General features: G+C 44.8%; 2 protein-coding genes across 4 annotated transcripts; one reads left to right on the forward strand and one right to left on the reverse strand.

The window, feature by feature from the left end:
* Positions 1 to 2154: 2154 nt before the first annotated feature.
* AP3M2 (adaptor related protein complex 3 subunit mu 2) lies at positions 2155 to 21046 on the forward strand. 2 transcript variants are annotated; one of them, XM_058525293.1, is made up of 8 exons: positions 2155 to 3013; positions 6234 to 6405; positions 9251 to 9403; positions 15054 to 15139; positions 15654 to 15787; positions 17069 to 17276; positions 17547 to 17691; positions 18858 to 21046. In XM_058525293.1, the coding sequence occupies exons 1-8, from the start codon at positions 2741 to 2743 to the stop codon at positions 18956 to 18958; spliced, it is 1272 nt and encodes a 423-aa protein (XP_058381276.1). In that variant the 5' UTR covers positions 2155 to 2740; the 3' UTR covers positions 18959 to 21046. The 2 variants fall into 2 exon arrangements, with proteins under 2 accessions (XP_058381276.1, XP_058381279.1); XM_058525296.1 differs by having other exon boundaries at positions 2156 to 3013; positions 9266 to 9403.
* A 2746-nt stretch (positions 21047 to 23792) lies between these two features.
* PLAT (plasminogen activator, tissue type) lies at positions 23793 to 46745 on the reverse strand. 2 transcript variants are annotated; one of them, XM_058525297.1, is made up of 14 exons: positions 46661 to 46745; positions 36080 to 36177; positions 35077 to 35119; positions 32982 to 33119; positions 32485 to 32595; positions 31935 to 32109; positions 31167 to 31258; positions 29782 to 29956; positions 29168 to 29253; positions 27627 to 27822; positions 27378 to 27514; positions 27065 to 27205; positions 26021 to 26187; positions 23793 to 24692 (listed from the first exon to the last, which is right to left on the reverse strand). In XM_058525297.1, exons 2-14 carry the CDS (start codon positions 36152 to 36154, stop codon positions 24534 to 24536), a joined length of 1695 nt encoding a protein of 564 aa, XP_058381280.1. In that variant the 5' UTR covers positions 36155 to 36177; positions 46661 to 46745; the 3' UTR covers positions 23793 to 24533. The 2 variants fall into 2 exon arrangements, with proteins under 2 accessions (XP_058381280.1, XP_058381281.1); XM_058525298.1 differs by lacking the exon at positions 46661 to 46745 and adding an exon at positions 37803 to 37881.
* Between the last annotated feature and the right edge of the window lie 12864 nt (positions 46746 to 59609).

The following is a 59609-nucleotide window of genomic DNA, read 5'->3' on the forward strand; positions in this document are numbered from 1 at the left end:
AGGCAATAACAATTGCTAACACTTTTCTAACTCAAGCCTCACAACAACTCCACGAAGTAGGTACTATTAGTGTCCTTATTTGAGAAGTAAGAAAATTGAAGTTTAGAGAAGTTAAGATACTTTCTCAAGGTCACATAGCTGGTAAGTGTTGGAGCAGGATTCAAACCCAGGCAATCTGGGACCAGAGCCCCTAAGCTTATAGGATGCCACATCATTCAGCCATTTTGATTTTGAGTTTTCTCTTTTACTTAGTTCAAAATCAGCCAACTATCTGCCCTTAGCGAGTATGGCAAAGAACAATCCACATCACCTTCAATAAACATTTATCATGGTCCTGTGTAAGGAGGAGCTGCCCCCCCCCGGGCTCCGTTTTGCAAAAGTGAAAACTGAGCCAGACATCACGACCACCATCACCACAGCCTACCATTTTATTAAACACACGCAATGTGCCAGGCACCGAGGCAAATCCTTTCCACACCTCCTCTCACTTAATAACTAATTTTGTGTTTAACTAAAGTTGAACTCCATGCTTTTCTGGATCACAATGACTTGAATCACTTAAACTTAAATAGTAGTATCAAAGTCATTAGAGCCCCAATGCAGTTTGGAGAGAGACCTGCCCAACGCCCTCATTTCCAGATCTGGGAACTGAGATTCTGAAAGGTTAAGTGCTTTGCCCAAGGTCAAGCAGGTGGTGGTCCAGCTGGGGCTGGAAGAGGCCTCCAGAATCCGGGTCCAGAGCTGTCCATAAGGCGCTATACAGCCCATCACCTTTACTTTACCCAATGCACATAAACGAATAGGCATCATGTCTCTTTTTAAATGCATTTACCTAAGGGAGAGTAGTTATTACTGCTCATGATTTATTATCCCTGATAGGCTATTCGATAAATCGTGCCCTTGGAATCACACTTTTTAACATCCCCCTCGAGGCGCATTCCGCGGTCATGCAGGCGGCAGCGGCAGCCGTCCCAGCCCTTTGTGACTGGGTGACCAGCGGCCAGGCGCCCGCAGACTGCTCACGACAGCCAACCAGAGCTCCAAGCCACAGAGCTGCACCAATCGCAGACGACTAAAGTCTGAGACCAAGAACACGGTGAGCCGCGGACAGCGATCAAACAGAGGGGAGGAGCCGATCGCCGACGCCCAATCAGTGGCCGTCAGAGCCCGGTTGTGGGCGGTGCTGGCGCGAGTCCCGCGGGCCGGCCAATCAGCGGGCGAGCGGCGGGCGGCGCGCGCGGGGGGCGGCCGGGGGCGGGGCCTGTCCCCGCGGCGGTACAGTGGGCGCTGGGAAGAGCGAGGCCGGGTGAGGAGGGCTGGCGACCCGGGGTGGGGGTGGGGGCGGTGCGCGCACGCAGCGGCGGGGTGAGGGCTGGCGCGCGGGAGGGTCGGAGCGGGGGGCACGGGGCGGGGAAGGGGCAGGGTCGGAGGAGGCTGCCGGACGGACCCGCCGAGCTGGGGGATGCGGCGGGAAGAGGTGAGGGACCGAGGACCGGGCTGAGGAGGTGGTCCGCTCCAGCCGGAAGGCTGAAGGAGGAGGGGACACTGTTGCCATGGTAACGCACGTGTGCAAAGTCGCGACCCTTTTCACCCCCGGAACGTGCGCACCCCTTAAATCCGCCCCCTGTCCACCCCGGCCCCGAACGGCCTCCATCATCCCTGGCTCGCGGGCGGCTAGGCTGGGATCAGCGCAAAAATAACCCGCTTTGGCAGCCGCCTCTCCTTCTCCGCATCCTAGCCGGCGTCCGCCTTCTCTCCCCGTGCCGTCTCGTCCGCCGGCAGAGGGATTAAGCTCGCCCTGGGGCACTTGGTACAACAGGCCTTTGCGGTTGACCGCCTGCGCCAGTTTGCAGCCAGTTTGCAGCCAGTGAATGGCCACAGCTGGGGCCCAGAGCGGCCGCCTCATTCGGAGGACTGGCACCGTAGAGATGCTGCCGCCTGAGGAACCAGGGGTACCCCAGAGGGATTTTTGTTTTAAGGCATCCAACGCAGAGGCTTATGCATAACAAGTACTTAGAGAATGGGGTCTGACTGAATGAGTAAAGAATTTTAATATATTTTATTTAACCCACTATATCCAAAATCAATATTAAATACAATCAATATCAAATTAATATTATTAATTTAATCAATATTAAATTATTGGTGAGATATATTCTTTTTTTCAAAGCCTTCAAAATCTGGTATCTTGTACTTACAGCATATGTCAGTTGGGACCAGCCCCGTTTCAAGTGCTCAGTGGCCCGATTTGGCTAAGGGCTACCATATGAAACTGCACAACCGTAAACATTTCTTATATATGTGAGTTGTGGCCAAACACACGAAACTCGTCAGTATTCTCTGAAGCCCTCTTGTATTGGAGGAGGCTGAGCAATGAGGCAACAAAAAACGTGAGGCCTGGTTTGTTTTCTCGAGGAGCTTCCAGTCCAGTTGAGAAAGTAGACGTCCAAAAATTAAGTCCAATTGTAAATAGATATAGTTCAAGCAATAGTAAAGATAACTGGGCAGTATATGATTGATTGACAAACGACATGGCTGATAATTATCCTTGGAATTCTAGGGAGGGATATTTCAGGCCCATGCAGTAGAGGGAGACTTGAGTCTAGTCTTGAAAGATGGGGAAGATATTTTGGTTGAATGAACTGACCATAGCTTCTTTTGTGTTTAGGGTTGAAAATTTGCCGAGTCCTAAGGCTTTCAGACTGAAAAAGACTTTCGTCTCTCACTGACAGTCTCCACCATGATTCATAGCCTTTTCTTGATCAACTCCTCTGGAGATATTTTCCTGGAGAAACATTGGAAAAGTGTGGTCAGCCGTTCTGTTTGTGATTACTTTTTTGAGGCACAAGAGAGAGCTACTGAGGCAGAAAATGTACCTCCAGTTATTCCGACCCCTCACCACTATCTCCTAAGTGTTTACCGTCACAAGATCTTTTTTGTGGCTGTGATCCAGACGGAGGTCCCGCCTCTGTTTGTCATTGAGTTCCTTCACCGAGTGGTGGACACATTTCAGGTGCGTGAATGTGAGAGGTTCATACATGTAAATTATGAAGAACTATAAAGTTCTGTTTCCGTTGTATTCAGCTGCAGTTAAGGAACTATATTAAAAATCAAAACTCTGAGATTGCTTACTTCCTCTCCCATCTGATAAGCTTCTTGTTTCTGTTCATTGAATTGGCTGCGTCTAAAATGACAAATTGAAATCTTTTGAACCTGTTGCATGAGAAAGCCACACTACTTGGTATGATTGTGTACAGTCGTTTTAGTTCTGGAGATCGGAATTGTCCTGCTTTTTGTTCACAAATCAGAGGAGTTTGGTTTTATTTTAAATAGTGGACTTGCTGCTAACCATTGTTTTGAGTTGCATTAAAAAGCGATGACGGTGTAAAGATACAATTTTTTTAAACGTAGAAAAATTGCTGCTAACCATTGTTTTGAGTTGCATTAAAAAGCGATGACTGTGTAAAGATACAATTTTTTCAAATGTAGAAAAAGCTAAGTAATGCTTGTTTTTACTCTCCCTGGCAGGAGTAATTTATGAACCCATGCTTCATCTTGGATTTGGGGTGCTTATCCACAGCATATGAGTACTAGTGATGAGCTCTTGTTGCAAAATTAATATTGGAAAATCTTCTGTACCCGTAAGAATTGAAGTGACGGATTTTACAAGATACAGTTTTCAGTTTGAGTTTTTCTTTCAGGAACAGATTTGAAGATCTTGGGAAGAGGGATGTCAGCACAGGACTTTAGGTGCCCAGACTCTGGATTCAGATAGTGGAATCCTCCTCCTAAAGGAATTGCTCAACTTCTAACTGTTGTAGTTATTTGCATAACTCAAATGATAAATGAGAAGCAAGGGCCATTTGGTTTAACTTCTATGTCATGTGAGGTCTGGAATTAGTCCCATAAATACAGAAATTGTGGAATTGGAGAAGAGAATGAGGACCCAGGCATTACGATAAAAGTTAAAAAACAAATCAAAGAGTCCTTTCATATGCATTCACATCTATATCACATGTCTAGAACAGCTTTCATTCCAAGAGAGTTAAAATATATTTAATAATTTTTTCCCACAAATGCTTTCTGGTGGTACACTTCTGGGATTCCAGTTCTCATGTGGCTGGCTAGTTCCTTCACACAGTGAAAACCTAACAGTTATAAACCCAGCTATGTGGAAGAACTTGGAGTTGAAGAACCCAGTAGTTATGATCCTAAACCACTCTAGCTGGGCCTTGGTATGATTTCTACATACAACACTTTACCCCATTCTAAGATCAACAGTCTGATCGGTGAAACTCGACATCTGCTGCATAGCACCATAGCGATATTGTGTAATTTATTACAAGACAGGAAGTAAGAAAAGTTGTTTAATCTCATTGAAACCACAGAGGAATTTGGGAAAAAAGTAAAGTTGCTAGTTTGGAAGTCTGGCACTTCAGAGCTTGTCATTTTTGAAGCATTTGTTAAAAGTAAATGGATACATCCTGATTTTGATGTCTTATCTGGCTGCCTTATTTTTCTCGGGCTTAGAGGTCTCCTTTCCAACTGCTCAGTTCACATTATGCCCGATTTATAAAATCTAGTGAGGTATTTTATTTATTTTTCAAAATAAAATCACTCGAGATGGAAATGTATAACTTTTTTTCCTTAAATCCTCATTTTTTAAGAAGAAATATTTTTGTTTTAGAAACACATTCCTGACTCCTAAGCGCTCTCAGATACTGGAATGGCTCTTATAGTGGACGTTATCTGATGTAATTTATAGCATATTTGGAGTCTGTGTTCAGTTTTTTGTTGTTGTTTTTTGCTGAGGAAGATTTGCCCTGAGCTAACATCTATTGCCAATCTTCCTCTATTTTGTATGTGGGCCGCTGCCACAGCATGGCCACTGAGGAGTGTTGTAGGTCTGCACCTGGGAACCAAATCCAGGCCGCTGAAGTGGAGCACGCCAAACTTAACCATTAGGGCACCGGGGCTGGCCCTGTGTTCAGTTGTGGATGTGATAATTTGAGGAGAATTTTGGAAAACTAGAAATGGCAAGATGACAAAATGATCTAGAAACCGTACCATAGCGTGAACAGTGGAAGGATCAAACAGGGAATTTGGCTCTGAGAAAAAAAATTGAAGTGAAAGCTTGTAGTTGTCTTCAAATGACTGCGGGACTGTTATGTAAACTTGTTCTGTAAGGAGGATCTAGGAAGCAAATTTCAGTTTAGCAAAAGAAAGGACTTTCTAATAATCAGAGCTGTCCGTGAGTTGAGTGGGCTTTCTCAAAAGGAGTACATTTCCCTTCAGTGGATGAATTCAAGCAGGGTTGTATGAAGGTCTCAGAGACCCAGTAAAAGATGTGACTGACATTGCTAGAAGGGTACAACAAATGACCACAAGCATTTCTTTCTAAATCATTTTATCATCATGCATCACATTTTATGTAGTGCTTTATAGTTTACGGAGCACTTTCACACGTATTATTATTTAATCGATCATGATTACTTCTTAAAACATCCCTCTGTGTCCAGTGGTGTTATCCTGATTATACTGTTAAAGAAATCAAGACCCAAATTAGTTAGCATGACTTAATCTAGTAAGTAACAATTAAGATTATAACCCAGGTCTTCTGGTTTGGAATCCAGTGCTTTTTCCACAACCCAGATAATTTGGTATCTGTAAGTGTAGCCTTTGTTAATGAAAGAACAAAGCATTCTTAGAGTCCTACTGTCTTAGAATAGGGATGATTCAAAGACATGTTCTGGTGTGCTAGCTCATCTGCCTTGTTTCATTTCCCTCTCAATTCTTATTTGCTACATGAATGTTAAGGAATAGCACAACAATAAGGGTTAAAAAGGTTTTCAGGTCCAATCTATGTCATATCAGTTATCATCCTTTTGCATAGTTCTTTCAAATTCTTGTTCATAAGCAAATATATATTCAGATTTGTATTCTACATATTTTATCTAGTTGAAGAAACCAACCCAGGGAGGTTAAATGACTTACTGTAGTTTATAAAAGAAGTTAATAATGACACTAGTACTATAAGCCAGTCCGGTGTTCTTTCTACCACACTGGGCTGCCTAAGACAACTACAGTGATGCTTCATTCCCTCCTTATAAAAGAGTGTCCCAGAAACACTGAGTAAACGCATATGGACGGGACTAGATCTTTATTCTTCAGGAACAGTCTTTCACTTACTACAGGTCTCTGAGTGATCAATGTATATATTGTATTTTCTTCAGGATTATTTTGGAGTCTGTTCAGAGCCAGTGATCAAAGACAACGTGGTTGTGGTGTATGAGGTATTAGAAGAGATGCTTGACAATGGGTTTCCATTGGCTACTGAGTCAAACATCCTCAAAGAACTGATAAAGCCTCCCACTATTCTTCGCACAGTTGTCAACACCATAACAGGTATGGAGAAGGGTGAACTCACAGAGGGCTGCCGCTGTCCTGGGTGTGGCTCAGTCCTGTGTCGTGCATTGTCTTGAGTGCTTGTCTCTGGGGATCTCAAATGTCCAGGGCCTTTAATTTTGCTCTTTAAAGTCTTGGAGTATGATTGAAATGTATTTTTGTTATGTAGGAAATATCCTGATTCCAATGACAGAATGCAGTGTTCTCCTTTAAAAATATTTTTTTCCTGATTGCAGAAGAAACATGATTATTATAGAAGCATCAGAAATACAGAAATGCGCAAAGAACATGAAAATAACTCTTAATCCCACCACATTTTTAACATACTGGTGTGTACATTTTTTGTCTTTTCCAGACAGATGGCTAATGGATGGATAGATAGAATTTTTTTAAACAACTCTTGTGTATTATTTAAAACTTACCTTTTATCAATATTTTGTGAACGTTATCCCATTACGATAAATATTCATCTACCTCATTTTTAGTAACTGTACAATTTTCTGCCATATGGAATAGACCCTAAGTTATTTACTCAGTCCCTGTTTATGATGTTTCTGAGTTTTTGTTCTTTTAAATAATAAGGAATTAGCATTCTTGTACTGAGATCTTTGTGCACATCCAGGATGCTTGCTTTGCAGTGCTGAGAATGGAAGTGCTGGATCAGAAGGTTGCACATCTTAAGGACTTGAATGCATTGTGCCAAATTGCTGTCCAAAGAAGTTACACCAATTTATACTTTCATTAGCGATTTCTATGCACCCTAGCCAATCTTATTATTAATTTTTTTAAACTTTGCAATTTGATAGTTTTGTGATATCTTGTTCTTGACACACTCATTTTTTATTACTAAGTTAGTTAAAACCTGTACAAATGTTTATCAACTGTTTTTCCTCTATTGTGAATTATCTTTTTTGCGTCCTTTACCCATTTTTTTTTTTGTTGAAATGTTCTTCTTTTTTCATACTAATTTAAAAGAATTCTTTTCATATAAGGATATTAAACTATCATATATTGGAAATATACATGATCGTTTGTAGGAGTTCTTTATATATTTTGAACACTCTGTTACAGATATTTTCTCACAGTCTGTCGCTTGTCATTTAATATTGTTCATGGTGTTGTTTGTTGAGCCACATTTAAAATGCTCTGATTTAGTCAAATTAATCATTCTGTTTCATTAAGGTTTTACATTTGGTGTCTTGCTTAAGACATAAACAAGAGTTTTCATGGAATTTGACAAAGCTGAATGAAAAAGTACATTTTATAAAGTATAAATATGCAAGAATGTCCAGAATTACAAAGGGATCAGAAGGATTTGCTCTGTCAAATATCAAGACGTAGTAAGTTCAAATGGTGCATGAGACAAAACTCAGAGAATGGATATGCTATAAGAGCTAAGACAGTTTTGAGAATAAATATTTTTTTAAAAAAGCAAGAGAGAAAATATGTCCTATTAGATACAAGATATATCATGAAGTTTTGGTAATTTTAAAAGTATAGCATTGGCCCAGTAATAAACAAATAGATGATTGGGATAAAATAGAAAGTCCAGAAATAGACCCTTGCTTTTATAGGAATTTGGATAGATGTGGTCATATATCAAATCAGTGGACTAGGGGCCAATTGTTAAGTATATTGTATTGGGACAGTCAGCTTTGATAGAGGGGGAAAAAAAATAAGTCGCCCTACTCATTCTATATACATAATAAGTTCCAGCTGGATCAAAGAGTTAAACACAAACTAACTTTATAATTGTTAAAAGAAAACATAAGAGATTGCCTTTTTGATCTCGGAGAAGGGAAGATTGTTTTTAAAAAGTGTATTTTCTTCTAGTTCTTTTTTGGTTTTATTTTTGGATTTAATTCTTTCATCTATTTGGAAAATATCTTGGCATACAGTATAAGGTAAGGCTCTATGTTTATTTCTCCAAAATTGTCAGTCAGTTTTTCTAGCACTATTTATTGAATAATTTATCCTTTTCTCCTGTTTTAAAATGATATTTTTATCTTATACTAAGTCGTTATAGATTCTTGGTCTGTTTTTAGGCTTTTCTGCCTTATTACCACACTGCTTTAATTATTATAGCTTGATGATATGTTTTAATGTACAGTGCCTCTTTTAAGAAAAGAAATTTGTTGAATTTTTCAATGTTCTGGGCTCATTTTAAACCTTAAAAGCTTTGTTAATACCCAAATCATTTATGAATACTATGAAGTCATTTTCCTGAATCTCACTTACATCTAGAAAAAGGTATCTGAGAACCGCTTTTGAAAAGCTGAAATGTTTTATAAACATGCATATATGCATATGTTTAATGTTTCTTTCTTTAGATTAAAACTCTTTCAGACAGGGAAAGATCTAATTTGTATTCTTTTCTTAAGTTTCGTATTGGTATGAGAGAGATTATGTTGATATATGTGTTTTAATACTTAGCATAAATGTACCTAAGAACCTACCTTAAACTAAAATACAGTTTTTACCCATGAAAATTTTATATCAATATGTAGATTACCATCCCTACTGAAAGCCAATACATTATTTAAGCTGCAAGCTATTGTGGAATTTGAGAGACCAAGTTCAGGTTACTTTGAAAACTGAAATATGATATCTGTTTCTCAGGTAACATTTTTAACCTTTATTCTGCTTGAGGAGGCAGACCAGATGGCGACAGGTTTTTAAAATAGACTGGGTTACCCATATAGAAGTTGGGAAAATTCTCATCTTTTTTTAAATTCGTCAATTGAGTGCGTGAATAGTGGGAGCATAGAAATTTCTAGGGAGGTGTTCTATGGTTATTAGATAATTGGTTACATCCGATTATCAAATTGGAATTAAATTGCAGTAGTATTCATTGTTTCAGGAAGCACCAATGTGGGTGACCAGCTTCCCACCGGGCAGCTGTCAGTGGTGCCTTGGCGACGGACTGGAGTGAAATACACCAACAATGAGGCCTATTTTGATGTGATTGAAGAGATTGATGCCATCATTGATAAATCAGGTAGGTGCTTTTAATCTGTACTCAGAATTATGAAAATAGAAAGAGGCCCCTTTCATATAATGCTTGCTAGCATCAGTATTATCCCTCATTCAAGATCATTCATTTTAACTTACAGCCTACTTTGTGTCAGGCACTGTGCTAGATACTGGGAATGAACTTAAATATTATGATGCAGATGACATGATCATATATGTAGAAACCCCTAAAGACTCAACAAAGGGGCCAGCCTGGTGGCATAGTAGTTAAGTTCACGCACTTCGCTTTGGTGGCCCAGGGTTTGCCGGTTTGCATCCCAGGCACAGACTGACACACCACTTGTCAAGCCATGCTGTGGTGGCATCCCATATAAAGTAGAGGAAGATGGGCACAGATGATAGCCCAGGGCCAATCTTCCTCAGCAAAAAGAGGAGGATTGGCAACGGATATTAGCTCAGGGCTAATCTTCGTCACACACACACAAAAAAAGACTCAACAAAAAACTGTTAGAACTAATAAACAAATTCAGTAAAGTTGCAGAATGCAAAGTCAACATACAAAGTCAATGGCATTTCTAAATACAAATAGTGAACTATCTAAAAAGGAAATTAAGAAAACAGTCCCATTTACAATAGCAATAAAAAGAATAAAATACTTAGGAATATACTTAATCAAAAAGTGAAAGACTTGTACATTGAAACTTATAAAAGATTGATTAAAGAAATTAAAGAAGATACAGATAAATGGAAAGGCATCCTGTGTTCATGGACTGAAAGAATTAATATTGTTAAAATGTCCTTAATACCCAAAGTGACCTGTATATTCAACACTATTCCCATCAAAATCCCAGTGACATTCTCTCAGAAATAGAAAAAACAACCCTAAAATTCATATGTAACCACAAAAGACCCCAAATAACCAAAGCAGTCTTGAACAAGAAGAACAAAGCTGGAGACTTCACACTTCCTGATTTTAAAATATATTACAAAACCACAGTAATCAAAACAGTATGGTACTGGCATAAAAACAGACTTATAGACCAATGAAACAGAATAGAGCTCAGAAGTGAATCCACACATTTACAGTCAACTGATCTTCAACAAGATTGGCAAGAACATGCAATAGGGAAAAGATAGTCTCTTCATTAAATGGTGTTGGGATAACTGGATATCCACATGTAGAAGAATAAATTTGAACTCTTATCTCACACCATATGCAAAAATCAACTCAAAATGGATTCAAGACTTAACTTTCAAGACCTGAAACTGTAAAACTGCTAGAAGAAAACATAGGGAAAAAGCTTCTTGACACTGGTCTGGGCAATGATTTTTTCAGTATGACACCAAAAACAAAGGCAACAAAAGCAAAACTAGACAAATGGGATTGCATCAAACTAAAAAACTTCTGCATAATGAGAGTGAAATTTGTATTTCCACCCTACAAACGGGAGGGAATATTTGCAAACAATATATCTGATAAGATGTTAATATCCAAAATATATAAAGAACTCATACAACTCAATAGCAAAAAAACAACCTGATTAAAAAGTGGGCAAAGGACTTGAATAGACATTTTTTAAAAGAAGACATACAAATGGCCAACAGGTATATGATAAGGTACTCAAATCACTAATCAGGGAAATACAAATCAAAACCACAATGAGATATCACCTCACACCAGTTAGAATGGCTATTATCAAGAAGTTAAAAGATGACGTGTTGGCAATGATGTGGAGAACAGGAAACCCTCATATACTGTTGGTGGGAATGTAAATTGGTGCAGCCACTATGGAAAACAGTATGGAAGTTCCTCAAAAAATTAAAAATAGAACTACTTTATGATCTAGCAATGCCACTTCTGGGTATATCCAAAAGAAATGAAATCAGTATCTCAAAGAGATATCTGCACCCCCACATTCATTGCAGCCTTAATCACAACAGCTAAGATACGGAAATAACCTAAATGTCTGTCAACGGATGAATAAAGAAAATTTGACACACACACAGGCATATTATTCAGCCATAAAAAAAGGAAGGAAATCCTGCCATTTGTGACAGTGTGGATGAACTTGGAGGACATTATGCTAAGTGAAATAAGCCAGATACAGAAAATCAAATACTGCATGATCTCACTTACATGTAAGATCTAAAGCAGTCGAACTCATAGAAGCAAAAAGTAGAATGGTGGTTACCTGGGGCCAGGGGGAGGGGAAGTGGGGAGATGTTGGTCACAGGGTACAAAGTTTCAGTTATGCAAGATGAATTTAATGTACAGCACAGTGACTACAGTTAACAATACTGTATTGTATACTTTTTTTCAGCTTTATTAAAGTATAATTGACAAAATTGTAAGATATTTAAATGTACATCTTGGTGATTTGATATATGTATACATTGTGAAAAGATTCCACCCATCAAGTTCAATTAACACATCCATCACCTCACATATGTATTGTATACTTGAAATTTACTAAGAGGGTAGATCTTAAGTGCTCTCACCACACAAAAAAATAATTAATAACTATGTGAGGTGATGGATATGTTAATTAGCTTGATTGTGGTGGTCATTTCACAATTAGCTTGATTATGGTGATCATTTCACAATGTATATCAGAACATCAAGTAGTACACCTTAAATATATATACAATTTTTATTTGTTAATTGTACCTCAATAAAGCTGAAAAAAAGCAATAAAAAATATTATCAGGCAGACCAATGCTTGTCTCACACTTCTACTGGTTTTACAGATTTTATCCTATCGAATAAAAAAGAAAAGTAACAAACTAATTTCTTGTTGATTAGATTTCCTTTGAAAGTAGTTCACTTCCAATTTTGATGGCAGAACTAAAGTTGTAATCTCTAAAATTCAGGGAGCCTCCTTTTCTATGTATTCTGATTTAGGTTAATAGGACTCTAAGTCATGGAGCTTAGACATTTGTAGAAAGTTCTCTTCACATTAGTGAACTCATTCATTCAACACATGCTTACTGAAAACCTGTTGTGCTGTGGCACAGTAGTAGAAAGTGGGCATTTAGTCTAGGGGTATTCCAGCTATGCACAGCCCCCTCCCCATTGAGAATCTTTGCTGACAATAATGTAATAAAAATGACAGTGATGTACTGGGAGGTGTCACCGAGGCGAAGGTGTCGTACATGAGAATCATATGGAGAAAGAAAAGGCCGAGGACCCCTGGAGATAAGCAAGGGAGAAAGAAATGAATCCCTTCACTACAAATGAAAGAAACCAACTATGTATTTGAAGAAGAGGTATAGAGACTCTCAAAGAGGAAAGTAAACCCAGTATTAAGTCATTGAATACCTGTAATACCCCACCCCAAGCAATATAGGAAAATACCAATTCTTTGTTAATAATGAAGAGAGGTATGTCATTTTCAGGGACAGTTGGTCATTATGTGGCATTCCCTTGGCCTGGAGCTGGAGGTCTTCATCTTTCCCATGACAGGCCTTCAGAGATTCTTGTTATGTAATTGTGGGTGGGTGGCAGCTGACTTTTGGTATAATGATGATATTTTCAGCATTTTTTGACTAATAATTTCTCAATTGTGCAGCAAAGGCTTTCCAAAACCTTAATTCTTAATTGTGTTCAGTATACAAAGTTCTGGACCTCGTTATGAGCTGTCTTTCTTGTAGCTGCTGTTGTTGACAGTGATGAGGTTGTACAAATAAAGGAGACAAAAGGAGTGAAAAAAAAACATAGTCTATGGCTGCAGGAAGCTTACCTAAAGTCTAGTGAGGGGAGAGAAAAGTAAAAAGATAGAGCATACGAGAGGTACCCTATCCACCATCCCATCCCGAGCAAAGTGTAAAGAGGGTGATAGTGTTTACGCTTCATCAGTAAAAAGAGTAGAAGTTATTAAGACCTGCATGGATTTGGGAGCAAAGTATGTGCAAACACTTTAAGATGCATAAAATATTGTTGGGAAATAAGTTAGTTCTGTGTGACTGAATTGAGAGGAATAAAAAAAGAAAAGTAAGTGATGAGGCTTTAAAACTAAGTAGGCATAGCAGCTTGCCATATTAGCCCCAAACTGGAAATAACCCAAATGTCCGTCAGTAATAGAAAGGATAAATAAATTCTGATACGGTCATACAAAGGAATATTATACAGTAATGAAAAAGAATGAACTACGGATACACCCAACAACATGAATGAATCTCACAGTATTAAGCAAAAAAGTCAGATGCGTAAGATTATGTACACTTATATGCATTTATATGAAGTTTGAAAACAGTGCAACTTAATCTAAGGTAACGGTAGTCAGAATTTTAGGGACTTGGATTAATCAGGATGGGTAAGAGAAGCGTGCTAGGATGCTGTGAAAGTTCTGCATCTTAATGTGGGTGATATTTGCATAGGTGTGTACATATCTAAAAATTCATTGAGCTGTACATTTAAGATTTTTGCATTTTACTGTAAGTTTTACCTCAATGAAAAAGTTAAAAAAAAACCGCACAACTAGATGGCTAGATCATAAAGAGCCTTGTATGCCATTTAATGTGGGCCATTTGGAGCAATTGAAGAGTTTTAAGTTGGGAAGTAATGTGATCAGATTTGTAGTTTAGACTATCAGTTTGGCTGCAGTGTAGAGACTGACTTGAAGTTGGGTAAGACCAAAGGCAGGGAAAGCAGGAGGCTGTTGCTGAAATCCAGGCACAAAATATAGATGTCTGTAATGGTAGTGAGGATGGAGAGGAATGAACAGATTTAGGAGGCAGAAGTCCTGGAAAAGAGAGGAATTGGAATTGGCTGGACATGGGCACTGAGGAAGCAGAAGCAGTCGAGGGTGCACTGTGTTTCTGGCTTAGGCAACAAGATAGAGGGTATCATCAGGAGGATGTGGAAGATAGGAGGAGCAGACCCGGGAATGAAAATAATGAATTCTCTTTTTGACGTGGAGAGTTTGAAGTGCCTCAGGACATCCGAGTGGAGCTATCCAGTTGGCAGGAGTGAGGCTGAACTGGAGAAAAGATTAGGAAATAATTGGCCACCAGTGAAAATTGAAGCCTTGGGAAGTAGGTGAAGTAGCTTAAGGAGAGTGTGTCCATTGAAGAAAAGTTTAGAACTGTGACATTTAGAGGATGTACAAAGAAAGAGAAACCTGCAGAAGGCACTGAGGAAGAGGAGCTAGAAAAATAGAAAACTAGGAGTGGTTAGGAGAAAGGAGCATTTTGAAGAGGAAGAAGTGGTCAACAATGACAAATGCCACAGAGAGATCCTGTAGGAGCAAGACCGAAAGTGTCCATTCGACTTAGCAGCAAAGCTCATCAGTGACCTTAGGGAGAGTATCAGTTTCTGATACGAAATTTTCTGAACCATTGGTTAAGATAATGATGTTCTATTTGATTCTTGTGCTAGATTGAAAACTCCTTTAGACTAATAACTATCTCATTAATCTTTTATGCCCATTACTTCATCAGAGTGTCTTATACTTGACATGCAGTTGATAAATGTTTGGAAGGATGAACAAATGCATTTGGTAGGTGAATTGGATGGATGGACAGAAAGAAAGAAGGCAGAGACTGAGGGAGGAAGGGAATAAGTTGGGAAGGAAAAGAGAAAGTTAAAGAAGGAAGGAGGGAGGAAATAAGTTAGTTAGGAAGAACAGAGGAGTGTTCAGTAACCGCTTACCTTTTCTATCTTGTTCCTGTCTCAGGTTCCCCTATTACTGCTGAGATCCAGGGGGTGATTGATGCCTGTGTCAAGCTGACTGGAATGCCAGACCTTACGCTTTCCTTCATGGTAAAATCCTCGACCAGAGATTTAGTTCTTCTTGGGATGAGAAATGATATGTTTCTGGACAGACAGACTGGTGGGAGTGGAATGGAACAAGAAGTCATTAAGGACAGCCACAAAGCTTATACCAGGCTTGAATTTTCTATAAGTAACGACAGAATTTGTGTGTGTGTTTTAATAAAAACGGCATCTAGGGGCTGGCCTGGTGGCATAGTGGTTAAATTCATGTGCCGGCTTTGGCGGCCCAGGGTTCACAGGTTCAGATCCTGGGCACGGACCTGCACACCACTTATCAAGCCACGCTGTGGCAGCGTCCCACATGTAAGGTGGAGGAACATGGGCACGGATGTTAGCCCAGGGCCAGTCTTCCTCAGCAAAAAGAAGAGGATTGGCAGCAGATGTTAGCTCAGGGCTAATCTTCCTCACAAAAAAAACAAAAAACAGCATCTAAATGACTTTCCTGAAAGAAATATGGGTGTTTAATTCCTACTTCTTGCTTTTCCTTGCCTGGTAACTGTAGAACCCCAGGTTGTTGGATGATGTCAGCTTCCATCCTTGTGTTCGTTTCAAGCGCTGGGAGTCTGAGCGTATCCTCTCCTTCATCCCTCCTGATGGAAACTTTCGCCTGCTCTCTTACCATGTCAGTGCACAGAAGTAAGTGGCCCTCGTAACTAAGAGTGGAATCTGTGTGTATATATGTGGCAACAGCATCCGTAGTGATTAAGAACTCAGGCTCTAGAGTTCCGAGGTTCAAATTCCAGCTCCTGTGCTTAGTTGGGTAACCTCAGGGGCCTTGCTTAACCTTTCTGTGTCTGTTTTCTTACCTGTAAGTAGAAAATAATAAAAGTACCTTGTTATGAAGATTAAATAAGAGAATCTAAACAGTGCTTAGCACAAAGCGAGTGCTCCTTGTTGGCTGCAGTTTTTGTTATTATTATCTATCTAAACAAGAACATTTGAGTACACCTGTGTTCAATCCCCCAACCCAAAAGAGCATTAAATTATGCCATCAAAAACCATAAAATGCAGTGACTTTTGGTCTCGAACATCTCTTTAATATGGAATCAAAGGGTTTTTAGAAGCCCTTAGTAGAAAGTGTGCAGACTGAAGAGAGCCACGAGACCTCTGAGCCAACAGTACCTTCCTGTGGATTTGGAATAAATAATTTAGGAAAATATCTAAGTGCTTGAGTGCAAGGCTCTGGAATCAGACTGCCTACACCTAAACCCCGTCAGTGCTTATGATATATGACCTTGGGCAGGTTACTAACTTCAGTTACGTATAAGGACACAAGTGCTCATCTATAAAATTGGGGCAATAGTGGTACCTACTTCGTACTAATTGGGAGGATTAAATGAGATAATGGAGATGAAGCATTTAGCATGGTGCTGGCACACAGGAAGTGCTCAACAGATGTTGAGAACTGTTATTACTTTAGTACTCTTCTGTGACTTCTCTATTTCCTCTTCTGTGAAATCATGACAACCTACCCTATCTCATCGGGTTTTTGTAAGGATCAGACAAGGTAAGGTAAAAGCACTCACAAGAAATTACAAAAGGTCCATGAGGTATGAATATTACTCTCCTGAGTACAGAAAATTATTGGTCACATGTCACAAAGTAAGACATAGAAATGTGATGACTCCTAATTTTTGCTTGTAATGCCTCTCTCATAGTAGGCTTAGTATACTCTGATTTTGTTGATATTCAAACAGTCATTAGAAGAGTTAGTTTACTTACTAGACAGCATCTTAGCTTTACAAAAAGAAAAAAATTAAAGATTAAAGATTACTATGTTTTATCTATGCTTAATTTTTAAGATAAGGAGTAAGGAAGTAGGTAAGGGAAGAAAAGCTGCCAAGCGAGCGAAAAGGGAGGAAATGTTGCCATTTTTCCAGTACAGTGATGAAATGGGCTTTTGTCTCTCTTTTCCAGTTTGGTGGCAATTCCAGTGTATGTCAAACATAACATCAGTTTCCGGGACAGTAGCTCACTTGGACGCTTTGAAATAACGGTGGGACCTAAGCAGACCATGGGGAAGACCATAGAGGGAGTGATTGTCACCAGCCAGATGCCCAAAGGGGTCCTGAACATGAGCCTCACTCCATCTCAGGGGACACACACATTTGACCCGGTTACCAAGGTAGGAGAATAAGCAGGTGGGTTTGAATCCCTGGTGTTGGATAGAAATAACTGCAGGAGCTCTCCATGTAGACTTTCTGCCTTGTTTGAAAGGAGAGATTAATCAAAGGGACATTGTGTAATGCTTGAGAAGGTTTATGGTAACAAGTAGGATACTCTACTGAAATACACCGTAGCGGCAGAGTCTAGTGTTGTGAACAGACCCCCTGAGGTGAGATCTCAGCCGCCTCCAATGAGGGCTCCACTCAGCTACTTGTTTTTTTCTTTGAAGATACTGTCTTGGGATGTAGGAAAAATAAATCCCCAAAAGCTACCAAGTTTGAAGGGGACCGTGAGTCTTCAGGCTGGAGCTTCCAAACCCGATGAGAACCCCACAATTAACCTGCAGTTTAAGATCCAGCAGCTGGCCATTTCTGGTAAGTGACCCACAGCTTAGGGGCCGTGAGGAGGACAGAACGGCTTTCCCCAGTAGGGCACAGACATCAGAAAGCCTGCCGGGGGCTCCCTGTTTACAATGGTGGTTTCATTACCTGATATGTGATCTTTAGTCAAATCTTTTCTGGAAAAAGTTTATAATCCTTACTTTGAAGTTGGCTTAAGTGACCTGAATAAAGGTGTCTGAGACAAAAATGAGGAAGAAACAGTATTGAGGACAGAAGTGTTCACACGCGTTGTTGAGTCATCCGAGGGTCGTTAATTTGAGCTTCCCAAGGTTTTCAGTATGGGAATGCTTCTGCATTCTCAGCTGGTAACTGAAAGGAATAACTTCCCCTCCTTTCTCCTGATTTCAGAAGACTTGCACATGTGCTTTTATTATCATTTGGAATCCTTGGGCCTATCTAAGGCAGTTCACCATACTCTACACCCACATTAGGATGATAGTGATAATAATAGTTACCACTTACTGGACATTTACCATGTGACAGGCACTGTTTTAGGCTTTTTTCATTTATTATTTAATCCTTAGAACAACCCTATAAGATAGATGGTAGATGACTTTAGCTTTATATTAAGTTCCTAGTTTTCTTTACCAACAGACCTTGTCTCATTTAAATGATTAGGATTCGTTTAAATTATAAGCTCTTTCATTTTAAAACACTTAATAAACTTTAAAGCTCTATAGAGCATAAAATATTTTTTGCTTAATACAGTGATTATTTATATCATTTATTAATTCACTATTTTTCATTATTCATTCATTTATTTACAATTTATTTCATTATTGATTCATTAATTTTGTTATTATTAATTCATGTATTCAGTCCAATAACTTGAGAAGAACATACAGTGGCTTTATTTTTCCCTCATTTCAGTCTGTGTATAACTTTCTGCCCATTCCACTTCAAGAACAGGTCTTCTAATGGATAGCTTTTTGTTGGAGCAATTTTTTATTCAGTGTATGTACCAAGAGTGAAGAATCTCTCAGCTCCATAGAAGTGATATAAATAAGTGAAAGTATTTTTTGGGTCATTGTTACAGCTGATCACTATCCCACTGATCTGTCTGAGTTGAAATGAATTTAACATTTATGCCACCTGCTTCCTTTGAATAATGCTTATGTCTTATTCTTCCCTCCTTTCAGGACTCAAAGTGAACCGTCTGGATATGTATGGAGAAAAGTACAAACCCTTTAAGGGCATAAAATACATGACCAAAGCTGGAAAGTTCCAAGTTCGAACCTGAAGGGAGAGATTTGCAAAGGGAACAGTCACGAACTCTTTTTCATTTCTGACTTGTCTAAAAGTAAAAACTGTCAGCCTATCTCCTAGGTCAGTCCCCTCCTGGACCCACCCACTCCCTTTTTCCTTAGCCTTCAGTGCCGTGGAAGTAATCAAGGGAGAGCGGGTCTCCAGGGAGAACTGGACAGAACTGACACCCAGTCAGCACCAACTCAGTTCTCAGAGAAGAGATGGCGATGGAGGGTGGAGATTCTTGATGCCATATTGAACTGCTTGTAACGTGGTTACCATAGAAAAAGTCTAGCATTTGTTACTTGCTTGGCTTTAATTATCTAAAGCCAATGAAAGACTTCCTTTTTTTTTTTAAGGTGGAAAGAAACATTAGAAAGAAAGAAAGCTTGAAAGAGAATGACTTAGTCAAGGAAAGGCCAGTTAAGGATCTGCCCAATGAGGGAGGAGAAAGAGGAAACAGTATTATAGACGTGTGAGGACACGTACGGAAGGGAAAGTGGCACGAAAAGCCAGCAAGCTCCATGTGAAGGAGGGTTGGAAAGAATAGGGTTGAGCTCGTTTCTTTCTGATCCCTCTACTTTCCTTTACAAAAAAAAAACAAAACAAAATATACTTCTAGAAATGAACTGGAAACTTCTTAAATTCGAGTCCACTATTGACATGGAAACCCCAGTAGAATCAGATTTTCCCTGAAAGACGGTGATGCTATCTGATCAGGAGTTTTCAGATATAACTGCTGCTTGCTGTTAGCACCCAGTTTGTCATCTCCAGTGAGAAGGTGACCTGCCCTCTTCCTGGTGGTGGTTGCCTGAAATGCCTCTTTCCCTAACCCAAAAGAATTCTACTCACTTTAGTTTACGGAATTCACCAGCCTTTTCCCTGTTAACCTGAGGAGAGTTTCAGAAAAGCCAATCCCCAATCCTCAGGGCAGCCAGCTTTTGTGTGTCCTAGTGTTGGAGTGTCGATGGCCAGCTCATTCCTCGTGAAAGGTCCCACGACTATAGCCCAGTGATTCCTTATTTCCATTGGTCAGTGCTGACTGGTACCAGAGGCTAAGCCTTCCCTGCTGAAATGTTTCCATCAGTAACCCTAAGTGAAAAGAATGCTTCCCATTGAGGGCATGGCTGATCCTTGAAACTGCCCAGTACGGTTATTCCCTCAGAGTCTTTTGTACTCTATAATAGATTTCTTAACAATAGATATCTACCAGTCCATTTTTGTTTTAAGGCAAAAATAAATCCCTTAAATCTTTGAATAAAACTGAAGGAGTACCTTAGGCTTTCCCAATGGGTAATTTTTATTCTAGTTCAATGTGTCTATTACTCATTTAAATATTTATGTATTAAAGACAGGTTTTTTGTTGTTGTTGTTGTTATAGCTTAAGAAGCGGTATTGTGCTCTGCTTCGTGCATGGAGAAAAATGAAGACCTATGCTCTCCAAACCCTACGGTTTTTCTCTCAAGCCCTGTTTCCAAATACTTAAGCAATTTTTTTGCTAGTTTTATCTTCCTGCTTCCTGGACTTGTTCTTGCTGCAGAGTAATGTTGCTTTGTGGATTTTCTCTGGGATAAATTGTGTGTATACAACCAGATGTGTTTTGTATCCATCACTCCAGAGTTTGTCCTGCCTCATTGTGTCCCATATACACAACTGCCAGAGTAGGGGAACATCTCTGCCTGTGGATTCCAGAACAGTTGAAATAACTTCTCCTGAGGGCTCTGAAGGCTTTTAAAGTTTCCTGGGTCAAGGGGAACATACAATCTTGTCTTTGAATATTTTTAGGTTTATAAATCTAGCTGTTTTATTTCCTCCAGGACAGCTCATCCTAATTTCAAGGGAAGAACTTAAGGAGAAATAAAGTCTGTAGGATATGGGACCTGCAGGCCTTAGCATATGAAGTTGATCTCCCCTCTCCTGTGTGGCAGGCCTCTGGAGCACAGTGGAGCATCACTGCCACCACCCAGCCGTGTGTCAGCATAAGTAGTGCAGGGTGTCTCCGTTGAGCTGTCCAGTTCCATGTATGTTTGACGTGTATAGAAGTATCTTCTCCAAGTCTTAATAAAGTTGAGTTTTACCAGTCCTCCATGTCCTATATTTTGTTACTAGGGCTAATGATAATGCTATGGGTATGCCATGCATGCCTCAGTAGAAGCAGTAAGAAATAAATCAATTCAGGGGCCTTTTACTGCTTTTGTACTTTTCAACCAGCAGACCTAAAGCCCTGTGTATAGTTTGATTCTCTAGTCACCTCTGGAAGATAGAGGATGCTGGTATTAATGTCATTTTTAAGGTGGTGAGACCAAAGGTCGGGATCAATCAAATTATTTTTCTCCAGTGTGTAAAGGACAAACCCATTAAAGCTGCTGCCATCTGTTCTCGTGCTTTCTCCATTCTGTTGATCTTCTAGGTTGATTAATTCAGGCATGAAACAGGGCTTCAAGATCCTAGACATCTTAATTGTAGTGGAGAATTCTTGGGAGATAGGACGTTGGGAGTCTCTGTAAAGCTTAGACACTAGTTGTTATCCCATATTTGTACTAATTTCCTTGTGTAAATCCCTTATGGTCGTGAAGAAACTTTAAGAGTTCTTTCTGTTTACTAACCACAAGTGTTTAGTGTTCAGCAATACTCTCTCCTACCCATCATAGTCATTGTTAATACCTCTTTTCCTTGGCCTGGCTGTTTTGGTAGCATTGCGGTGTGACCAAGTCAGTTTTGTAATACTTGTGCTTTCCTCTGTGGCCAGTAGGTGGTGACTCAGGGCCAGCAATGAGGTTAATTTTTTAAATTAGACTTTTAATAGAGGAATTAAATTGGCAACTTTCCCCAAGATCCCAAATACTGGGGATTTAGTGAGTCTTTGGCTTTCGAAGTTCACTGTGGAGCCAGAAGTTTATGACACTCTTTCTAATAACCAGACTTAGGACTGGGGCTCCAGGAGGATAGCAGTATCAACCATCTGAGTCCCACCAGTCTTCACCCACTAAGACTAACTGCACAATTACCTGAGAACTGTGCTTGTTCTTTGGGTCTATTAGCATCTGTTTGTTTTATTAACCAGCTGAGGATAATAAGGAAATTTATTAATTTCCCCTAATACCCGTTTCCTTCCCCTGACCTTCCAGACATTTTATCCTGAATGTCCTAACCTGCACTGGGTAAGGATGTGTTGCTCTTTGAGTGTATTTTAGTATAATTCTAAATGAATGTGCTGTGTAGCCCAGTCAGTGGCCTCTTCTGAGCAATTGTCTTCATCCAGTCTCTGGTTCCCAGGACTCCACTCAGGAATCCCAGGGATTGTAGCCCCGCGTTTCCATCCCGGGAGGCCTTACTGCTTCAGTTCATGTCAGTAACCCGACCCTCTGAAGGAAAGCCTGTCATGCGGGGGCGGGGCTGAAAGCAGCGAGTTCCTGCCAGAGATGCAGTAGCTGGAGTCTTGTTTGTTGCCATCCTTGAGCCGTGTTTCTCTGCAATGGCTGAGATGCACATCTGTCTAAAATAAGATCTGCCACTTGCACAGGGGAACTTGTACGTGAGCAGTCTGAGGTCAGGACATCTGGGACGGGAGTTTCTGTGATCTGCATTGAGTTAACTGGCCCAGGGCCTCCAGCATTTCAGGGAAGCTGGTTTTCTTCCCCTGAATCAAGCTGTTGGGCTTATGGAGTCTCTTTCTTTTGTGAGTTGGAACTACTTTTCTTCTAAGAACCTCTATACTGAGCAGTTCTGACAGCCGCTCTTGAGAGAGAAACATCTACGACCACCTTTTCTCCTCTTCTAGAAACTGTCCGCACATACCCAACAGCAAGCGTTGCATCATCAGATCTATTCTTGGATCTGGGGTGTCAGTGATAACAAAATGTCAGGCAGCAGCCAGGAATATGGCTTGCACCTCAAGAGTAGTTAAGAAAGTAGTCTAAGGGAAGCAGAAAGCAGCATTATGTAAGTAACATACTTGTGTAGACTGGTCTGGGAGTTAATTCTTTCAGATGAACAGGAAAGCAAAATAGAATGGGGAAGAAAAATGGCCCAAATACTAGCTTCTAGTCTGAACCAACCATTGGAGTGTTGCTGTGTCAGCAGAGGCACACTGAGGTGGTTCTTACCGCTCACTTCTCCTTTGTGCTACCATGGTTCTGCCAGGGAGTCTCCCTACCTAGTCTGCTCTCTCTCCAACCACCGCTTGCTTAATTTTCCTAAGACAGGCTCAGTTCATCACTTCCCATAAGCAAAAACCTCACCGGCTCCCTGTTGCCTACAGAATTAAGTCCAAACTCAGTTTGGCATTCCAAGTCCCCAAAATCTAAATTTCACCCTATGTTGTTCTTCACGAACTTCACTTCAGATGCACTGTACTACTCAATTCCTCTCCATACTCCCACTGCCTTTTCTGCTCTCCAGTCCTCTATATTTTCATGCCGTGATACTCCTTGCCTCAAGAATGCCTTTCCCATGCCTCTCCAGTCCAAGTCTCGCCCAATTTTTGAAAGCCCTACCTAATTCTATTTCTTCCTTAAGAGTCCCTAATCCTTCCTGCAACTAAATTCCAGTAAAAGCTTCTTTCTGCCGTTCTGTGGTCCATCTCTGTTCTACCTTGTTATTTCTCTAAATACCTATCTTCCTGCCAAACCAGGACCTCCTTTGTTCCCCCTGTTTACTGTCCACAGCACCTAGCACATTGCCTTGTATGCAGCACTATTCTGTAAATGTTGAACGAATGAAAGGAAATACTTCAAATGATTTAACAAACGTGAACATGAGAAACGTGAACAAATAAGCTGTGGGATACTGCGTATGTAACAAAACTATAACGTTCTGAGTTGAGAAAGTATGTGAAAAATATATCTGAATTTATTATTTCAGTACGGTATAATACAGGGTTGTGGCAACAGAAAGTAAAAACTAAAATGGATTGATATAAATATGCTAAAGCCTAGTTGATCTGTTATGAAAACGATACAAGTCTCCTGTTCTATTATAAAGTTTATAAAGAAAAAAGATTTACACTGTACACAAAGGATTTCCTTGCAAGAGCTGTAGGGTGGAGAAAGGGGAAAGGCAAATGATTTCAAGGATGGCTTTGAGGAACACGATCTGGCCAGCCAGCCCAGCCATTCTTAGGAGGCCCCTGTTGGACTTCCTTGTGACTATAAACATTCTATTTCTATTGCAATCCTTCTTTCCTGAAGGACTGGGTTACTTGTTCCTACTGAGACACACTTTCATCTGTGTGGTCCCATCTCAAAACTGCTCATCCTGACAGATTAGAGGCTGGGCTTTTGTCTACCTCTCTTCTGCCCTAGATGGCAGTATCCAGGAGGGGTTGGCATTTATCTGTCTTCTGGTCTGACAGAATACATTCTGAAATCAGACCTGAACCCATGAAAACTTCCAAAATGGGAAGTACCTGTGAAAATATGCCCTCTCCCCTCTCCTACCACTTCTCACCCACTTGTCCTGTGTGATGGCTCATGGGGAAATCTGTGTAAGGAAGCACTCTGCCTTGGGGTGTCTTCTGAAGTGGAAGAAGTAGGGGTCTCCTGTGATTTCAGGGAATTGGGTGTTCGTGGTCATGGTCGAATATTGTCTTGAATCCAGTCTAGGTAATTAGTAACCTTGGTGTATACACCTGGAACATCTTTCCGCCCACAGCCAAGGCCCCAGCTGATGATGCCAACCAAAGTCATGTGATTGTCCTTCATACACACCAAGGGGCCTCCTGAGTCACCCTGCAAAAGAGACAGCAGGTTAGTTGTTTGCAAAAAATGCAGACTCTTTGGGGGGAAATTAAGGTTAATCACTGTAGCATTAATATTGTATTCTTCAAAGTACTTGATTAAGAGAGGGAAAATTTTCTCTCAATGATCTTAATCCTCTAGAGAATTAGATTGTATCTACACTGTAAAGTAGAATTGAGATAATTGCTTAGACATTTCAGGCTTCAACCCTGGTTTTAATGCCACCACTTACTAGCTGTGTGACCTTAGGCTAACTGTGCTTCAATATTCTTATCTGTAAAATAGAGATAATACTATCTACCTTATAAGGTTGTTATGGGAATTAATTGGGAGAAAGCTGGAAAAGCTCTGAGAATGATATATGACATTTAGTAAAACTCTTGTTAATTGTTAGCTGTTATCGTCTTATTGAATCAAAATGATTTTTTGTTTTTGTTTTAACTTGAAGCTTGCAGCTAGATCATGGTTTCACTTTGCACACAACCTTTTTATGACTGTTGAACTGGGTGGTACAGGTGAGGTTTCTGAAGAAACGATTCAAAAGAGGCCAAAGGCCTGTCAAGGAACCAAGGTGGGGAAATGCTGGTATGATTTCCCTACAGAACAAAGCCCACAAAGTCTTCAGTGCAAGAGCCTGGCCTTACTTCTTTTTGTAAACCCCGTCACCGCAGCCCCTCAGTGCAGAGCCTGGCACATGTAGGCTTGACAATGTCTCATCAATAACAGTTCCTTGGCTCTATTTAGGTCCTAATACTGCAGGTTGGTCTGTATCAAACATCCAAGTGTCTTGTTATCATGAAGTAGAAGTACTAACTCTGATAAGGATGCCAACACAGAGAACCTAAAATAGTTTGCTTTCCCAGGGTATTGGGGCTGAATATGAGTTTTTAAAACTTATTTCTCACAAGTCTTCCCTATTCTACCTCCCAGTAAGTTGCTGTTCCTCCTTCCCCTTCTACAAAGCAGACTCCAATTCTCCAGCACCTACAGAAGTCAAGAATTTCTTAATTTGTGTTCGTTTATCCATCACTTCAATAGTCAATTAATTGCCTGGGCTGACAGGAAATCCTGTACCAGGTGGAGTTTCCTGTGCAGACACTGGGGAAATTTCCTGCAGTTTAGATTGCTTAACTTTGGGTAACTTTGGTCTTTCTCTGATTGCTTTATTCTCTGAGGCCCTCATCTAGAATCCCCAGCGCTTCACCAAGACGAAATCGCCTCACTCTGGCTATAACTTTTGCGTTGGTAAAGAACCTGTTGGCCAAGGAGCATTTTTACCCTTGGGTGGGCTCAGAGTAGGGAGAGATGCTCATGGTTACCTGGCAGGCATCATGCAGGTTCGCCTGGTCCCCTCCGCTCCGTGTGTCCCCAGCACACAGCATATTGTCTGTAATGGTTCTGTTAAACAGATACTGTGACGTGCAGCGGCTAGATGGGTACAGTCTGACATGCGCCTCCTTCAGCCGCTCGGAGAAGAAAGGAGACGCTGAAAGAGAGGAGGGAAAATGACTGAATGGTTTTAGGGAAAGTTATTTGTAAACCTTTTGGAAAGAAAAAGCCAAATTTTCCAATAATAGCTAACATTTATCAAGTTTTTACACACATTAGGTTGAATCCTATGAAATTGCCTATATTTTATTGTTTTGACCCAGCAGTTTTATCGAGTTTAACCCAGGGCTTCTCAGTACTAGCGGTATTGACATGTTAGACCAGATAATTCTTCTTGTGGGAGCTGTCCTGTGCCCTGGGGATGTCTGACCACATCCAGGGCTTCTCCTCTTTAGTGCCAGTGTAAACCTCCGTCCTGAGCTCTAACAGTCAAAAAGGCCTCCAGACATTGCCAAACGTGTCCTGGGGGCCAGTCACCCCAGCCGAGAACCACTGGTTTAACCTAATATCTCACTGAATCCTCATAATCTAATGAGGCAGCTAGTTCGATCCCCATCTTACCAATGAGAAAGTGAGGCTTGGAGCAGTGTAAAATGAAAATCCATGTCCTGGGTTACACTGCTAGCAAGGTGCAGAGCTAGGATTTGAACTCAGGTCTACACGACTGCAGAGTCCAAGAACCCACACTCTTAATTACCGCACTCCACTTCTTATCAGAACCTTCTTGAAATCTGAAGCTCTTCAAAGTGCTTGTACTATTGAGACCCTCCTTGACCTGCACAGGGACCCTGTGAGGGAGGGAGGGCAGACGACGGCCTATCACTCTATAGGGACTTGCCTACATTTACACAGCGACAGGGTCTGGACCGAGGTAGAACCTCTCCCGTGACCACTTTTTCCTCTGTGTGCTCAGCGTCTGTACCCATGCTGTCCTGCAGACAGACAGGACGGGGCTGAGACTTCCTTCCACGTACCGGCCTCGTGCTTGCCGTAGCCAGACAGCTCACACTCCGTCCAGTCGGGCAGCTGCAGGTCGGCTTCAGGCAGGCAGACGGTGCGGACGGTGTCGCTCTCCTGGGCACACTGTGGTGAATCCGATTTCAGCTGCAGCAGGGCTGCGAGGGAGAGCGAGACGGAGAAAAAGCCCAGCGTGAAGAGCTGCTTCTGATGTTAGGGAAGGAAGATGGAGGAGAGGGTGAGGGTTCGGAAAGAGGAGGCGCACATGTATGGGAGTATGTTGTGCGATCTGGAGTTTGAAAAGGAGCAGGGAGAATAATGTCATCTTACCAATGTCATTGTCGTAAGTGTCATCATCAAATTCCTTATGGACGATGTATTTTTCTACTTCAAATTTCTGCTCCTCTTCTCCAGGGACCAACCGGTATGTTCTGCCCAAGACCACCTTGAGGTGGTGGGGAGGAAACCTAATGGAGAAATGGCCTTAGGACGCTCTTCTTGCTGTGAGGTTTCCTCCAATGGGCCTGGTTTCAAGGCCTTAGAGAGTAGGAAAACCTCTAGGGTTTTCTAGGTCTCTACCTTTCCTGGAAGCAGTGGGCAGCAGATAGGACCCAGCAGGAACTGATCAGTATTCCCCCACACAAAAACCTCTCTCCTGGTGCCCTCCTGTTCTTGGCAAAGATGGCGGCCTGCCATGGATGAGAGGCAATGTCCGCGTAGAGTCCTCCTTTAATGCGAAATTGAGGCTGCTTGTACTGTCTCAGGCCACAGGTGGCTGGGAGAAGAAAGGACAGAGAAGGGAGATCAGACCTGAGGTCCTGAGGTGAATTCCTTGAGCACCCATCTTGGTTTCTTCTCTTGAAACCCCAAGTTTCTGCAGGCTCACTGCACTTCCACAGGTGGGTACAGAGTGATCTCACAGTCTCCATGGTCATAAAAGCCACAGCTTTCATTTGTTAAGTACATGGTATGTGCCAACCACTGTATTGACATTATCTTTAATCCTCACAACACTGAACTTCAGAGAGGCTGAGAAATTTTTGCCCAAGGTTACAATGGCGCCTGGGTTAGACCAGATCTAACTCCAAAACTGGGGATCTTTCTGCTATGTTTCGTTATCTCTAGTTTTTTCCTGTAGCCACTTCCTGGCTTAGGAAATAATGAAGCATTGCAACTTCCTCCTGGGGAATGCCTATCCCACTTCTTTTCCATCTAATCAATCTTACCCATCTTTCAAGGCCCAGGTGAAGTCCTACCTCCTCATGAAGCTTTCCTAAGACTCCCAGTCCACTAGGCTCTGAGCAAGCTTCTGATGTTGCTCACTGAGCATGTCAGTTGTGAGTTAACTGGTAGTTTGTGTCTCACCTGCTCAGTTAGACTCTGTGTTCTTTGAGGAACATTCTGGCTGATCTATGTGTTCAGAGGAACTGAGTAATAATAATCTATTCTCAGACAATTTCCAAACTGAAGTTTCATTTTTTAGCAAATGTGCTAACTTGAATTTTCTCTCTGTCTCCCATCCCCTGTCACTGACCCCGCTCCCCTGGATTAACAGGGTTCTGTGAGAAAGGTGGAGGAGTTCACAGAAGTACAAGCCTTAGAGTCAGAGGATGTGGGATCTCCCAGCTCTACCGCTCAGAGCCCAGCAAGCTTGGGCAGGCCCCGTGACTTCCGAGAGATTGTTTCCTACTCAGTAAACTGGAGATAGGGAGATTACCTCTCACTACATTGTTGGGAGGATGTGTGAAAGCACTTTATTATCTAGGGAGCCATATACCTACCTGAGCTATTCTCCTCCTCAGATTCACCACTACCATCATCATCATCTTTAATAAAGGCAGCTAGAGAGAAAAGTTCAGAGCCTACTGAATTCTAAGAGAAATTGATGTGTTCATGTCTTTCTTTTTTCCCCTCCTTAACACCCTCGTGCACGGGAAGTGGACACTTGCCCAAGAGTGTTGCCATCCCATCATTGCTTCAGTCACAGAAGCCCCCTCCCCACCAAGGCCTGGCCTTCCTGAAAATGTGGCAGCTGCATAGTCTGAACCACAAGAAGTGGTTGAGGAAATGGTCAAGAAGTGAGGCTAGGTAAAGAGAGGCAACCAGGGGCCAGCCCTTACGGCACTGGGGTATGTCACAGTATTCCCACGTCAGCGTGCGGTCCTTCAGCACATGGCACCAAGGCTTGGCATCCCCATCGGGATTCCTAGATGAAAGGAGTTCAAGGTTTTTGATCACATCGCGAGCCACGTAAGAGGGGAGGGAGGCTCAGCGAACCAATGGCAAAAACACTGAGCTGGGAGGGAGGACCCTGAGTTCTAGACTTGGCTCTGTCACAGAGCCTGCCATAGGAAAACAACTTCAGCTTTGCATTTCTATCAGCAGCATAACATTCTCATCTCACAGGGATGTTGGGAGGAATTGTGAGCTGTGATGTGAGTAAACTCTTAGGATTTGTTAGGCTAAATATGCCACGTGAGAATGGAGCAGATGAAGACTAAGTGGCTACGGGACAGCACCTCTAACTTGGGATTTGGGTTGAAAAACTGGTGGACTTTGCTTTTCATAATAGGTGTTATTCTAGCAAATGAGTAAGTTGGACTGGATAATATCCACAGTTCCTTCCAACCCACTGGGTCTTTCATATAACTTTAGGCATCAAATCTTCTCCCCTCCCATGCCCTAATCCTGCCTTCTGCCCAGACATGAACCCCTCGGACCCTGTGCTACGTACCGGCAGTAATTGTGCTTGCCCAGGCCCAGTGCCTGGGCATTGGTCGTCCGGGCTGTGTAAATCTTGCCTATAAGGATCATGGAATTCCACTGGAGGCAAGAGGCACCAGATGTAGTGAGGCTGTGGGTGCCGCGGTATGCTAACCCTCTTCCAGTGTAGCAGTCCCCAGTTTTTTCTGGAACAAAAGAAATCTCTAACTGAAACAAAACCAATTAAATACTAAAGCAGGCAAGTTGGGGTTTGCGGCAGGGCCTGAAGTGGAGCTGCTGGCCTGAGAAGTAGAAGGCAGCCAGCCCACTTGTGAGAAGGGTGTGATCCCATCCCACCTCCCCTTTTCCTCTTCTTCAAGCCCTTTTTCATAGGGGTGGCAAAAGGCTTTCATCTGGTGTGCCAACTGCCATCAGCCGGATATGGGTTCCTAGACTGCCATGTTGAAAGGGATTCTGAGGGTATATTCAGTTTCGGCAGGAAAGGGTGCAACGTTCAACTAGTGGTGATTATTCCTGGAGCTGCTTTGAAAGTAATTAGGGGTTTATCCTTGTTTATTCTTGACAGGTTGCAGTGAACCAAGGTCCTTCAACAGAGGGACATATCAGCAGGTCCTAATTTCTCAGATTTTGTCTGCCAGTGCTCTGAAGGGTTTGTTGGGCTTGAGAAGAAAGAAAGAGGAGGAACTTTCCAGTGCCGCCTATTTTCTCCCATTTGCCCTCCTTCCTCCCCGTTTGAAACTGACAAAATATACCACTATGCACAAACAGCATAATTAGAAGGGATCTTTAAGATCATCTAGACCACTGAGTCCCAACCTAGACCAGATCCTGGGAGATGGGGAGGATGCTTTAGAGTTACTGTAAAGAGTCCTCAAATTCCCAGAGAGATCGGTGTTACCTGTAGACTGAATGCACGTTATTTTTCTATATGTATACTTAGAACTTTAAAACATATTTTTCACACTATTGTGATAATTAAAAATTATTTCTGAAAGCACCACTGAATTCATAGTACTTTCTTGTAACTTAGAATTTTTAAATCTTGGAAATTTTCTCACATTAAAAGTCTTTAAAGAGAGAGAGACTGAGAAATGAATGGGCCCATCAGTCACAAAGGGAGAATCTCCATTCATCCTCAGAAGGACTGGAAACCATTGATGCAGCCCCATCTTCTCTGCAGATGAGGAAACTGAGGGTCAGGGGGTAAAGAGGTCAGCTCAAGGTCAAACAAATAGCTGGTTAGAGGCCAAGCCTGGGGGAGGACCTGAATCTCCTATCTTTCTTCTCTCTGCAACCAAAATGATGAGCTACCAGCTATAGGAAGACTGTCAGCCCTGTCCTCCAGGCCTCTTCTCCCCGTGTCACCACAGGGGAGGGTGGCGAGGATGCACTTACCCGTGGGGCAGCTTGGCGTGCTGCAGAACTCCGAGCTATACTTCCCCACCTTGAAGACGTAGCACCAGGGCTTCGAGTCTTGGTCTGGATTTCTGAAAAATCAGTCAGGGAAGGCCAGGGAGGTTAAAAGTGAAGCCTCCTCGGACCCAAGGACTTTGCACCTTCCTCTGGAGCGAGTCAGTGCACTTTGGGTTGTACACAGGATACTTGGAGCATGTTAGGTGGCAGTATGACTTAGTTATTATCTTCATCTGCAGCTTAAGTATGGTTTAAGGAGACGTGTGTGGGGCCCAGTGGACAAGGGGTGGACTGTGATGGTTAGTTTATGTGTCAAGTTGGCTAGGCTGTAGTGCCCAGTTAGTTAATCGGACACCAATCTAGGTGTTGTTGTGAAGGGATTGTGTAGATCTGGTTAACATCTACAATCAGTTGACTTTAGTCAAGGAGATTATCCTTGATAATGTGGTTGGGCCTCATGCAATCAGTAGAAGGCTGAAGGCCTCTACTGCCTCTGAAGGAGCAGAAGCTGAGAAGAAATTCTGCCTCAAGACTGCAACATTGACTCCTGTTTGAGTTTCCAGCTTGTTGGCCTGCCTACAGATTTCAGACTTGCCAGCCCCCACAATCATGTGAGCCAATTCCTTAAAATAAATCACTCTTCGTTCTGTTTCTCTGGAGAACCCTGACTGATCTGATATAGGTCTTTTCCCCACTGTAGCAGCTTTTCACCAGAGAAAAACTTTCTCCATTGGGAGATGACCCTCTCACCTGCAGTAATTGTGATTCCCGAGGCCCAGCTTGATGGCGTCTGGCCTCCGCCCGTTGTAGGGCTTCAGGGCCAGTACACTGCTATTCCAGTTGACACACTCGGCCCCACTCTCTGTTGTGCTCCACGTGCCCCTGTAGGTGACACCCTGGTCTTTGTAGCATGTGGCACTGGCATCTGATTGAAAGCAGGACACGTGACACCTCACATGAGAATCCCCCTTTCCTTTAGTTTTTCAGAGGGGTTTCCTGTCTGCCCTGTCATCACCTCAAACCAATGAGCAGCTGGCTGCTGAAGCGACTGGGGCACAGGAGGTCAATGGGGGGCTAGGGTCACCCAGCTGACCGGTGGCAGAGCCAGACTCCGGAGTCGCCCCCAAGGCTCTGCCCCCTGGGCCAGCACTTTGGTTCCTGAACAACCCCTGGATGATCCTTCCCCATCCCCACCCCGACACTTGCCCCTGTCACCACACACTTCCTCTCCTTTCTGGGTAGATTTGGCAGTTGGAGTTTAGTTCCTCTCATCCCCCCCACCCCCCCACCTACTACTCACCTATTTCACAGCGTTTCCCAACAAATCCTTCAGGGCACTGGCAGACAAAGTCTGAGAAATACAGAGCCTGCCAACACGTGCCCCCATTGAAGCACCTCGGTTCGCTGCAACCTGCGCAGTGTAAACAAGGAGACTAATTACTTTCCAAGTAGCTCCAAGAATAGTATGAGATAAAATTTTACGAGTGCTCTCTCTACGTTTCGGGCACTATTCTAAGCAGTTTACAAGAATTAACTCTTCGAATCCTCACAGCAAACACAAAGTCTGCACTATGATTCTCTGCATTTTACAGGAGGAAACGGAGGCTCGGCAAGCGAAGGCATTTGCCTGAGGTCACACAGTCTGGCTGCTTTTTTGCTGGGACCTTCACCTTCGCCTAAGGGAGAATGTGCTGGAATCTCCATGTGAAGACTTGAACAGCTGGGGACCATGAAAGACAGGGTTTGGGCCCATGAGCCTGCGCCCTGAAGCTCAGAGCCTGGGCTTGAAGTGCGTACCTTTGACGGGCACCGAGTGGCACTGCAGCAGGCCGCTGTCACACCAGCAGTATTCCACCCGGTTGCCCCTGAGCATGGGGCGCAGCCACGACTCGTGGTGCTCATACGTCATCTGTGTTTTTTCATCTCTGCAGGTCACTGTAACAAAGACAGGCTGGCCTCCTTAGGGCACATCTCACCAGAAACGGACGCCCCACCTGGGTCCTGCTGAAAAACTCCCTCCCTCCCTCTCAATATACTCAATCCTTTATTCCTCTCTTGCTCCCAGCTAGAAGACAACAAATACCTAGTACTTTGTCACCAAAGACCCTTTTTATTGTTTTTCCTCTGATGGGCCCTTGTTTTGAAAGAATTTATCTGTCAAAATAAATTTGAGTGATACTCTAATTTTTCATTTTGATTCATCAAAAATATACACATGTAGGGGGGCCGGCCCGGTGGCGCAAGCGGTTAAGTGCGCGCGCTCCGCTGCGGCGGCCCGGGGTTCGCTGGTTCGGATCCCGGGCGCGCACCGACGCACTGCTTGGTAAGCCATGCTGTGGCGGCGTCCCATATAAAGTGGAGGAAGATAGGCACAGATGTTAGCCCAGGGCCGTCTTCCTCAGCAAAAAAAAGAGGAGGATTGGCGGATGTTAGCTCAGGGCTGATCTCCTCACAAAAAAAAAAAAAAAAAAAAATATACACATGTATAGGGGCCGGCCTGGTGGCGCAGAGGTTAAGTGCGCACGCTCTGCTTCGGCAGCCTGGGGTTCGCAGGTTCTGATCCAGGTGCGCACCAACGCACCGCTTGTCAAGCCATGCTGTGGCGGCATCACATATAAAGCAGAGGAAGATGGGCACAGATGTTAGCCCAGGGCCAATCTTCCTCAGCAAAAAAAGAGGAGGATTGACATCGGATGTTAGCTCAGGGCTAGTCTTCCTCACACACACAAAAATATACATATATATATCTAGACAGGTATATAATTGCCTACCAGAGTTTTTGATCCACATGAGTATTACCACACTGAAATGATGCATTTCTGGCCCCAAACAAAGAAAACTGACATTTTAGTCTGTGCAGAAAATGTGCTACTTCCATTAGTGGTTTTGGTGTAATGAAAATAGTTGAAGCACTTCCATTAATATTCTTTCCCTTTCTCTCTCTCTCTCTCTGTTTGCAAACCAGAATGCCAACTTAAAAAATCTTTGACTTTTAATTAATTAAAGAAGTAACCTGTTCTCCTTGTAAATCATGCTGTTGTTTCTTTTGAGGGTCTGTTGGGGCCAGGGCACCCTCGTAGGAAACGCTGTGCTGTCCAACAGTGAAGGCATTCAGTGTGAAGGTGTGACTCACTCCGGGAAACTTCCCCTTTAAGAGGGGAGTTGCAAAGTCTTCCAGAGGGCCCCAGGTGATAGTTTTGGACCTGAACCTGGGCCTACAGTTCTTGAAATCAGAGTCAAGACAATCGGGCTATTAGAATTTTTCAGTCCTGGAATCCTAATGGGAGTGTTCCTCGGGTTTCTGGAGTCAACTCTAGACGTGTTCTTAAAGAGAGAGAGCCTTCCACACGTGCACTTCTATGAGGTGACCCAGGTCAGCTATCCCTGTTTACCAACCCAAAGAAAAGGAGGCACAGAGACATTAGTTAACAAAGATACTGAGCAGACTCCGGCGGGATGGAATCACAGCCCAGGAAAAGATCCCAGGGAACCAGGACGGCTGCGGCCTGGCAGCAGTGCGGCCTCGGGCAAGCTGCTCAATCTCTCTGGGCTCTGTTTTCTCATCTGTGTAACAGGACGTCGGGCCATTGGGCTCGCAGGCGCCCACCAGCTTTGTGACCCCCAGACACCCCTCTCCTGAGAGCACACCTGCTCCTGTCCTCAGATCCTGGCTCGCTGCCTTCAACTACCTCGGTGGATGGTGAGTGAGTGATGGAGGGACGACTCAGGCACTTTTGCAGAACTACCTGCAAAATTTCACCCTCACGTAGCTTAAGTTGGCAGGTGGTGGGTAGAAGAGAAATCCCCCGACAGCCTGAAGCACCCAGAGCCCCTAAGCCCTGACCCTACCTCTCGCCTCCATCCACCCCCCTCCACCTCAGCTTCGTCTTACCTCTGTAAGATCTGGCTCCTCTTCTGAATCGAGTGTGGATTTCCTGCAAAGAAACCAGGGATGGAGGAAGGATCAGCACATGCTGGGTGTCTTAAGAATAAAGGTGACCAAACTAGAAGACCACTCATCAACTTGCCAATCAGATGCTGCCTGCCCAGAGAGTCCCCCTCGGGTAAGTGGCTCCCGGTGGAATATCCATTTCTTGCCACCTTGTCTAATTCTTCCTCTCCTTCTGGACTAGCGCTGTCCAAAAGAACTTTCTGAATGATGGAAAAGTTTAATATCTGTGCTAATACAGTAGCCACTAGACACATGTTGCAACTGAGCACTTCAAATGTGGCTCGTGTGACTGAACTGAATTTTTAATTTTATTAATTTTGAATTGAAATAGCCACATGTGGTTAGTGGCTACCGTATTGGACAGTGGAGCTGTAGCGCCCCATCTCCTCCATGTAGCCATCCTTGACTCTCCCTTCCCTAAGATCCTGCTGCTCAGCTACTGCCCAATGGGCCTTATTGACGCCCTTTGTTGCGGGGCATTTTCAGAGAGCACGTGTGTTGTGCGGCTTCTGTCCCAGTTAGACAGTAAGCAGCACGAGGGCAGCGTGCCTGCTTTGACGGCTCACAGCCCTTTCATTGTCTTTTATAAATACTTTATGGATTCATTCAAACATGTTCTGTTTGATTAATAAATCAATAATGGATTAATAATAAATAAACATGGATTAATAAAAACACTCCAAAGAAGGCATTCAGAGGCAGTGGAGTGGAATTAAGAACTGTTTACTTGAGTCAGAATAAGAGCATAGGGTTCTGCTGCCGGAAGCCTCAATCCTGAGGCACAGAGTGTGGACGTGTGTGTTCAGTGGCTCTGCTGACCCTCTATCCCTTTGCCCCTCCACTCTGACTCCATCCCCACCGTGGGGCTCCTGGTTACGCTGAGGAGCATCTGGAAGCGCCACAGCCTCGAGGGGCAGGGCACGCACGTGGACTGCACACCTACCTGGCTGGGCAAAATGAAGACTGCTCCGCAAAGCAGCAGCGCACACAGCAGCTCTCTCTTCATTTTATTCACCATTTCTTCAGAGCCTCCCTTAAATTCTGGAATAAGAGGGAAAAAATGCTTAATCACATGATGTGTGAGGTTAAAGAGTACGACAAAGCTCAAGAACCTGTGACCTATCACGGTCGCGGCCCTGCAGCATCAGCTCCCACAGCAGGAAATGCCGTGACAAGTGCCTGGAAGATTTTTTTTTTATCACATATATTTTTTATTGTGGTAAAATACACATACCATAAAATTTACCATCTTAACCGTCTTTAAGTGTACGGTTCAGTGGCATTAAGCACATTCACGTGGTTGTGCAGCCAGTGCTGCAGTCCAGCTCTAAACTTTCACCTCCCAGACTACAACTGTGCACCCATTAAACAACAACTCCCCACTCCCCTGGTAACCACCATTCTACCTTCCGTCTCTATGAGTTTGACAACCCTAGGTACCTCATATAAGTGGTATCATACAGCATTTGTCCTTTTGTGGTTGGCTTATGCCACTTAGTCTAATGTTCTCAAGATTCACCCATGTTGTAGCATGTGTCAGAATGTCCTTCCTTTTTAAGGCTGAATAATATTCTTCTGTCTGTCCAGACCACATTTTGCATATCCTTTCATCCACTGATGGACACGTGTTGCTGGAGGATGATTTTGCCCAGAGATTTCTGTGGGCCAAAGGGTGAGACCATCTCTGGCCCTTCTTGGCACCCCCGGGGACCACAGTGAGCTGGTTTGGTGTCTCTGGAAGTGAATTCATTTCCTGGGGTTGGCTAGATGGAGCCACAGCAACGTCCCCTCTCTGACTTTTTCCAAGGGAACCATGGGGATTTTATTGCTGGCACATCACAGAGCCAGCCCACCTCAGATCGCCTCAGCTCTTCCACTGATGACTTCCACGCCTCCTTGTCCAGCAAAGGCAAGGACCCCCCGCCGCCAGCCCGCACCCCTCCCCCACTCCATCGGACTGTCTGCCTGTTTTTACAGACAGGCCCGGCAAAGCGCAGATTCACTGCAAGGAGCAGAGGCATCTGGTTTGGGGTCATCAGACTCAGATCTTCCTGGACTCAAAGTGCCTGGTTTCCATGTGCTTTCCCCCAGAGGTCTTGCCCTCAGCAACTCCAAGTAGGTTAGTTGGTCGCGCTGTTATTTTGTGGTCTGGCAGGCCCACTCGCTCCTGCGTCCACGAGAATTAAATCGGGACATTTCTTCCCTTGACTCATTTCCCTTCAGTCACAACAACTTCAGGTCCCACCCCTCCCCCAATCCCAAGGACCTGAAGGGCCCTGTGGCTCAGAGGCTTCCAAGACTTCCATCCCAGCCTGGCTGAGGCTCTGGCTCCTTCCCTGTTTCTTCACAAAGAACTCCCCTGCTGGAAGCGCTGTTCCCCTCACGTGGCCACAAGCTCCCTTCAGAGCAAGGATGAAAACAAAGGGGAGAGGGGGGAGGGAGACCCTGCATGCCCCATGATTCTTCTCAGGCCCTGGTGACAGGCAGAGAGAAAAGGGAGCCGGGGCAGAGGCTCAGAGGCAGTCTTACCAACCCTCCCCCTGTGAAGGAAACAGAAAGAAGCGCAGAATCTGGCCTTTGTTCTAAATCGGCCTGCCCAAGGCCCGCTTCCTGGGCAGGGTGGGGGCCCTTTTCTCGCTCCTAGGAGGAAGCTTGCCACTACTCACCGGTTTCAGAAGAAAGAAGTAGGAAGCTGAGGCCATCCAAGACAGGAGCACACGGTGGACCTCTGGTCACAGGGAATTGTTCCAGATTTTCTTTTTGTTTTCCTTAAATTTCCCCTTTCTCAAAATTTCCCAAAATTCCTCTTAAATTTTCCTTCTTAACTTTATCCCATTACTTATAACCTTTTAAAATAGATCTTCTTAAATGTGTTCCCCCTCTTTCTTCCTGATGTTAATCCTTTTTCTCATATTTATAGATTGTCCCGCCCTTTGTTATCTTAGCCAAGCCTTGAGGATTGGGAGAGCTCTAAACTCTCAGGATTTTATGAAGAAATCTGAATATAACAATGAATGAGTGAGTAAATGAAGCACCAGCCGGAAGAGGAACATAACTCTTCTTCATCGCGCATGCCAAACCAGCCAGCCCTTTCCACACACTCATTCCCCTAAGCCCAGGCAGTTGGGTTCGGCTTTTCTCTGGATGCCCGCCAGGTTACTGCTTTATTTCAGGAACTCAAGGTCCTCCTAAACGGAACACGATTCTAGATGTTGGAGAATTGCAGAGTGAGAAGCGCAGTGTGAACGCATTTGCAGGCCCTGGACAGATGGGTAGGGGGCCAGGCGGGGAGGCGGGGCGTGCCTTGGGGCTGGCTGTAAGGGCTCCAGCAGCTGCACCCAGTTAAACCCTTGGCAACTAAGCAATCAGCACCAGGGGAAGGAGCATGATTTTGTCTCCTGCTCCTGGGAGGGTTAGAGACAGTCTGCCCTCTATCAGTCCTTGTCTTCCTCGCCTCTGTTGGCCTTGCTGGGCCTCGAGCTGACCTACTGCCAGTGAGTCGCACACACACAGCGATAGCTCCCTCCCCGCCGCATGGAGGCAGTGAGAGCAGATGGACAGGCCCAACGGGTCAGAGGATGACGAAGAAATGAGTCATCCTGCCAGCAGAGTCCAAGACAAGGGAGAAAGACAAGGGAGGGAAAATGTGTCCTTGTTTTGCCTTTGTTAAAGAGCTGGGTGTAGAGGTCTGGGGGCGGTGCCTGGTCAAAGAGCAGAGTGAATAGCAGGAACTCAGGGCCCGGGGCCCACAGCAGCACAGACCTGCACACTGTGGACCATCGGATCTCATCAAAGGGAGAAGCGCCAGGTGCTCATGGGGGGGCATGGTCAGAGATGAGATTTGAGGACTAAGTGTCAGAAGTCCATCAGAGGCTCATTTTATAAATACAGATACTTGTAATTTTTTTCTGTATTCTCTTCCTTTTGCTGTATTTAATAGTTTTCCAGAATCAAAGAACTAAAAAAAAACAAGGAAGAAAGAGGAAGGAAGGAAAGAGAGAAGGATAGAAGAAAGGGAGAGAGGAAGAAAGGAAGCAAAGAAGGAAGGAAGGAGGAAAGAAAGAGAAGGAAGGAAAAAGAAGATCCATGAGGATGTCTCACTTCAGTTAGACTGGAATCCCTGAATCCCTGAGAGCATCACTGCGTGAGAGGAGCGGTGGAACGGCCATTAGGCCTGAGGTCCCCAAGGTCCCAAGGCCCCAGCCTTGGCAGGCCCACCCTAGCACACAAAGTTGATTTTTGCAGGTTTACAAAAGGCACTCTCCCTAGTGGATGGAGTTCAGCAGACGCAGAGCTTGGCAAATTGACAAAGAATCTGTGCAAATTAGCAAAAACAGCGCATACAGCTTGGCAAGTAAAGTGTGGCCTTGATTTCGAAGATGTCAGGCACCCTCGTGCGAGACACAGCCCACACAGCTACGTGCGGCAGTCTCATCTGCCTCCAGAGCATCTCTGACCTTGCTGCCTGGAAGCCGTGTTGGGTCCTGCTGCCTGCAGGAACAGAGTGACTCTGTTCACTGGCCCCTCTGAACGACCGCAGGTGATGTCTGCTCTAGGGAAAATCGGGAACAATAGTCTGGTCACCAGGGAGAGGATTACTCTAGAGCCAAGTAGGCATGGCATTGTGGCTGAGAAATCAATGATCACGCCAGCCAGAAACTCAGTGTTCCTTTCTGCAGTGGTAACATGGTGGGATGCTGACAGATGGGCACCAGTCAATAATCATTCGTGTGTGGTTTGAGTGAAGCTGTTGGATGGCGGCAGGACAGCTCAAGGAAGGAGCTGGGACTGTAGGTGAAGTGCTGTCCTCAGTGCCTTTCCACTTCCCTTTGCATGACCTTTCCCTCCACTGTCCTGCTGCCTTCTCCGTCTTCCCCCACAAAAGCCTGCTCTCGGGACAGGGACTGACACGCTTGTTCACGTGAGGTTAAAATGACTGGATGACATGAGTGTGCTGCTCTTCCTTCTGTATTGAGATGTAAAATCTGCTCCCAGAGATGCAAAACCAAGCGGGCTGGACTCGCCAAGTTTCCTGCAGGGTAACATCCTGTGGTTTCCATTGTTGTGAGAACAAATGATACGTAACGAGTGTGCACGTGCTGTGTAAACCGTGACACCCTTATAAGTGGGTATAAGCACTTTCATGTAAACACTCACACGCTGTAAAGTGATTTGTAATAAAGGAACTGTACAAATGCAGTCAATCAATCAATCAAGTTCTGTGATTCTAGGTACAAGCAGTGCAATTGCCCCAGAAGCTATAGAACTTGAGGACTTGCAGTTTCTACTCTTGCCAGCAAGAAAAAGTCAGAAACATGAGCAAGCTGGAGGAGGATGGAAATTGCAAGAGAAAGACAAAAGTAAGTTGATACTATTATCAAATTTTACACCGTGTGCAAGCTTTGCTACTTTAGTCTCTGGTAAAGGAGATTCTTGGGTTACTATTGCTTTGCAAAGCTTCTCTGGAAATCCGAATAAGAGAGAGTTAGTCTCCAAGAGTACCAACCCCCTAAAATGACTCATTGCTTTAAAACAAACACCACCCTCCCTCCAACCACCAACCACCATGGCCCAGAAGCGATGCCAACAAATTAGAAAAGAAATGGTCAGAACTCCTTGGAATGGCAAAGGCAGGTCGCTAGAGTCAGGACAAGAGATGAGGTGAGATGGGAGGAAGCACCAGGCTTGGAAAGGGTGGTGAGCTCCCACAAAAGCTCCCCTTTTTTTGGGCCAGAGCCAGAGCCCAGGAGGGGAGCCCTTGGCCTCATAGCTCCGGCCCCACTTAGGCAGGTCCTGCCTTTTATAGAGGCTCTGCTCTCAGAATAAAAACCAGTTTCAAAAACTGCCATCATATAAGCAATTCTTACCTTTTCAAAAAGGTAATTTTCTATGTGCCAAAGCTTATTTCTCTCTTCTTGAACAGAACTCTTTATAACTAGGGGACAAGAGAGGAAGAGTCTGTTTCTGACCTAATTTGATCAATTCCAATGATGTGAATAGAATAGAATCCTCTCCTGGCACCCGCCCCCCACCCCCATCTCCTCTCAACTACTCAGGGCAGAATTCTCCCCAAAGCATCTTCAAACTATAGGCATATGACCTGTGTTTAAGTTATACGACATTGACCTGGCTACTCAGAAAGAGCTATACTGAGCATTGTCATCTCCTCAACTCTCCACCCTCTGCCAGGTAATCTTGGTTATCTGGAGGAACTAAGGGAGGCCCAGTTGTGGGTCTAGGAAAATAGAAGTCAATCCTACATCCTCCTACTATCCTGCTTCCTCCCACGATAAAAACAAAAGAAATTCTTTCCTAATAAACTTAGATCCTTGTGAAGAAAAAACAAGATTCAACTGGGAAAAGCTAACTTCTTTAGTCAGTGTAACAAAAGGTTAATCCCAATGTCTGAATCTGTTAAAATCTGTTAAACCCTGCAATCGATGTTAATCCAAAGGAGTGTCTTGTTAAGCAACAAGGGTAGTTCCTATGTGCCTTCCACTCCCGAAAGCAAACATCACTACAAAATAATTAAATATGCAATAATTTGATAATTCTTCAGTCTACCTCCAGATTTCAACACAGTTGAACCAGGAAAAAATGATCAGAAGCTTTCCTTGTATCATTACATGAATTTGTCTGCATTTTACTGGGCTCACCTGAAAGTGACGTTATAGTATATTTTTGAGAAATGTGTGTGGAGTTATGCCACTTACTCAACAGGTATTTGAGTACTTAACGCTTGCCAGGAATCCACTGAGTCATTTAAGGTGATATTGTTATCTTGTTTTTACAGATGAGAGAAGTGAACTTCAAAAAAGTATAAGGGACTCGGCCCTAAGGTGACACACCTTGTAAGAGGTGGCATTGGAACTCAACCCAGGATACCCAGTTCTTCTATTGAAAACCCAACACTCTTTCCACTACTCCTTACTGTGTCCTGATGCTAGACTGGAAGGTTTTCAGTGTGCTCAAAGTTGCTATTTGAGAGGAGCAGCATGTCACAATGCATGGAGCATGGCCTCTGGAGTCTCAACTTCAAACTCCAACTACCATTTACATGTTGTGTGGTTTCCTGGTTTTCCTAATGGGCTAATCATTTCTGCCTTGCTGAATTGTTACAGCAACTAGAGAAGAGGCAGGTAAAGGCCCTACTCCACGGCCAGTGCACAGAGGCTTAACTGTACTTACTGTCACGTCATCCTTCAGAAATGGGAGCACCAAAGTTCACAGCTTCTCCCTGGAACAATAACTACAAGTTGCCATGGCAGAGGGATGCCAAACTCTTTGGGGTCCTTGTCATGTTCAAGTGTTAATACCATACTGTTTCCTAGATCATCTGAACATCTTGTGATAACCTGTAACCCGATCCTTTACAATTGACATAAAAGTTCATGCCCTGCATCTATGTGTACAGATCAGTATTAACAGGAGCCATTATTTCCTGAATATGGGGTGATGTCTTTCATCCTACTTTTAATCTGTTTTTTTATTTGCCTTTCCCAGGCCTATTCATACTGCACACGCCAGGGCTATTCTGGACTCTCGGAGGAAGCTAGTATTAGCGGCCAGGACAGATGGAAAACAGGCCCTCGCTACTGATAAGGCCCATCTGATGCAGAACACATGGATGTTTGAAAACCAGAGACCTTTTACTGGAAAAATAAGGAGACAGGAGCTTCCCAGAAAAACATACCAGCCTTCCCTTTCTCTCTGCAGCCCAGGTGGCAGACAGTGGCTCTTGCTACAATGAGGCAAAATAAAGCAAGTTTCTCTTTTCTATGAACATGACAAAATGTAAATAGCTGGCAGAGATCGAGTTGACTGGTAGTCTCTCTCTTTTAGATTATTCATAGCACGTGCTGGGTTCAGCTTCCCCACCAAAGCCCTTGTCCCCTACCTTCAAGAAACTCAGCTCACATCAAACTGTTCATGCAAAAATCTCCAACAGAGGGGTTTGAGAACCTCCTTGGGTGCCATCCTCCCAGCGTCTATCAGATCCCCCATCCCATCCACCTCGACCTCAAGCCCCAGCTCAGGCTAATGTCCTCCTTTCTTGAATTCCCCGGTGATGATTCACTCACTCTCCGTATTCACCATCAAACATTTATTGAGCACCCACCACACACCAGGCACAGGTTCTGTGGTGTAAAGACACATATGCTCTATCCTCAGAACCTCATAGTTGGGGAAGGGGACAGACAAGTATCTAGACAATCCTAGTACAGTATGATCAGCGCTGGGATATGCAGGGGGTGGGCATGGGAGGTGGGAGTGCAGAGGAAGAAGGAGTCCTACTGGAATGTGGAGGAGGGGGATCCAGCTCACTCATGTTGAGGTGGGGGGCGGTCAGGGCGGCTTTCTGGAATGGATACTATATAAGCTGTTTGTTGAACAAAAGTAGGCGTTAGCCAGGCAATGAAGGGGTGTTCCTTACAGAGCGTATCCCCAAGAGGGGCCCACTGCTTGGGGCCCAGGGTAACAACAGCGAGCAGCCAGAGCCCCTTACTTTGGGGCAAAAACACTTTTCTTCGGGCAAAGGAGTATGATTCTCACACCCCAGACTCTCCCTTCAAGGGTGTTCCTAGGAGGAAGTGTGGTTGGGAAAGCCCAAGAGTTCTGACGATGTAGGGCCTTTGGGGGAGGAGTTCACTGCGGACTCCCTAATGCCTAGTCATAAGTTAATGGAATATTTGTGACTGTATAATAAACAGAAAAGCCTCTTCATACAAAAATCTCCCAGTATCTGGGGTTAGTCTGACCTTGAAGTGGTCACTTCAGAGGCTCCAGGTGGAATAAGGTCTTGTAGGTCAACTCCCAAACAAACCTCTCCAAGCCACTGGTGTATGTGTCAGGAGCATCGCATAGCCATCCTGGGCACCTCAGCTGGGCCTGCTGGCCAACAGTCATCTTCAGATAATGGCCATTGGCATGGATGGTGGTGGGCAGCTGCCAAGGACACCCAATTGTATTAGTTCTATAGGAAGAATGGCTGGTTAGCATTTCCTGGGTAATCGTGATCAGCACCAGAACTTGCCTGAGTCATCCCTTCAAAAAACATGTATGAAATGCCTGTGTGTGCCTGGCTCATTTTCCCTTCTGTCATAGGTCTTATTTTTCAGGTGACCAAGAGGTTTATCTGTCCCTCCAGCCCTTTTTACAGAAGTCTATTTCCCAGGCAGGACAGTGGAATATAAAATGTACAAAATATCACAAAGAAAATGTGCTGTCCTTATATGTAAGTAGACGCCTAAGCCAATATCAGAAGACCATGTGGCTGGACTTGGGGTTGGACCAGACTGGACGATCTCTAAGATTCTTTCTAGCTCCAATTTTCTATGAGTCTAAATCATCCTCACTTTTTTATCTGGTTTGATTTGAGACCCAACACATGGTTTTATAAGCTGGTTGACAAGGATGAGGTCTATAGCCTGAAACTACGGACGGAATTTTTCTCCATGCAAAGCAAATGGCCCAAAGAAGGAATGGATAATTCTGTCCATTCTGGTCACTCATTGTCCATCCTAGCCATCTAATCAGAACAGATGAAAATCACTCACAGAAAATAGAAATCTTGTTCTGAGACTACAGAGGCACAATGCCAAATAACCAGGTGAAACTGAACATTTCAACTAAAAACTCAAATTTTTCCTTACCAGCAGATACTCGTGTCTCAGAGAAGTACATGGATTTTGAATTTTGACTGGAGCTAAGTCCACTACCATTGCTATGAACTAGGTTGCCACTTCTGATCAAAAATAACCTGCACGCACTCCAGAAGCTTTGGAAGCCCCGAAGCCAGCACTGCTCCTTCCAAATGTTGATCCTAGCCAAAGGCCCCCTTAAGTTGCTGTAAAACCATGTGACCAGAAAAACTCCTGTTGGCAGACTAAGTAAAGGCCTCACAAGCACAGTAGGTTCCCCCAAATGCTCTGTGGTCCCAGCCACTCATTTACAAAAGCCTTGGATGGTTATGGTTGCTAGGTGTGGCTGGGCTGCCTGTTAGAATAGTTTGAAATGCACTGATCATCAACTCTGCTCATCAACATGTTAGGCCCTGGGGGAAGTAAAAGCCCAGTCCCGGAATCCTGCCTCAGTGAGCACAAACTAATAACAGAATCACTGCTGTTCCTCAGCTGCGCCCTGGTGGCATGTGCTCTCCCAGGCCGGTGATGCAGCACAGACACTGTGAGGCTGATACGAGGTATCACAGAACAAACTGAGACGATATGGGGGAGTCTGGACAGAGACTGAGCCATTCGGGCAGAGAGAGTAGCTATCATTTTCTCTTGACGAGATCCAGAGATTCGAGGCTGGCGTCTCTGAGAACATCTTAGGTAAAATAAATTGATGGGTAGGATGGAGCTATTTCTATTTCAGTATTCATGGCGTCCTTGCTGGTGCCCCGAGTCTGGCTCTGCTCTCACAGGAAGCACTCAGCTCACACTGACCGTCATATATTGATTCTGGACGAGTCGGTGTCTAGATCCCAGGATGAGTCTTCCTGCCCATGGGCAAGAATTGCTAGGAAGTCCCTTTGAGGGAACTCTGCTTAACAGTCAGATTTCCAGAATTTCTTCACGGGATTGCAAATGCACCCACACATATATGTAATTTTTTCTCTCATTAATCAGCTGCAGGAGACCACCATTATTATTCCAACTTGGCCACCAAATAAGCACTTCTTGGGGCTTGAGTTTGTCATTAGTTACCTGGGAGCTCAGCATGTTTTCCTCCTTTCCTTCCTGCCTGCCTGCCTCCCTCCCCCGCTGTGAAGTTAAGAAAATAAAGATAATAACAGTGAAAATCTAGAGAGCCTTCCTATGCCTCCTGCAGAGAGCTTTAGGAATAAAAGACATTGAAGGCATTTTCCGCTGTAATTGAAAAGTCCTTAAAGAGGACCTCACTCTGGGCAAAAAGCCAGAGGACAACACTGACCAGTGGAGATGCGGGGCTTGGGGGGAGATCAGAGACCCTTCTATAACATTCTCCTCCATCTCTTTCCCAGCACTCCCATCCCAGCTGATCATGCTCTGGAGGTAAGTCTCTCTCCACCCCATCCCCAGCCTCAGTCCCTTCAGAGGCTCATTTTGGGAGAGAGGCAGCCAGACATCCCCAAGGACCCTCCGGCCCTGACAGCCCTGTGTCCCCAAGGCAGCTGATTTTACATTTCTTGCCCGTTAGTCATGAGATCCTTTCTTTGTCTATTGAGAGCATTTCTGTATCATTCTTTTCACTTTCCTCTTTACTCTGCAAGCAGAGATTTCTTCTCCAAGAAATACCTCCCTCCTAGTCTCTCTCTTCCCCTGACCACCTCACCCCTCCAAAACACTTCAGCCTGTCCCAATTGAATGCAGATTCAAGAAGAAATCTCCCTTTGGGCACGGATTCTAGCTTATCCTCTTTTTGCCCGAATTATAAAGCCAGTCCCTCACTTAGGCATTCCTTCACTGGCTTGGTTTGCCGGAAAGACTTTTAAGAGAGAAAAGAGGAGAAGGCAGACAGAGAGGCACAGAATTCAACCTACCGCCAGCCACTCCTTGCCTTCCTTCCCTCCCTCGGAGAGGCTTTCTCTTCAGCCCTGGGCTCTTGCAGGACCTCAGCTCCCGATCTCCCTGCACGGCTTTGGCCTCCTTTAAATTTCAAGGCAGGGGGTGGGGTCGGTGGCCCTGGGTGGGCGGGTTTCTCTGCAGCAGAAGGATGCCCAGTGGACAGGGCCACGAGGGAGCCAAACTGGGGCGGGCCTGTTTCCATAAAGAGGGGAGGAAGTTCACGATGGAAACAGCACTACCCATCCTGGCTTCGGGCCAGTCTGATTATTCACAGTCCTGATGTCATCGAATCACAGGAATTCGGGAGTTGGATGGGACATGAAGAATCATCTTTCTTTCGAATCCTAGTCTCAATGACCTAAAAGAGACCCTCAGGAACAGCTGGCTCTAAGCTCCTATCATGAAAAGAAGTGTTTACAGCTCTAAACACACACACACTGTGAGGAGATTGAGGGGCTTTTCTGGAATCTCCAGCAGTAACTCATTCCCCTGGACACACGAGGTTGGAAGGACTGAACAGGTGGACCGGCTGCCCTCAGGCAGAGGGAATGACAGGTTGGAGCATTCAGGGGAAGGGTGGGGCAGTGAGCAAAGACCGGCAGGGCTAACCTGCTCACCAGCAGTGGAAAGTGCCCCTGCCTGGAATCTGCCTCACCAGGCACCTTGCCCGTTCACTCCCCAGCTCTGTAATCTTGGAGAAAATCATTTCACTTCTCTGTAAAGTGAAAGTCTGGAATGGGTGATCGCTGAGGTCTTTTCAGCGCCAGCCTTCCTGAGTGGGACTGTGGACTAAAGGGTGGGGAGGGGCCCTGAGCCAATACTCGGCCTCAACTGTTCTGCACAACCTTGCCTGAAATTCTATCACTACCCATCCATCCCTTAAACTGACGGAAGCTTTTCGGAGTTCTAGCGTTTGCTCTTAAATGTAAATGATCTTAGAAATAGACAACCTGTTTGATGTTATCACCTTACAGATGGCTGATGAAGAAGAGCAGCATGGTGTAGGAGGAAGGCTAGGCTTGAATCAGCTGTACCAGTAATGAGGGATGTGACCTCACTCAGCTTTTCAATTACGCTGAGCACTGGAGATCAGAGAAGCTGCAGCGGAGGGTGGCCCTGTCCCATGGAGATGGGGCTAATCTCCTTTTTTTTTTTTTTGAGGAAGATTGGCCCTGCACTAACATCTATTGCCAATCTTCCTCTTTTTCTCTTTTTTTTCCCTCCCCAAAGCCCCAGTACACAGTTGTATATCATAGTTGCAGAGCTGTAGCTCTTCTATATGGGACGCCGCCTCAGCACGGCTTGATGAGCCGTGAGTAGGTCCACGCACAGGATCCGAAGACGCAAAACGCAAGAACTTAACCACTACGCCCCCCTGCCACCCCAGTTATGTGACTTTAATTTGACCCCCTGTAGGGGATAATTTGCTCCTGAATGATCACATTAAATGCTTAGATCACAGAGAGACTGCAGTCTGGGTATTGGGTCCTAAAGCCTGAGCAGTGAATATAGGGGTTGGGGGGAGTGTTGGGGGCAGTGGTTGAGGAGGACAGTAGGGACCCCACCTGTCAGGAGGCCTACAATCCCACCTTTAGAAACAAGTTCCCATAGGTTTTTAGCCCTAATTAAAATGTGAATTTGATCAGTTAACCTTCAAAGGAGTCTCCTGTGGGGCGGGGCTGTCTGCTAGGCTCCGGGGTGGCCCTCGGGCCTCGGTCTTGAGGGAGGGGGTGGACCAAGCACAGGAGACTGAGAGAGGAGGGTTTTCAGGTCACCCACTGGTGTCCTTGAGCTTTGCTGAAATACACCCAAATGATTCAGTCCTAGGAACTGGGGCCTTTGTGTTCCTATTAAATGTGAGATTGTTTTCCCTTTCACAGACTCCACGGAAGCCTGAGAAGGAGGAGGTAGGTATAGGGAGGCTGATACAGTGACAATGGGGCCTCGATTGTAGTCAAGGGATTGCTGTGGGGAAAAAAAAGAAAATAAATCTTGGTGAAACCGTATTCTGGGAAAACTGTATCAAAGGCCTTTGCTTGCAAGGAATAAAAATAAAACCCAGGCCCGGATAATACGGAGACAAAGTGGGCACAGGGAAACTGGAATGCAGAGCTTTCCGGGTGCTATTTCTGTGGTGGGACCCCTCCCCCGCAGAACTCGTGAGTCACCAGCGGGGGCCAATTATCACCCGAGTGGACACAGGGATGGGGCACCAGAACAAGGACCACGCTGAGACCCCAGTCGGCTGAGTAAGAAATGATGTAATGTCTGTGGAAACTTGAAGAAGAGATGGGCAAGAGGCTTAGGACAAGATGGTTTTGGACCAGAGGCCAGAGATTTTGTTCACAATCTAAGAAGGTTTAATTTTGGTAGCCATCTGTTTTTTCAGGGAGTGGAGTAAACATCACAATGGATTTGAAATTGGTATTATTTTGGCATGATTGTCTAGGCTTTCCTCCAGACTAGAGACTCCTACATTGGTCAGCTGTACCAGTGCCCTGAATTCCACACAAACATCGAGAAACGTCAAATAGGACAGGCCGAATGCATGGGAAGTTCCCTTAAAAATGGTTATTCTTGTTGACAGTCGTTCCCCAGGCGGTACGGGAGTTGTTTGTATTATTCTTTCGAACTTACTCTTCTGTAAGTTCGAAATTATTTCAAAATAAAAAGGTAAAAAGTGGATTATTCCCTTGGAATAGCAATGTAACTTCTGAATATTTAGCCCAACGAAATAAAAATTTAAAATTCCCATACAAGAAAACAATATGTACAAAACACTATTTGACTGTCTAAAAACTGTGAGTAACGTATGTCCAAACATATGGGAATAGTACCAAACAATGCATCAGTATAGCGCAATATTGTGTAGCCATTATGACAATTCATTTTTTTTTAATTTTATTTATTTATTTATTTTTCCCCCAAAGCCCCAGCAGATAGCTGTATGCCACAGCTGCACATCCCTCCAGTTGCTGTATGTGGGACACGGCCTCAGCATGGCCAGAGAAGCGGTGCGTCAGTGCGCGCCCAGGATCCGAACCTGGGCCACCAGCAGTGGAGAGCGAGCACTTAACCGCCAAGCCATGGGGCCGACCCATATGAAAATTTATAATAAAATTGTATAGAATCTCAAAATCAATCATACAGTTACCTTACCCAAAAGAAATAGAAAACAAATTTGTGCGTGAACTGTGATGTTAACTATGTAAATACCACGTATGTGTGTGGATAAAGATTGGAAGAGAAAAGTCAAGTGTGGGAGTGCAGTAATTTTGGGTGGACTTTTTTCAATTCCTTTCTCGATACTTTTAAACTGCTTTAATAGAAAGAGACTTACTGACTCCACACTGGATCCAGGCTAGTCCGAGTGTGTCCAGAAGTTTCTCTCTGACACAGGCGCTGGGAGGGGACTTGTCTTGATTACACCTCATTTTCCGTCAGTTACTTCGTGGAGGGGATTGAGGGTCTCAGGTTGGCCTCCCAGTCTCTACAGCAGAACTTCCTGTCTTCGGTCCTAAGTCTAGCCCTTCTGAGCCTTGAGGTTTCGGTCCTCTAGAAGGCGGTGAGTAAGCTCATGTCCACCTGTGCTCTCTCCCGGCACGCTGTGTGGTCTGGGGGAGAGAGCCTGCAGCTGTAAATCAGGAAGTTTGCCTTCTTTTTCCGAAGTTAGTTGCGTGACTTGGGCCGGTTTGCCTTGGGCTTCGGCTGCCTTGTGATAAACCCACAGGATTACCATTTGGCTCTAACGGGGTAACACAGGAAAGAAAACCCTTTGAGACAAATGACATGCTATTGGGGATGTGATATGCCATCTCAAACATTTTCTGCAACTTTGTCCCTTTTCTATATCTATCCTCAAGTGGAAAGCCCTTTGCAAGGGAAAACCTCTCTCTTTCTTCAGAGATGCCAAAAGGGACCTTAAAGAGCATCTATCTCAAATTTTCTCAAAGTGTCTCCTAAGCAGCATTAGTGTCACATGTATGGGAAAAAAATCAATGCTAATAATATTTTTTCTTTTGAAAACAATTTTACCACACTAAACGCAAATTAATAATGGGGGAAACTCTGGGGGGGGGGACAAGGGGAGGGTAGATTGGAAAATTCTCTACTTTCTCCTCAATTTTTCTGTAAACTTAAAATTTCTCTAAAAATAATGTCTATCAATTTAAAAAAATATTTACTTGAAAATGCAAAATACAGCTATTTCTGATATAAAATTATAATATCATATTTATGTATACATATTATACATAAGAATCTAATTTTTATGGGTTTTTTGTTTGTTTTTTTGTGAGGAAGATCAGCCCTGAGCTAACATCTGCCAATCCTCCTCTTTTTTTGCTGAGGAAGACTGGCCCTGGGCTAACATCCGCGCCCATCTTCCTCCACTTTATATAGGACGCCACCACAGAACGGCTTGCCAAGCAATACGTCAGTGTGCGCCCAAGATCCAAACCGGTGAACCCCGGGCCACCGCAGCAGAGGGCGCACACTTAACTGCTTGCGCCACCAGGCCGGCCCCTGGTTTTTTTGCAGAGATTAATTGATCTATGAAACCATCCATGGCCATCTACTTCTATCCAGGCACAGCCTATCTAATCAATATCTATAAGTATTCTATCAGCATCTTATGACTTAAGGGTGTCTGTGGTCAGTTAAGTTTCAGTAAATTGAGCTCTTCTAATCCCTTTACTTTACACTCGAGGACACTGACACATGGCCGCCCCAAGTCGCAGGGCAGGCACTGCCAGGCGCTGCTGGAACGCCAGTCTCCCCGGCTTCTGTAAGCCAGGTCCTGTTGTACCCAGTGCCACCAAACCTTGCAGCCTCATTTGAAATACTTGACTTGTTTCCCTGCAGCCTTTGTGGTCATTCCTTTTTTGTTTTAAAACAACGACAGCGGCAATAACCAAAACCAAGTGGACACAGGTAACCCAATCAGTTCTGCCCTCCTGCTGACCCCAAAGGGTTAGGTCCTTGCTGTGTCTGGGAAGTGCTCCGTGGAGAGAGCCACCAAAGCCCTCCTCATGTCAGCGATGAGCTCATCCCTGATACCGGGGGCGGATTCCGGGTGTGGGGACTTACGCAGCGGAGGCTCTCGCATCCCTAGTTACCAGCTGGGGAGCTGCACACGTTCGGGGTGACAGGAACACACTGTTTACACTGGACCCACCTTCCCGCTGCGGCCTCACAGGACTCCCGGCCGCATGGCCTTCTTCCTGAGTCAGGCATTTTTGCCCAGTGAATGCAGTTCTGGTGTAGCTTTCCACGGCCCTCTCCTCCACCCAGGGAAGTGATGCACGTTTAGTGAGATGCTCTTTTACCTCATCCTGACTGACTTGTACATTTTTCCCCTGTAAGGGGTTTGCACCAATCCAAACGAAGGTGAGATCAATTTTTCCCCAGCCTTCCTTTATCTACGAGGCACAGGGCTTCCTGTTTGATTTCAGGTTGATGGCTTCAGTCACACTCCAAATGACACTGTCCTATATCACTGTGTTGGTTTAGGAGTGGCTCAGTCCACAGCTTTTATTAGAAATTGAGGGAAGTTGCCAAACTCAGAGCACTGAGCAAGCTCTTGTTGATCTGAATAATCTGACGTATCCTCCGATTTAAAAGAAGGACCTTTGTGAACACCTGCTTACCAACCTGTCATGACCACCACAACTGTAACAGGTCAGTTGTGCTTTTCTCAAATTACTCTTCTCAAATTACTGTTCGATGTGCTTGGGCTAATATGGAAATTACTCTGGAATGTGAAGAACACATCAGGTTAAAACACTTTGACGCCAACTGTTAAAACACACACTCTCCGCAAAGAGTTCACAGCTAGGGGAGGTTGCAGCTGAAGATCTGAAAGGGACCTGCACTGAAATAATATTTGAAACAAGGGAGTGGGCGAGTCCCTCAGAGGAGAGTGTTGAGAGAACCAAGGTCTGAACCTCAGATTTAGAAAAAGAAAGTGTGAGTTTCTAGCATGTTAGCAGGACTGTGGAAATGGGTCGTTGAGTCCAGGCTGGCAGAGGGCAAAGGGGTGTGGGAGAGGGAGGAGTGGTGCTGAAGAGCAGAGGGACTTGAGGTCCAGGAGGAGGGGAACGGGGAAGACTATGGGGGGTAACATGAAGCTGGGAAGGAAGAGGCTTGTTGGGGAAGTGAAAGGTAACCTGAGTCATCAAGGAGGGTAGAAATTATTCCTGAAGGGCAGTGCTGATGGTGTGGCTCTTCATGTCACCATGCCCAGCTATGATACCTAGGGGACGGCAACTCTTTGTAGAGAAGATAGAGAGAGGAAGGAGACTTCAAACAAGGAGAAGCCAAATGCTTCCAGTGCGAGCCTGCCTTACAGACACCCTGTGGTCATGGCGAATGACTAACTTTATACAGCACTTCATCTTTACAGAGTTCTTTCATATACCTGATCACTTCTGTTCTTCACAGATGTGATTTCCTACGAGAGGGACAGAGAAGGCATTAGACCCAATTCGCAGAGCAGGCAACTGAGGCCCAGAGAGGACTTGCCGGTGGCCGTGGAACTGCTCAAGTAGTGTATGAGGGAGCCCAACAAGGTCAACCGAAATAAACTCTGGGCTCCAGCTGGGACGCCACCCAGCAGAGGTACACTCTTCCTTCAGGCCGCCTGTCGGTGGCAAATGGAGAAGCCAACATCGGCTCTCATAGGAGGCAACTCAAATGAGGATTAAGTTTGTTGATGTTTTTGTCTGTCCTGCTACCACATCAGAAACAGATTCGCATGATGTGTTGGCCAGAAGGGATCCTGTTGTGGTAGGTTCACACGTCAAGTGGCTTCCTGTAGCACATGCCACCCCTGTGCTCCTCATGTCCTCAAGGCAGAGCCAGCAAGCCAGGCTCTTGTCTCCACAGAATGTTCCTGAGACTGTGTGTTGTATTTCCTCTTGCTTGTCTCCCTCACTGGTAGGAAGAGAACACCCCTTCCCCTAGTCCTGTGCCGCCTTCCCGTCTCCTCCTGGGCCTCTCAGATACCCGCTACCCCCAGTCAGGAACCCCCAGACCCCCAGGAACCTGGTCTGAAATGGCCACAGCCCCCTAGTTGGGGGAGGGCATCAACGCTGAGAAGCTGCAGCTGCAGCTCAGCTTTGCCCTCCCTATCTGCCTCCGCCCTGTCTGGCCAGGGACAGATCACTCTTTTTCCATCCCCAGAGATGCCAAAGGCGTGCCCTTGCCAGAGTCATAAGGTTGTCCCTGTAGATGCGACCTCCCACTGGGCTGCAACTCCCTTGGTGGTGGGTGCCCCTGGCCTGTGCTCAGCGAGCGGCCGGGATGTGGGAGCCCGAGGATGATGTGCTCCACCTCGGGGAGCAGCCCTGCCTGCTGCCACGGGGCCAGGCTGGGGAAGCTGCTCTCCAGCTGAGAGAGGCAGCAGGAGGCAGGTGAGATAAACAGGCTCACCTCCGGGACACATCTGTCCAAAGGCTCCAACAGCCTGTATTAGCACTGACACAGTCCAGAGGTCAAACTATGCTCCAGGCCATTTGCCGTGTGCCCCAGCCAGTTTCCTCATCTGTAAAATGGGACTGAAATCCAACACTACCTACTTTCAGAGGGGTTTTGGAGGATCAAATGCTAATCGGTGAGACCTTGCTATGCAAACATAAGTTACATCATTATTCCCTGTGAAGTACCTTCATAAAGGTACACCAGGATGGAGGGTCGGGGTGTGGAAGGTGGGGACGGAAGTAGAGCCACCTCTGCACACTCCACCAGCAACTCGGCCTCATGGGATTTTATTCAGGCCACTCTGGCATCATCCAGCCATGCTGGCGGGGTTACAGGCGGCGGAGTTACAGGCGGCCGGGGGCTGGCGGTGTCAACAGCACAGGGAGCAGAGGGCTAGAAAGGCGAACCAGCACCACTTCCCTTAACACTTCTGCCTGTCCCAAACAGGAAATGGTGCCTGAGTGCTGAATTCCTATAAATGATTCAAGGTAAAGCGATACATAAAAATACATCTGAAGTGGCCCTATCTGGCTGAGAGTTGGACAAAAAGTTGAACACAATTGTTTATTAAGGTACTCATGCCCTCCTGTGCTGAAAGGAGACCGTGTTTCGATCAATGGTCTAAACTTCCTCAATTGCGACGCATGTCAAAGGTCCATGAGTCCCCCATCAATGCACCTCAGCACATTCCACTGGAGAGAGCGTGTCAGGAACCTAGGAAACTGCACTTTTATTTCCCAGTGGATTTAGGCCATTTGCAAATGCACAGTTCTGTGATTCTGTATAGGTCTGCCGCGCCACCCCTTGATGATACGGAAGGAATGGCTGCCTCGGGGTCCTGCCTCTTTCTAGAACCAACAGAGCCACCACTGACACCCCTCTTGCCAAGCTTTCAAACATTTCACCACCTCTGGCTCCCTTGATCGGACCATAATTTTAAAAAATATTTTTATAGTTTTATTAAAAGGAGGATCGGGTTACGATGGAGAACATTAACAGTCCCCTCCCACGTGGCACTTTCCATGTGCAGGTGCTTCACATATATCCAATCCTGTGGGGCAGGTGATATGATTGTCCCCATTTTGGAGGTGAGGAAATAGAGACACTGAGAGCTGAAGTCCCTTGCCCATTGCTATACTAGTAAGTGACAGAACCAGGATCTAATCCAGCCTGACTCCAGAGTCTGCCTGTGCAACCTCAATGTCACCCTGCCTGGTAAAGACATAAGCTCCCAGATGACACCTCCGAGAGAGAATGGAAAGGGTGTTAGAAAGGGTGGCACTTTAGGCCCAAGGTAGGCAGCTGCCTGAACTGCTGTGGAAAGGCCGGGACTCTTCCATGTGCTGTGAGGTACGGCCCCCCATGAGCCATCTCAAGCAGAGAAGGCGGTTTATTGGCCGAGGTAACCAGTAAGCTGGCCTGATGGGCCATAGACCCTGGGTCTTGGCTCGCCATCTCTCCCTTCTCTCTGCATGACAGCTCCTCTCAGACTGGCGCTCCACGCCTCTGGGTAACACAGACATTACAGCCCATGACCGCAGAAAGATCCTGGGGACCGGCCCAGCCTGGGTCATGTGTCTACCTCTGTGGCTTGGGGAATGGGGACTGTTACCAGAAGAAGCAGAAAGAGGTATAAGGTAGACAAAAACAGTGTACACAACATGCTACCTCCTGAGGACACACCCCAGCCTCTCTGCACAGAGATCCTTGTACCGTAGCCCCATGAATGGGAGGGAATCTTGTACTCCCAAAGCCAAAGCTAGAACAAATCAGATTTGCAGAATTAGAGAACTAGAACAAGCCTTCAGTTTCACTTGGTTTAGCCCACACGTGGCACTTGCACTTCTCTGGACCCACAGGTACTCAACCACTTGGCGTAGAACTGGGACCGCAGGGTCCTTGACCCAGCCCAGGGCTCTCTCTGGAACACCATGAAATAAACCTTACTGCTCCAAAGGCATTGTAACCACAGGACCAGGAACGGAATTTGCCACCCCAAAATATGCCTCTTTGGCATAAGAATCGTTTTAGGCTGATTATTTTTAAGAAACAACAGACACAGGGAAAGCTCTGAAAACCTAGAAGTTACCTATTTGTAAGGGAAATTTACATTTATAAGAGAAATCTCTGTTTATAAGGGTGTCTCCCTCTCTGTGCCAGGAAGGAGAGGATGACTAAATCTCTAGACTCTTATCAGTAGAGAAACATTGATTTAAATCTACAGAACAACTTTACCCTTGTTTGCTGTGCTGACCTCATCTTAACAAAAGAATGATAAAGCTACTTTTCAGGGGCAGCAAGGAAATTTTGATTTGCCAATCGAAACTTATCTTGCCAGCACTTCTGCATACCAGCCTGCCCTCCCTGATCCCTTAAACCTTGCCCCCTTCCCCCGGTCTGGGAGACAGAGTTGAGAGCCTTTCCGTCCGTCTCCTTACCACTCAATCACGTAATAAACTGCTTCTTCCCTCACAGACTGGGGCACCACGGTGTCGGCTTCTGTGCGCCTTGGGCGGACAGCCCTTGCTTGGTAACAACATGACATCAGATGAACTTCAATATGGCTGCACTGTAAGAGATGCTCCCTATCTGAAGAAAGCCTCAGTTAAGACCCTACCACAAAAAAAGGTATAAAAAGCCCCAACCAATTGAAGGACTGAAGTCGCTGTCACTTTCATCACAGACTGATCTGGCCACTTGTTTCCTTCTTTGCAAGACCTGGCTGTATGACTTCTCCTCAGACAGCAGCAGGGACACACAACTTTTGCCTGGTGCCTCTGCTGGTCTCCTGTGCGTAGAGTTCGTCTACAGCTCTAGGAGCCGTCCTCAGGAGCACTTTCCAGAGAGGGTGACTCTCTCATACACGATCCAGCTTTTCATGGTCCAGATAAGCTGCTTTATTTCACCATTTCACCATTTCGCTCTGATATACTTACTGGGCTCCAGGAAACCTGGACTCGATCACACAAATCCTATGCCTCTAAATTCAAGCCGCACAGTGGGTGTGGGGGACAGAAGACAGAAGAAGACACGTGCATTCATTTATTTATGTGTTCGGTCTTTCACTCCTCAAACATTTCCTGGATTCCTGCTATGTGCCAGGCAGTGTGCTACGTGCTGGGGGTGTAGAGACAAGTGACGCTCACTCCGCCCTCAAGTGGCTCACAGTCCAGTGAGGGGAACAAGTGTGTAGTAATAGAGAAGGCAGTTGGCTCTGTCCACACTGCTGCCCCATGTAGGCCTGGGCGCCAAGGAGCCTTTCCTCCCTCGTCCGAGGCTGGTGGCCTCCCCCTGCCACAATTTCTCGGAGTTGACGGGACTTCAACGGTTATGGGGAAGAACGTCAAATCCTGGGTGGTTCGGGGAGGGGATCTCAAGGAGAAGGGATGTCAGCTGCTCACCCCGTTGGTCAGGCAGGGAGAGCCACCAGCCCCTCTGGGCACTGAAGCGTCCCCACGTGGCTGGCTGTGAGCCAGGGAGGGCCTGGCTCCCTGGGCGGAGAAGGGAGTGCCTTTGGGGCAGAGTATTTGTTTGCTCTGCTCCATTCACCTTGGCCGAGGCCCACCTAGAGTGCTCTGTTCTCTAGGTCTGAGGTCATGACGTGAGAGGAATTCCACAGATTCCTGCTGAGGAGTCATCCCTGGCTCATCTCCTCCCTCTGCCAAGTTTACTTGGTAGCTTAGTTGCTGAACATTTTGGTACTTTAATTCCACCCTCTGAAAGTTAGAGTAATTTGCAAGAACAGGTCTCTTTTTCCTGCACCAAATATGCCAGGCATTTGGTAGGTGCTCAATAAATATTTGTTGAATTAAATAATTACTATTGAAGTATATCATTTATACAAATGTCTTTTATTTAGGTCTTCACCTTTGCTCCACACCAAGGCCTTCTGAAGCCATTTGACAGAGGTTTGTCCTTTACAGAAGTCCGGCTCCTTGTTACTCACAGTGTGCACTCGGACCAGCAGCATGGGCACCAAGTGGGAGAATCTCAGGCCCCTCCCCAGACCTACTAAATCAGAATCTTTATTCCAATAAAAGCCCCAGGTGATTCAGATGCATACTTAAGTTTGAGAAACACCAGAACATGATTTTGTAACTTTACTCAGAAATGATCACTAACCCCATTTCCCTTCCTTAAATAACCTCTAAAGTAATATTCTTTATATATTCTGAATCCAGCTATATTTTGAGTCCAGAAAACATTATCAACTCCCACAAATCTCTCCCCTTCCCAATTCTTTCCCTTGCATGAATCTGCCCCATGCCTTCTTCCAGTGGTGATGGTAGTTGGCTAGGTAGACTTCCAGTGGTGACGGTAGTTGGCTAGGTAGACTTCCAGTGGTGATGGTAGTTGGCTAGGTAGACTTCCAGTGGTGATGCTAGTTGGATAGGTAGACTTTCAGTGGTGATGCTAGTTGGATAGGTAAGAAGGAAGTGAGAGTAGAAAAATCTTTAAATGACACATTTGAGGGTCAGAGCCAAATACCTCACCCCTGAAATTCCCATCTTACGTAGGCTAAGTATATCTTGTGTTCTATTTCTTCATTCCTTTGCCAAGCCTTTAGAGGTTTAGAGGGAAGGCAGGGTCACACAGCTAGCAAAGTGGCAAGGGATGGGGCAGGAGGAAGAGGACCCCCTAGTTGCACCACTGTCCCTGGAACCACAGCAGAAATCCTACGGCCCTCGTCCTCAGCCAGGCCAGCAGGCTCTGCACAGAAGGCAGGGTTTCTGCACTGTTAGCTGTGGCAGGTACTCTCTTCACACCACTGCCTGGAGTAGAGGAAAGAATGCCAGCTTCAGGGTCAATGTGCTTGTTTTGATCTTAGTCCCACAGTTTGCCAGCAGTGAGACCTCTGGTAAGATATGTGCTCTGTGAACCTGTTCTTCACTTTATAAAACAGGGACAATGTTCACTTTGCAGAGTGACTGTGAAGCTTCGAGAAAGATTATCCACCAGAACCTGGCACATATTGGATGCTCCAAATTAGTCATTATTTCTCAGAGAGTTGTTCCCAATCATCTCCCAACGATGCCTTCTTCATATTGTCACCTTGCTCAAAACCACTCATTGGCTCCCTGCTACCTATGGGAGAATGTGCAAACTCTTTAGAACTCAAGGCTTTTCCTATCTGGTCCCCATTGTACCTTTCCAGCCTTCTATCCTACTTCTCCTCTAAATGACAGTGTGCTAAGAAATCTGATTTTCTTATTTCTAACTTACGTAAGTATTATTTCTTCTAAAATATGTAGATTAGTCCAATACTTTGTTAAGAGTGCTGGTTAATTACTGAAATTAAGCCATTTGATGCCTTCTCTTATGCCTACTAGGAATTATTCATATTTTTATTTATTAACAAAGAATATTTCCTATTTCGATAGAACTGTACCTTCTTTTTCTGTCATAATAACCTTGACGTTATTATTGCTAAAAGCGTATTTAAAG

The sequence above is a fragment of the Diceros bicornis genome, chromosome 29 (assembly GCF_020826845.1).
Source record: "Diceros bicornis minor isolate mBicDic1 chromosome 29, mDicBic1.mat.cur, whole genome shotgun sequence".
Lineage (NCBI taxonomy): Eukaryota > Metazoa > Chordata > Mammalia > Perissodactyla > Rhinocerotidae > Diceros > Diceros bicornis.

Bases quoted from the DNA above. Each gene is read 5' to 3' on its own strand.
- AP3M2 (XM_058525293.1), top strand. From the start codon at position 2,741: ATGATTCATAGCCTTTTCTTGATCAACTCCTCTGGAGATATTTTCCTG. The intron at 6,406-9,250 runs GTATGGAGAAGG...AAATTGCAGTAG, and splicing joins AGTTGTCAACACCATAACAG to TATTCATTGTTTCAGGAAGC. The intron at 17,277-17,546 runs GTAGGAGAATAA...TTTTCTTTGAAG, and splicing joins CATTTGACCCGGTTACCAAG to ATACTGTCTTGGGATGTAGG.
- PLAT (XM_058525297.1), bottom strand. From the start codon at position 36,154: ATGGTGAATAAAATGAAGAGAGAGCTGCTGTGTGCGCTGCTGCTTTGC. The intron at 35,120-36,079 runs GTAGGTGTGCAG...GTTTCTTTGCAG, and splicing joins TCTTCATTTTGCCCAGCCAG to GAAATCCACACTCGATTCAG. The intron at 29,254-29,781 runs GTACGTAGCACA...CCTTTCATCTAG, and splicing joins GGCAAGCACAATTACTGCCG to GAATCCCGATGGGGATGCCA.